This window comes from Lontra canadensis, unplaced genomic scaffold (genome assembly GCF_010015895.1).
Source record: "Lontra canadensis isolate GAN:19392208 unplaced genomic scaffold, GSC_riverotter_1.0 scaffold9, whole genome shotgun sequence".
NCBI classification, from domain to species: Eukaryota; Metazoa; Chordata; class Mammalia; order Carnivora; family Mustelidae; genus Lontra; species Lontra canadensis.
In genome coordinates this window covers 5,770,609-5,842,697 of record NW_022631003.1, presented here as the reverse complement: position 1 = coordinate 5,842,697, position 72,089 = coordinate 5,770,609, and the positions used below count along the sequence as shown (strand labels likewise).

General features: G+C 40.6%; 1 protein-coding gene across 1 annotated transcript; it reads right to left on the bottom strand.

Annotated features, from left to right (window-relative positions):
- Positions 1 to 31,762: 31,762 nt before the first annotated feature.
- E2F7 (E2F transcription factor 7) lies at positions 31,763 to 68,298 on the bottom strand. Its single transcript, XM_032854719.1, has 13 exons — positions 68,124 to 68,298; positions 67,325 to 67,417; positions 59,627 to 59,902; positions 56,405 to 56,573; positions 51,707 to 51,997; positions 49,966 to 50,124; positions 48,341 to 48,475; positions 39,781 to 39,966; positions 39,225 to 39,297; positions 36,424 to 36,892; positions 35,086 to 35,341; positions 33,207 to 33,628; positions 31,763 to 31,945 (listed from the first exon to the last, which is right to left on the bottom strand). The coding sequence occupies exons 2-13, from the start codon at positions 67,415 to 67,417 to the stop codon at positions 31,775 to 31,777; spliced, it is 2,700 nt and encodes an 899-aa protein (XP_032710610.1). The 5' UTR covers positions 68,124 to 68,298; the 3' UTR covers positions 31,763 to 31,774.
- Between the last annotated feature and the right edge of the window lie 3,791 nt (positions 68,299 to 72,089).

The window sequence follows — 72,089 nt, the reverse complement described above, 5'->3', positions numbered from 1 at the left end:
GGAAGGAAATCCATGAGGATGGGGAAACAGGATAAGGTGCAGAGAGAGTACTGAAGCTGGCATACTAACTACGCACTGTGTCAAGCTTTGATTGACTTTGGTCTTTTAACTGGGCTGGTGCCCTTTGGAGTGCTATAGAAGGGTAGTTTTGTCATGTAGCTGCAAACACAGCCAGCTCTTTTGCATAATTTATGAACTTAAACTCAATTTTTTTCAAAGGATTTTCTAATGGAGGCAGCTTCATGCTGTGGTGTAATGTCTGGGCCACAGAAATGTAGTCTAAGAATAGATCCACAGCCTATCTTATCATAAATAAATGTTGTAGATGTATTTTAAGACTAATATAACAACTTTTACACTACCACCAAAATATCTTGAAGTAGAACATTCATAAAGTGTATTCAGTTTCTTTCACGTATATTAAAAATCATGGTGCCAGATACATACTGGAAGTCCTCAGGGACTGGCTTGGGTGCCTTTGAATTTTGGTGGAAAGCAGAAGGAAGTTTCCAAGCCACTGGAAATATAGATGAAGCCTGGAATTAGGCTCACTAGGTGGGGGATTTGTGTGACCTTTTGTAAATCACTTAACATCTCTGAAACAGAGGCTTTTTGTCTGTTAAATGATGAGTCGTGGGAATTTAACAAAATTAATTCATGTAAAATGCCTATTATACTACATGGTACATAACATGGAGACATTCAAGATATAGCAGCTCTTATTATAATTTCTTAAATTTTTGTTATTTCTGTTGTAGACCATCAGTCGTTTATATGTTTAGGCAACTGTTTTAGTTTCTAAAATTTTGTGTGTATTATGGTTCATGGTATTTGAAAATATATAATGAATACCATAATCAACACTGGTCTGATTTTGAGCATTAGAATCACTTCAGAAACACTCTGATGCTTGAAAGTGCACCAGGCATATTGTAACCATCAGACCACATGCATGAGAACATATTATAACGTCTAATCATAGTGAAAGAGAAAAACTGGCGGACCCTGGGACACTTACATAATCATTGAATAATTACATTAGCCCTGCACTGCCTACCTCTGTACACCTTGTTATATCAGAAAAATTCACCCCATTTGAGTCACTGTAGTTTGATTTCTGTTACTTGAAGATGAATACATTTATTAATGTCAATTAATAAAAACTAAGCTATTCTGGGTGAGATAAGGAGGGCTTCCTCCCTGCTCTAGAGAACAGATGATTCACTTGACAAGATGAAGTATGGTTGAAAGTAAATACAGACTAGGTCATTAAAACTCATGGGACTGGAATGGCCAGAGGATCTTTTAAGAACTACAATGCCTATTGTTCAAAGTTGTTTGCAGTGTTGTGCTGTTGTTGGTAAAACGTATTAATCTTATTAATACTTTGTGAATGCAGTCTTGTAGAAATTAGGGTGGAATTTCTTACCTGGATCAAAAAGGCACAAAACCGAGAGAACATATGTGGAAGTAGGAGTCCCCAGGTCAAGTTGATATTCGTAATAAAAGTCTATGTGGAGTCCACAGAAATTTAGGGGTGGGCTCTAGAGTTCCACAGGGGTGGTATTTAAGGTTGAGGTTTGGGCCAATTTTACTTGAGTGTTGGAATTAGAAGGCTTTTAGCTGGCATTTGAATTGCATATCTATAACCTGATGGTTAATAGCAAATTGGCCAAATTGAAGATTCTCAGCAGTGTAGTTTTATATCAGAATGCTTTTAAATATGTTTTATTTTTCCTCTTCTAAAACAGGAGACAATCTAAAGATAAAAATGGTGAATTGATGCTTTTCATGCTATAAAAGTAAACAAATGATAAGGAATACCAATTGTGTTAATGCCATACATGGCCCCACCCAAACTCTATTCTTCCAGTTGGAAAGGTTGTAAAGTTAAAACTATATTTCCCAGACTCCCTTGCAGCTAGGATTCTAAATGTGCATTCAGGTCTGCCAAGAGAGATCTGAAAGTTAGAAGTAAACCCTGAATAATTTTCTCTTTATCTTTCTCAAAGATAAAATGATAAATCCATTCCTATGAATCTTAAGAATTCTTAGGAATCTGCCAAAGACATTTTGATTACGTTGCCTATTTCTGGGTATGAAAAATTACTTTTAAAGGTCACTTTCATAATATCTCAATTGTGAAGCCACTGCTGCCCCTAAACACTCCAGAAACTGGAGCATGAGCTCTGGAATTACCCTACTTCGAGTTTCATATTTCCACACCAACAATAATGTGTCAGAAGTGATGATGTGTTGGATATATATTGCTACTGGTCTTCTGAATTCTGCACCATAGGTGAAGACAGTTGGGTTTAGAGAGATGACTAACTTACAAAATACATGACTAGTAGATGCTCATTCCAAAATTTGAACCCAGGTCATTAACCCTATCTCCCCATATTCCTGCTTCACAAGTACACATTGGAGCTGTGTAAGTTCCTGACCTCACAGAGCTTGCATTCTAGTGGAGAGAGATGACAATAAATAAAATAGTATAAGTGTTGGGAAGAAAAGTCTTCCCTTAGAAGTAAAAACCTCTTTCTGCTTGCAAAGGTAAACAGTGTGAGCATTATGAGAGCATATGCTTTCTCATTTATCTGATACCCACACCCCCCCAACACACAAATTTTAGAATTCTTTCTCTCTTACTTTCTTATCTCTACTCAAACCCAATGCTAGCTTACTCAGTTCACTTTTTTTTTTCCTGTAAAGGACCAGATAGTAAACATCTTAGGTTTTGCAGGCCATCACTCTACTGCTGTAGTGTGAGAGAAGCCATAGGCAATACACAAACAAATGAACACGGCTGTGTTTCAATAAAACTTTATTTACAAAACAGGCTGTAGGCTAGGATTGCTGGGGCTATGGCTTGCCAACTCCTAACCCATAGCCCTGAGAAATTGCTAAAAAAGAGAGAACTATATATAGCTACCTAAATTCCTACGAACTTTGGTAGAGATACCAGTAACTTGGATTTAATGGTGGTTCAGGAAAAAATTAAGTAACAGTTTCTAAAGAATTATATCCACTTCTTTGAATAACTCCTACTTTTCCTTTACACTCAGATGTCGAAGAGTGTCAGAAGACAAGAAGGAAAAAGCTTAGGCATGCCAGGCACACTGGAGTTAAAGTGCTAGCTAAAGTTTACTGTGAGCCTAATGTGGTTTGTAGTATTTTGCAATAAAGTAAATGTTGAAGTTATTCCAGGAAATACTATAACTGTCATACGGCTGTAACCAAGTAGAACCAATTTAGTCAAATAAAAAACAGTGCACTGGAGTGCAATTTAATGTAGTATGGAAGATTTTCATAAACTTGGAAGCCTGGTCATGACCATGGTTACTAGACCCAAGAGAAGCCAAAGGCATTTTACTGGATACTTGAAAATAAAGAAAGGGGGCAAGATGGCATTAGGAACAATCAGCCCTCCTGTTTATTGTGCTATCTAGTCCATTTCAAGAAATATTAAGATAGAGCAAAGTAGAAATACTTAAAAAACATTAACCAGCGAGGTTGCCACATAGAAGGAGGGGATTTTTACTTTGGGAAGATACCTACAAATGGCCACCCTGAATATCTGTGGCACTTGTGGGGTATGTGAAGGGGGGAGAGGCACTCAAAAGGGGATAAATAAAAGATTTAACCCACTGGCATAGTGGGCAGATTACTATACTGTACTCCAAGATTCTAGCACAAAGAGAATTTAGGACCAGGCAAGTCTTGAAGATCTAGAAACATTGTCCTCCTGCAGCGTAGACACCTCAAGGAGGCTCATCACTTTGAGATGGTCTCTCTGGTTGTTGGGCTGATCCCAAGGCTGTCATCTCATCCAGATAAACAAGGACGAATGTTAACTTCACATGACCCAGGACCACATAGATGATGTCATTGCCTCGGCTGACGGACATGACTGGAATGAGGCTATCCCTCAGGGATGGACACTACTTGTCAGTTGTAACAGAACCTAAGTTCTTTTCACTCTATGGAAGTTCCAAGCTGGTCTATGGAGATGTTTTTTCTTTATCTGGGTTTCCTCTCCCTGATGAGTGGGCAGTATGAGCCTAGAATTTAACATTTGTGGTTAGTACTTGGGACTGACAGTAAAACGTGCATTAGAACTTGGAAATAGGGAAATGCTGTTGCCCTCTTGGAGTTAAATTAGTAAAACAACAGAGGTAACCCATGATGGATGGATACCTTACAAAAAACCCAGATGTGTGAAAGGTCAAAAGGAGGAATGACAGGCCCTGGAAATTAAATCAAATCCAGATGGAATGTGAGAGAAAATGATACCTTAATGTTACTATTACATGTGAAGGACTTCTCTGGGAACAAGGAGGATGGGGGAGTTAAGATGGAGACAAGAAGGACATCCTGAAGATAAGAATTGTGTGTGTCTCCAGCTCTGCCTTTAGCAAGGACACTCTGACCAGCTTATATGAAAATTCCCACCCAATTGGCTGTTACATTGATGTGATTATTGTCATAGAGTTTATTCTTTGTGCTGAGAGCTTTATGTCACAACATCATTCAATCCCAATAGAACCCTTAGGTGATTATCATTACCTCTACTTGCGCCTGGGTTCACCAGGGCTGAGAGAAGCTAAATAATGTATTCCATATCTCAGAGCTAGTTTGTGGCTGAGCTGGGACTTGAACCCAGACTGTCTGAAATGGAAGACCAAACTCTTAGTTCCCTGCTGCAGTGCTTCTCATGTATGCATGTGTGTTTCCCCCGCCTGGAGGTACGGACATTAGGCCACCACAGACTGATCCCAATGGCCTTCCACATCATTCAATTAACCTACTCTTTTTTAAAAAAGAGTTTATTTAGAAAGTATCATGGTGTAAACAAACTGTACCACTTAGGTTTTCTCTTAATACAAGACTCATGATGCAAAACTGAAGCTACTCTTGAGGGTTGTACTTCTGTAAGAAGCTGTGAACCCCACCTAGATTTAACTTTTTAATTAAAAGTTAATTAAACTTTTTAAATAAATATTTCCTTTAAGGCAGAGGCTGGCCAAGACCCCACTCTGGTGTCTTCTGCTGGAGACAGCAGAAGTGGTCTTGTTTCTCCGATTCCCACCACCCATTACTATGTGTCCACTGAGTTGCCTCCCCAGCATGGGGGGGTGGTGGCCAAAGAGTATTGGAAATAAGGGGTCGTTATGAGAAATAACTCAATGGCAGAGAACATACAAGTACATATCTTAAGGGAACATAGTTCAATGGTGCTTCTTTTTAAGTGTGACAGTAAAAATGCTTAACCACCAGGATGGCGTGGCTTAGAAGGATGCTGGCAGAGTAGCACTGTGGCCTGTCAGCCCTGACCCAGCCCAACTGGCTTCCCTCTTTGGTCTCGAGGTTGACTTCATCCCTCTCTTCATACAGCAGAGAGCTCACTTTCTCCAAGGCAGACAAAGTACTGTAAACTTCTAAAACCACTACTTAGAAGCAGAATCTGAAGCTGATTCCAGTTTTGGTCCCGTATCAGGGCTGGAGGACCTCCCGGGTTCTAATCCCTAGACTGGGGAAAGCTCACCTAAGTCCTCTTGCCCCAGCTGGCAAATACAGCTAGAATGTTTCTGAGTTACTTGTCAGCTATACTGGTTGAGGTAGACTGAACTGCAATGACCCAAGCACACTAGCATTTCTCTCTCTCTTGGTCAGCAAGTGAAATAAGGTTAGCGAGTGACTCTCCTCCATGTGGATAGCCAGCAAGTCAAGGTCCTTCCTTCCCTCTTAAGTCTTGACCAGCCCTCTTCCAGTGTTCTTTTCACTCGTAACAAGGTGGCAAAAGGAGAGAAGAGATGGAAGACGTTTTTGAATCAGACACATTTGAGTTCAAATACGAGTTCTGCCATTTGCAGGCTACAGCCCGAGCATGAATCCTCTGAGCCTTGTTCCTCATCTGAGGGTTAAAAGCAGTATCTCAAAAAAAAAAAAAAAAAAAAAAAAGTGGTATCTCATGTTGAGTGCTATGCTCAGCTCAATAAGTACTAGCTATTTATTATTAGGTGCCTGGTATAATTTCCTAGAAACCACTCTGTGACATTAGTACTATCCCCATTTTACAGAGGAGGAAACTGAGGTCACGCACCAGGTAAATAGCAGAGCTGGGATGATAACCTAAAACACAGGTTCCTAACCACTGAACAATACTTTCTCATAAGTGGGGTAATAACTGGTCTCTGGCATAAGAGGACTGAGTTCCTTTCGTTCTTTTTAAATGTTCTTAGTATTAATTAGCTCTAGAACAGAACTGGCAGATCAGTCTCCTTTTCCGACCTACCGTAGGTCTGAAGAAAGGCAGGCAACGGTGCAGCAGCCTTCCGGGCGAACAGCCTGTGGAAATGGTTGCTGACGCAGACCAGAAGTGAACTTGAATAACTTTGGTTTCATTTCCAAAAGAGACCTTTTAAATACTTCCTTTTAGAAAGTAACTACCAGAAAAGGTTATACTTTAAGAAAACAAGTTTGGATGGTGAGGATAAAGAGTTTTTTTTTTCTTTTTTTACTTTTTACAAGTTAGAAACCATATGGAATTTCCACTTTCACATAGCTCATAAATGACTTTGCCTGGTTTTCTTGAAACTTGATCCTCCAAACTCAGCAAAGTCTGAAGATGAGTTGGTGTCTGGAACTGATATTCCATAAGCGAGCTTGTGATACAGGATGGCTTGTTCAGAAAGGGAGGCAGGCTTCTAGATCGCAGGGAATGAGACCTCATTTTCAGCTATCAAGTTTTGACCTGATCTTACCTCTCAAATCCCTAATGACTTTTGTATTTCTGGCCTAAAAAAGTACTCGCTTGTCATTAACTTTTGACATTCCAAGGAATGGAGACAATTAGTACACTGCTCTAAGAGCATTTTTATGCCACGATCTATATGCCAAGCAGCCACAGTTGAATGAAAATACAGAGGCTCCCTGGCCATCTAATTATTTGATGTCTTTTGAATTAACATTTTTTTAGTTATTCTTCATTTATTTAAGGGGGTGTGGTTGTGACTGATAAAAGTAATTTTTGTTTTTTCACTTCAGGATATTTTCTACTTCATTATAAGCAGGAACAACATGCATTTTACCAGTTACATAACGAAGCTGTGAAAACTAGAGGTAGTTCACACATATTTCTAATGTATTCTTATAATGTTTGGGTGAATCTTTATGGATTGTTGGGCTAGCTTGATCCTCAATCTTGTTCTGAATAATACTAGCCTTCCCTTGTATCAGATAGCAATTGCTGAGTAACAAATCATCCCTAAATGTAATGGATCAAAACAACCATTTGTTTTTACTCACTAGTCTATGGGTCCACTGGGCAGATCGGCTGACCTGGGCTGGGCTTGACTGATACTGGCTGGGCTCGTTTATGTATTTCCTTTGAGCTGATGGGTGGGTTGGGAGCTGCCTGGTTGTAAAAGGTCTCTGCATGAATCAACTGTTCACCAAGTGGTCTCTCATCTTGTGCCTGGGTAGACTAGATGTTTTTTGTTTTGTTTTGTTTTTCTCATGGTGGGAGCAGAAGTCCAAAGTAGAAAAAAAGATCCCACGTATACAGTCTCCTATGGTATTGCTTGACATGTCACCACTTCTACGTCATTCTTCTAGCCAGAGTAAGTCACAGGCTAACCAGATTTAAGGTGTGGGGAAATAGACTTTCCCAGATGATATGAAAAACTGCAAAGTCACATTCCACTGAGCATGGATATAGAAGGGCGGATGAAGAATTGGGGCTATATTTACAGCCTAGCTACCCTGTAACAGTAATACCATAAAGTGAATGAAGTTTGTCTTTGGTAACTCACTGTTCCCATTCCTGTAGCATACATTAAAAGCTTAGTGGATTTGAAGTCCAAGACCAGATTAAAGTTCTGGCGCTGCCATGTCTTTTTACAAGTCATTCTGTTCTCTGAGCATTAATTTGTTCATCTTTAAAATGCTGTGATGGGGGCACCTGAATGGCTTGGTAGGTTAAAGCCTCTGCCTTCAGCTCAGGTCATGATCCCAGGGTCCTGGGATCTAGCCCCACGTCGGGCTCTCTGCTTAGCAAGAAGCCTGCTTCCTCCTCTCTCTCTGCCTGCCTCTCCGCCTACTTGTAATCTCTGTCTATCAAATAAATGGATAAAATCTTAAATAAAATAAAATAAAATGCTGTTATAACATCAGTCTACCTGCCCTTCTGGAGTTTTTTGTTTATGCTGTATATAATCTCGTGTGTTTAATAAATACGGTTAAAAAGAGACCTTTTTCTTTTTTTTTTTTTTTTTTAAAGATTTTATTTATTTATTTGTCAGAGACAGAGGGAGAGAGAGAGCGAGCGAGCGCAGGCAGACAGAGGCAGAGGGAGAAGCAGGCTCCCTGCCGAGCAAGGAGCCCGATGTGGGACTCGATCCCAGGACGCTGGGATCATGACCTGAGCCGAAGGCAGCCGCTTAACCAACTGAGCCACCCAGGCGTCCCGAGACCTTTTTCTTAGATGTTTGAAGACTTAATGATGGTTCTTGGCTTCTGAAGCCCCTCCACCACCACCACCACCACCACCTGGTCCCTACTCCATGCAAATATCTTTGCTCTACTTAGTTTTGTCTTTCCAAACCCCTCTCCTCACCCTGTTCTGGACCTACCTGCCCCAATTCTGACTTTGTGCCTCCATTAAAGTCAACTCTCCTAATGTCTTTTTCCTGCCTTGAAATTGTTTAGCTTGAAATTGATAAATGACATCAATCAGAAATGATATTGATTTTAGATAAAATTACATTTTAACATCAATCTTCTCAGGAAAACAAGACTATTTCCACACTTCCATTAAGCTCCGCTGGGTTCTAAAAGCACTTTGCATGCACTTCTTCAGTAATTACAACTGTTTCTTGAACACTGATAAGGGCTTTGGATACATTTTTCCTCCTCATATTGACTAGATGTCAAGAGTTCAGCCCCGTCATTGACTAGCTGTGTGATTCTGGGTACAGGACTTCCTTATGTTTTATTCTTCTGACCTCTAAACTGGGGAAATTTGACAAACTGACCTTGAGAGGCCCTTATAACTCTGAGAACTTAAGACATTCTAGAATATTTACAAAGTGAAATGAGGAGAATCCAGTATTATTTTGAATATTTCTTTATTTTATAGTTCAGTAAATCAAGTATTCTCTAGCTAATGATGACTTAGAAAAGAAAAATAACTAGTATTTATTGGGTAGGCTTAGATTCTTGCTTGGCAAGAAGTTGTTTGCTATAAAAATCATCTCATCTTGGTTTTACAGTTCATGTCACTGGAAGAGCTGTCATACTGTCATGAAACAATGGTTCTATCTGAGAAGTGCTTTCTATACAGAGGAGTGGATGCAGAGAAAAAAAAAAAGGAAAGAAAGGAGAGAAGAATGAAGGGAAGAAACTGATACTTACTGAACTCTTACTACGTGTGTGGTGAAAAAGAATTACGTACATGTGATCCTTGGCAGAGATAGGTAGGTGTTCTTTGGATTCTAGGTCTTCTTCTTGGGCACTCAGCCAGATTATATGGCCCAGCTTCTTGGAGGTGGCTGTGTCTATGTGCTTGAGTTCCACTTGACAGAATGTGAGTGGAAGGGATATGTTCTGCCTCCAGGTCTGATTTGAAAAAAGCCTTGCAAACATCCTTCTCCCACTCTTGCCCCCTTGAAGCTTACTTAGATGGAGATGATGCTCATGGTGATCTTGAAACTCATTTGTCGAAGAGAGCAGAACTGCTCTTAACCTCTTCCCTTGAATCTTTGAGACATTGTACATTGGGGGGTCCACTGTTGCAAATGATGCAACAGTTGAACATATCCTTGCCAATATAGAACATTAAATTTCAAATCATCTCTATGAGTCGGAGACTAATTTACTTTTATAGGAGAGAAACTGAGGCACAAAGTGAGGAGGTAGCTTTCTTGGGTCATTCGAGTGGCAAAGCAAGGTTTAAACTCCAGTTTGTTCAACTCGGTTTACACAGAAGACACAAACATTCCGTTGATGTGTAGAGAAAAGCCTACCAGAGTTTTACAGCAGAAATTCTCTTCATTTTTCTACATGTTGGACCAAGGACATCATTTTGGGAATTGATGAGCTAAGATAGTAATTCCTACAACATTCTGAACTCAAGATGAACAAAAGGCAATGTGCCATAATAGTCTGATAAAACCTAAATCTGCCATTTGCTGACTCTGTAACATCAGGCGAATCATTTAACTTCTGTGGGTCACAGCTTTCCTATCTGGAAAATTAAAGTAAAAGTTAAAATTTTAAAAATACAAATATTTGCCCAAGAACCATTGATGAATGGCTATCAAAGTTTTCTGTTCCCACTTCCCTCTTATCATTAGACTTTTCTCAAAAAAAATAGCTACCCTCTATCCAACTGAATCCTGTAAAGTTGCTCTCTCCTGGAGTGTAAAAACCTTCAAAAAATAAGGTTGAGTTGTAAAAGAAATAATATTTTGAAGATTAAAAGAAATAATAAATAGGAAGTATCTAGCACAGGGCCTCGCATATAATAAGTGCTCAGTAATGTCTTGTTAATAAGGCAAAAATGAATCCTTATTAGTACCGTGTTTGGTACTATGTTCAGAGTTGCTTGAACGCTCTGGGTTTCCTTTTCCTGAATTTATCTATTGGGATGTGATTTGCCTTACTATTAGCATAAGTCATAAGCATCCTGCACTGTTTTTCAGGAAAAGGAGGTAATTTGGGCTGCAGCCATGTTCTCATTAGAGAAAATGAGGGCAGTTAATGGTTAGTGTTCAAGAACAACAAAGCTCTTTTAGTTGCTTAGCAACTGAAGCTGGGGGTGGGCGGGTGTGGGCAGAAAGTATGTAAGCGGAAGGAGAGAGAAAAGCAGACAGGAGTATAAAAAGTGAATTTAATGTACAGGTCATTCCCAGGTGGTGCAGAGAGATGTATGGTATAGGTCTGGTACTTACAGCTATAGGTTATTTGTTACATGACTGGAAAATTTAATGAAATATTTTGAAATTCAGCAGTGGTAACTTAGTGGACATTTATTATTCCAATGCAATATGTAAACTGTTTATTAGCATGTTGATATCAATGAAATACAGGAATGATTTAGACGTCCTCTAGATTTGCGAATTTGTCCTTCTAAGCAGACACTACTGCCACCGTGTGGACAATGCTGGGAGCCTACTGGGAGCTGAAGGATGAGGGAGAGGCTGAGAGGATCCAGCCCTGGGGAACAGGGGAGCTGTCTGCAGACAGTTTGCTCATGAAACCCTTAGAACTATTTTGGAAAAATTCTGGTCCATTTTTAGGTTAAGACATAAACATTTTAATTATAAGTTGAAATGTTTGTTAGGAATACAATATCCTATGGTTGTGAATATTGCCATTTTAAAATAAAATTGCCGTTATCACTCCTTTAAATGTATACAATGGACTCTAAATGCCAGAGGGATTTGATACACAGACACACACACACACACACACACACACACACACACACACATAGATAATATTTTTAAGTTACATGAACCAGTTCTTTTAAATGAGTAATATTCACATAATTCCTTTTCTCCCTTAAACTTATACTTGAATTCCTCTTCCCCAGCAAACTTATATCCGAATGTTTCATAATACTGTTATATGTAAGTATATAACGTTATACATATAATGCTATATATATTTAATACATATTTTTCTTCTTTTTGAAAAAAAATTCTTATTATTTATTTGAGAGAGAGAATGAGAGAGAGCACAAGCAAGGGGAGAACCAGAGAGAAAGGGAGAAGCAGGCTCCCCACCAAGTAGGGGGCCCAACACAGGGCTTGATCCTAGGACCCCAAGATCATGACTGAGCTGAAGGCAGATGCTTAACTTACTGAGCCACCCAGTTTCCCCATATATTTTTCTTAACAAAACTAAGTATATAAATTAGAATTTATTTATTTATTTTCAGATGTATGACCCCTGGCTGGTTCAGTTGGTAGAGCATGCATCTCTTTTTTAAAAAATGTAGATTCAATTAATTAATATATAGTGTATAATTAGTTTCAGAAGTAGAAGTCAGTGACTCATCAGTTGTATATAACACCCAGTGCTCATTACCTCATGTGCCCTCCTTAATGCCCATCACTCGGTTACCCCATCTCTCCACTCCCCTCTCCTCCATCAACCCTTGGTTTGTTTCCTATGGTTAAGAGTCTCTTATGGTTTGTCTCCCTATCTGATTATGTCTTGTTTTGTTTTCTCCCTCTTCCTCTATGCTCCTCTATTTTGTTTCTTAAATTCCACATATAAGTGAAATCATACGATAATTGTCTTCCTTGGATTGACTTATTTCACTTAGCATAATACCCCCTAGTTCCAAACACATTGTTGCAAATGGCAAGATATCATTTTTTTTTAATGGCTGAACAGTATTCCATTATATGTGTATATACCACATCTTCTCTATCGATTCATCTGTCAGTGGATATCTGGGGTCTTTCCATAATTTGGTTATTGTGGACATTGCTGCTATAAACATTGGGGTGCAGGTCCCTCTTGGATCACTACATTTGTATCTTTGGGGTATATACCTAGTAGTGCAATTGCTGGGTCATAGGGTAGCTCTATTTTTAACTTTTTGAGGAACCTCCATACTATTTTCTAGAGTGGCTGCACCAGCTTGCATTCCCACCAACAGTGTAAGAGAAGGTTCCCCTTTCTCCGCATCCTCTCCAACATCTGTCATTTCCTGACTTGTTAATTTGAGCCCTTTTGACTGGTGTGAGGTGGTATCTCATTGTGGTTTTGATTTATATTTCTCTGATGCTGAGTGATGTTGAGCACTTTTTCATGTGTCTGTTGGCCATTTGGTGTCTTCTTTGGAGAAATGTCTTTTCAAGTCTTCTGCCCATTTCTTGACTAGATTATTTGGGGTTTTGGGGGTGTTGAGTTTGATAAAACCTTCATAGATTTTGGATACTAACCCTTTACCTGATAAAACACTTGCCAAAACTCTTCTTCCATTCTGTCAGTTGTCTTTTGTTTTGTCAACTGTTCCCTCTGCTGTGCAAAAGCTTTTTATCTTGATGAAATCCCAATAACTCATTTTTGCCTCTGTTTCCCTAGCCTTTGGAGACACATCTAGCCAGAAGTTGCTGCAGCCAAGGTCAAAGAGTTTGCTCCCTGTGGTCTCTAGGATTTTGATGGACTCCTGTCTCACATTTAGATCTTTCATCCATTGGGAGTCTATTTTTGTGTATGGTGTAAGGAAATGGTCCAGTTTCATTCTTCTTCATGTGGCTGTCCAATGTTCCCAACACAATTTGTTGAAGAGACTGTCTTTTTTCATTGGATATTCTTTCCTGCTTTGTCGAAGATTAGTTGCCCATAGAGTTGAGTGTCCATTTCTGGGTTCTGCATTCTTTTGCATTGATCTATGTATCTGTTTTTGTGCCAGTACCATACTGCCTTGATGATTACAGCTTTATAAGATATCTTGAAGCCTGGAATTATGATGCCACCACTTTGGTTTTCTCTTTCAACTTTCCTTTGGCTATTTGGGGTCTTTTCTGGTTCCATACAAATTTTAGGATTATTTTTTCCAGCTCTGCAAAAATTGTTGATGATATTTTGATAGGGATGGCATTGAATGTATAGATTGCTCTGTATAGAATGTGTATATTTAAACTATATTTGTTCTTCCAATCCATGAGCATGGAATGTTTTTCCATTTATTTGCGTCTCCCTCAATTTTTCTCATGAGGGTTCTATAGTTTTCTGAATACAAATCCTTTCCCTCTTTCATTAGGTTTATTCCTAGGTATCTTATGGTTTTTGGTACAATTGTAAATGGGATGATTCCTTAATTTTTCTTTCTTCTAATTATTAGTATATAGAAATGCAACTGATTTCTGTGCATTGTTTTTGTATCCTGCCACTTTGCTGAATTCCTGTATGGGTTCTAGCAATTTTGGGGTGGAGTGTTTTGGGTTTTTTACATAGAGTAAAAATGTCATCTGTGAAGAGTGAAAGTTTGAGTTCTTCTCTGCCTATTTAGATATATTTTATTTCTTTTTGTTGTCTGATGCTGAGGCTAGGAATTCTAGTACTATGCTGAACAACAGTGGTGAGAGTGGGTATCTTTGTCATGTTCCTAATCTTAGGGGAAAAGATATTAATTTTTCCCCATTGAGAATGATACTTGCTGTGGGTTTTTTGTATACGGCTTTTATGATATTGAAATATGCTCCTTCTATCCCTACACTGTACAGAGATTTAATCAAGAAAGGATGCTATATTTTGTCAAATGCTTTACCCACATCTATTGCGAGAGTTGTATGGTTCTTGTCCTTTCTTTTATTAATGTATTGTATCATATTGATTTGCAAATGTTGAACCACCCTTGCAGCCCAGGAATAAATCCCACTTGGTCATGGTGAATAATCCTTTTAATGTACTGTTGGATCCTATTGGCTAGTATTTTGGTGAGAATATTTACATCCATGTTCATTAGGAATATTGGTGGTCTGTGATCCCTCTTTTTGGTGGGACTTTTGTCTGATTTTGAGATCAAAGTAATGCTGGCCTCATAGAAAGAGTTAGGAAGTTTTCCTTCCATTTCTATTTTTTGAAACAGATTCAGAAAAATCGGTGTTAATTCTTCTTTAAGTGTTTGGTAGAATTTCCCTGGGAAGCAATCCAGCCCTGGACTCTTTTTTGTTGGGAGATTCTTTATTACAGCTTTAGTTTCCTTACTGGTTATGGGTCTGTTCAGGTTTTCTATTTTTTTCTGTCTCACTTTTTATGGTTTATATGTTTCTAGGAATGCATCCTAATTTGTTGGCATGTAGTTGGTCATAATATGTTCTTATTTCTTTGTTGTTGGTTGTGATCTGTCCTCTTTCATTCATGATTTTATTAATTTGGGTCCTTCCTCTTTTCTTTTTAAGTATGGCCTAGGGGTTTATCGATCTTACTAATTCTTTCAAAGAACAAGCTTCTAGTTTCGTTGATCTGTCATACTGTCCTTTTGGTTTCTATTTCATTGATTTCTGCTCTAATATTTATTAATTCTTATTCTAAAAAAGATTTTATTTATTTGTTAGGGAGAGGGAGAGAGCACAAGCAGGGGGACTAGCAGGCAGGGGAGCAGCTGGCTCCCTGCTGAGCAAGGAGCCCAATTCAGGACCCAATCCCAGGACCCTGGAATCTTGTCCTGACCTGAAGGAAGATGCTTAACTGACTGAGCCACCCAGGCATCCCTACAATCTAGTTTAAAATCTAATTTTTCTGATATAAGGATTGTAACCCAGCTTTCTTCTGATTTCCATTAGCATGATAAGTGGTTTTCCACTTAAATCTGGAGGTGTCTTTGTATATAAAATGAGTCTCTTGCAGAGAGCATATTGATGGGTCTTGCTTTTTTATCCAATCTGATACCCTGTGTCTTTTGATTGGGGCATTTAGCTCATTTACATTCAGAGTAACTACTGAAAGATATGAATTTAGTGCCATTGTATTACCTGTATAGTCACTGTTTCTGTAGATTGTCTCTTCCTTTTGGGCTCTCTCTTTGCTTAAAGGGTCTCTTTAATATTTCTTGCAGGCTGGTTTGGTGATCACAAATTCTTTTACTTTCTGTTTGTCCCAGAAGCTCTTTATCTCTCCTTCTATTCTGAATGACATCCTTGCTGGATAAAGTATTCTTGGCTGCATATTTTTCTAATTCAGCACCCTGAATATATCATGCCACTCCTTTTTGGCCTGCCAGGTCTCTGTGGACAGGTCTGCTGACAGCCTTATGTTTCTACCTCTGTAGGTTAAGGACATCTTGTCCTGAGCTGCTTTCAGGATTTTCTCTTTGTCTCCGAAATTTGCAAACTTCCCTATTATATCATTATATGATTTTTTATTGATTTTGGGGAGCTTAGTTCTCTGTGCCTCCTGGACTTGAATGCCTGTTTCCTTCTCCAGATTAGGGAATTTCCCAGCTGTAAGGCTGTAATTTGCTCCAGTACACCTTCTGCCCCAACTTTCCTCTTCCTCTAGGACCCCAATTATTCTAATATTATTTTGCTTTATGGTATCACTGATCTCTTGACTCCTCCCTTGTGATCTAATAGTTGTTTGTCTCTCTTTTCCTCAGTTTCTTTATTCTCCATCATTTTATCTTCCATGTCACTGACTCTCCTTTCTGCAGTTTATCCTAGCAGTTAGAGCCTCCACTTTTTCTTGCAAACTCAGTAATACCCTTTTTGATTTTGGCCTAATTAGATTTTCATTCCTTTATTTCTCCAGAAAGGGATTCTCTAGTGTTTTCTATGCTTTTTTCAAGCCCAGCTAGTATCTTTGTCATTGTTATTCTGAATTCTAGCTCTGACATTATACTAATATCCATATTTATTAAGTCTCTGGCAGTTAGTACTGCCTCTTGTTCTTCTTTCTGGGGTGAGTTTTTCTGTCTTGTCATTTTGTCCAGAGAAGAATAGATGAATGAGAGAACAAAATACAAAAATATTGACCATGACCCCAGCAAAATATATTCTAAACAAACCAGAAGAGATCAGAAACCAAAAAAGAAAAAAAAAAAAAGGGGGGGGGAAAGCCAGAATATAATCAAACAGGAGGACAGAACAGGGTCCTGGGTGTATTTGGGTCTGCTTTCTAAAAGAAACTGGATCCCAAAATTATAAAAAAACAAAAACAAAACCAAACAAACTTATATATACATATATATCAAAAATAAAATTAAATATAATGAAAGGAAACCAAAAATGAAAAAAATATATATGTAAATTTAAAAATTAAAATGAAAAAAGACTTAAAAGAATTAGTAAGGGGTGCCTGGGTGGCTCAGTGGGTTAAGCATCTGCCTTTGGCTCAGGTCATGATCTCAGGGTTCTGGGATCAAGCCCTGAGTTAGAGTCCCTGCTCAGTGAGGAGCCTGATTCTCCCTCTCCCTCTGCCTGCTGCTCCCCCTACTTGTGCTCTCTCTCTATCTCTCTCTTTGTCAAATAAGTAAGTAAAATCTTAAAAAAAAAAAAAAAGAGTTGATAAGAAACTAGTTGAAAGGGGGGGGGAAAAGGAAAAAGAAATGTTAACTGAAAGATTAAAGAATAATGAGAGAAAACCTTGAACCATATACCATCTTCCCCTAGCGCTACAGTTTTGCAGGTCTGTGTGATCGGTAAACTTGGTCTTAGCCGGATGTCCTTGCTGATCTTCTGGGGGAGGGGTCTGTTGTGTTGATTCTCAAGTGTCTTTGCCCCAGTGGAATTGCATGGCCCTTGCGGTGTGTAAGTCTAAGTAAGGCTAAGTAAGTTGCTCCGGTTTGCTCTCTGTGGCTTTTGTTCCTGGAAGGGTTTCTGCTGCTTTAGAGGATGGGAATGAAGAAAGACAGTGGCCTCCACTCTTCAGTGGGCCCTCAGGGACAAGCAGTGCATCACTTTTGTCTCCCTGGCTTCTGTCCACACTCTGTGATCACCAAGCTTGTGACCAAGTGTTTTTATTTCAGGCATGTGATCCCAATTTGAGTCTCCAAACTCTGCAATGTGCAACTACGCTGCTGCTCCTGGGGGGAAGGGAGGGGGATCTCACCGCTGTTTGCCGGGCCCCTGCTAGGAATGGTCGCCTGATTGCACAGCAGCAGTTCATGGTTTATGGCAACACGGAGCTGAAAGCCCACTCCTTGGCTCACGGACTGCAGCTGGCTTCCCCTCTCTGAATCTTGGGAACTCTGCAGCACTCAGACACCCCCATTCTTTCTGTGACCCCAGGGGATCCTGAGACCACACTGTCCCACCTAGCATTCTGCCCTGCTTCACCACCTGAGCACCTTCTAAATGTCCCTCACCTGAGCAGACTTCTAAACATTCTGATTCTGTGCTCCACTGCTCTGTCACTTTCCAGTAGCTGCTAACGGAGCCCCCCTCCCCCACTGCCATGGTTTATCTTCCAACATGTTGCCTCAGCTTCACTTCACACCTCCTACCTTGCAAAAAGTGGTCACTTTTTTATTTGTAGAATTGTAGCAATTATTTTCTTAGATCTTGGGTTGAGTTTACAGGTGTTCAGATGGATTTGATAGCTACATAGCTGAATTCCAGATACCAGATGAAACTAGGAAGAGTCCCCTCTTCCTTCACCATCTTCCTCCAAGTCTGTAAATTGAAATTGAAATTATAAAATTTTTCTGTGACTATAAGGCTTTAGTTATCTAGGCTTTTTAGTACATAGTTGATTAAAAAACACAAATATATTACAAATGCTGATCAGTAATTATCGAACAATATAAAGTAGTCCTTTATGTGGAAATCTGCATCTTAGATGGGGCTTTAAAAAATTAGTTCACTCATTTCATGAAGAAAATTCATTATTGCTAGAATGAGAAAATGATCAGCATCAATACTATATGTATTTATCTTTTTTTTTTTTTTTCCCAGTTGTAAGCCTCAAGAAATTTCATTCACAGAAGTAAGTTAATGGGACTGGAAGAAATTTTATTAGGCATTGTAACCCAATTCTTTAACTGATTTCTGAGGTACTTGCCAAAAATGACCTAGTACTATTTATATATTTATTTACTTACTTACTTATTTTAAGAATCAGTGACAACTGGCTTAGTTTTGCTGCAATGATGTTGACAGCGACAGAATTGGAAGCTCCCTGACCTGCAAAAGGATTTGGTACCCAGTCACTAGAATTATTTACATTCTCAGCATAGATACCAATATTTAAAATAATCTCGGTATGGACATCACAGAAGGCAGTTTTATAGATTTTATCCTCAAAATAGTGCACCTCTGTAATCTTTGGGTGGAATGTAAACTCTTTTTCTTTAATGGGAGAAGGAGCTTAGGAAGAGGAGATGGGAACTTGTCATTTCAGAATAATAGTTGGCCAGAGATTACCAAGGCTATCAAGTTTATCAGTTTTAGAAATTACCAAGATTATCAGTTATGATATGATTTTAAAATGAATACAAATGAAATCTGAAGATGGAAGGGAAGCTGATTCCCTTAAAAATTATTTAAATATATACCTATCCCTTGAAAACTCTTTGCACATCCCAGTTTGAAATCACTGGTTTATCCCCAAATCCACTGTGTGATGATGCTTGCCTAAAGTCTGATACCAAATTGGGCTGTGGCAGTCGGGACTGATGTGGGCATAGTCAAGCATTCAAAGTGTTGAATTAATTGAGTTTAAATAACTCTTCCTTATTTTGTTTCATCTTCTGCATTAAAAAGAGAGAGAAATGGTGTTCTAAGAAGTTAAGAGTGATTTTGAAAGCCCATGCTATGTCGATTCCTCATTTATTATGTTTTTTAAGTTGTGAATTTAAAAACTAAAACTAGGTTTTAAAAATCAAATTTAAAAATTAAAAATTAAGCTGACTAACTGTAAATCTCAGCAATCTGAGAACAAGTTTTATTTATGCTCACGCAGTATGGTCATTGTAGGTGGGTTATAGCTCTGCTCCTTGCTTAAGACTGTGAGAGTACATCTCTTCCTTGGGACATATGATTTCTTAGCAGAGAGAAAAACAGGCCTAGAAAACCCTGAGCAGTCTCTTAAAATTTCTGCTCCAAAGGGACCCTCATCACTTCTGTATTTCTTTGGAAAAGTAAGTGTAGAGCCTATGCTGAGTCCAACACTGATAAGGATATACAGACTTCCTCCAGGAAGGGGCAGCAGATATCCTGACTGATGTTATAAAGCCCTGCACCCGTGAAAACCCCAAGTCCAAGAACACTGACTTAGAGTAAAGAGATGGTGATCATTTTCTAAAATTGTTATATTAAAATATAAATATATAAAATATAAAAATATTTATTTTAGTTTTAAATTACAAATTATTTCCAACATACAATAGAGATTAACCTAACAAAAATGGGAGTACTTATATCCTATATGTTAACATTTGCCATATTGACTTCAGATCCCCTTGTTAAAAAAGAAATAGGGGCACCTGGAGGCTCAGTTGGTTAAGGGGTGACTTTTGGTTTAGGCTCAGGTCATGATCTCAGGGTCATGAGATGGAGCCCTGCGTTGGGCCCAGCTCTTGGTATGGAGTCAGCTTGAGAGTCTCTCCCTCTCCCACTCCCCTCCTTACATGCACGCTCTCTTGCTCTCTCTGTCTCTAAAATAAATAAATAAATAGAATCTATTTTTTTTTAAGATTTTCTGTATTTATTGGACAGAGATAGAGAGCACAAGCAGGGGGAGCAGCAGGCAGAGGGAGAGGGAGAAGCAGACTCTCCACTGAACAAGGAACCCCATGCCAGACTCAATCCCAGGACCCTGGGGTTATGACCTGAGCCAAAGTAGACACTTAACCGACTGAGCCACCCAGGAGTCCCTAGAATCTTTTTTAAAAGAAGAAATAAAACATTGTAGATGATGTTGAAGCCCACCACCAACCTCTTCTCATTCCTCTTTTAAGCCCCTACCTTCTAAGAAATAACTATCCTGATGTGAGATTTATTATATTTATTATATATATATAAAATATATAAAATATATATTTATTACAAAAGTGCTTTAAAAATATACATAATGTGAAATGTACATGTCTTTAGCATTTTACTCTTTCTACTCAATATGGTAAATCTTAGATGTATCTGTGTCGATGCATGCAGATTTAGCTATTTCATTGAAAGTATTCAGTACTATGTGATAATGAATATGTCACTATCCACGTTGTTGGAACTTTGCTTATAGCTTCTTGTTACAAATATGGAATGACCAACACCTTTATGTGTGTTTCTGTGTATAAGACAAGAGTTTCTCTAAGATTTATGTCCTCAAAATGATCAAAACACTTCACTAGAGTGGCCTTGTGGGGTTGAAAGGGCTAATTGCTTTTGCATATCGAGTTGAAGCTTAGAGATGGCAGCTCCGAAGGGAAGAATGAACAGACATGAGGACCAGCGTTACCTGAAACCATCTGGGCAGAGAGTCAGAGACAGCCTGACAAGACTTCTCTGGGCCCCTGAGACATGCACAAAGCAGGGAAGACCATCACCCTAGAGAACTAGAAGTTTTCCTTGTGGCTGCCCATACTGTGTTGAATGTGGGCCTGAAAACCTGCCAGTGGCTGGATGAGGAAGACCCAGTAAGAGATACCAGAGAGGTCAAAGTGGGTCTAAGGAAGTCACAGTGGATGTCAAAAGGGATAGGAGGGACCAGAGAGCAGAAGGAAAAATGTACATCTCCACCGAGGTCAGTTTGAAGAGTAGAGGACTGAGAAGCCATTTGTCCTACCCGAAAATGCAATGCTGTGTGGCTGCAGGGAGTCGGGGAGGACCATCGTGAAATTGCTCTGTAGGCCCGCATCTACTTCCTGCTTATTACATTCTAACGGAAGCCCGGTTTTGCTCAAGGGCCCACCTCGGCCCCTGCCCAGCCCCCATACTTCAGTTACAGGGGCAAGTCTCAATGGAATAAAGGTAATCCTGTACCCCATGCTGATGATCCGTCTCGAAATGGACATGTTAGGCAATTTGGGCCAATAATGAAGAGGGATTTTCTGGAGGATCTCTGCAAAATTTCTTTCTTACTCCTCTGGAAGGCGTTTCAAAGATATGTTTCTTTTCTTTAAACTTGGTTTGTGTGGAACTGTAATTGCTGCAGTCTTATAGAATTGGCATATGGAAAAAGGAACCAAAGGGATTGGCGTGAAAAAGCTGGAGTCGTCCTGCCTCTAGACTTCCACTTGGTGCTTTGTAAGCACCAAGGCCCCTTGTTGTTGAAGCCAGTCTGAAATATGTGTTGTTTTTTTTAAAAAGATTTTATTTATTTATTCATCAAAGAGCAAGCACAAGTAGGGGGAGCAGCAGGCAGAGGGAGAAGCACGCTCCCTGCTGTGCAAGGGGCTTGACATGAAGTTTGATCCCAGGACCCTGAGATCATGACCTGAGCTGAAGGCAGACATTTAACCCACTGAGCCACCCAGGAGTCCCTGAAATATGTTCTTAAGTACTTGCCACTAAAAGTACTGCTTCAAGAGATTGGCAAGAAGTGTGTGGTGGGGGAAGGGAACTGAATTGACCGGTATTCTGAATTTGCTGAAATTAATTTGTGCCACAAGGTAGAATGAAGGCTTAAAATAGAAATTAATTTCAATCACAGAATCTATACAAGCAAAAAAATAAAAATAAATAAAAAAAGAATATATACAAGCAGTCCTTACTTTCCACAGTTTTGACAGGCACACATGTCAGTTACCATGGTTTAGTTAAATAACACCATTCTCCCCGCCCCATAGCATGGCTCAGATTTCAGTTACTCTGATATGATATGCTATATTAACCTTGAGTAATTGCATAAAGTACAAACTTTGCTGCTTCAGCCCACAAATCACTACACAAAAAGCAGATGCCCATCAGGACCAACGTCCAGTGTCACTCCTTGCCAGGTCTGTTGTTCACACAGAGTTCTCAGTTCACACAGACAGCAAAGCTTAGTCATGTTGCGTCTTCTTCCCAATGATAAGAACACATGACTTTTTAATAAAATGAATGCTCAAAACAGAGAATTTGTCAGCAAAGATGAAAGTGAGGTAAAGAAGCAGAGAGGGATAAGGCTTGAGTTAAACTTTGAATCAGATATCCACATAGGAGGAAACAGTGGGCAGTGTTGATGTTGATACTGATGACAGTGTTGATGTCACCACTTGAGAGATGCTGGATATAGTGAACGTGAGCTTATTGGCATAAGCGACAATTGTGGGGAAAGGTTGGAGGTGCTCTGGGTAAGGGCTGCCTGCAAAAACTTAACATTGAGTGAACTCTTGGAGATAGTTTTTGGAATTAAAAGTACAAAGGGGGTGCTTCGATGGCTCAGTTGGTTGGGCATCTGCCTTCAGGCTCAGGTCATGATCCCAAGGTCTTGGGATTGAGCCCCCACATCAGGCTCCCTGCTCAGCCAGGAACCTGCTTCTTGTCTCCTCCCTGCTTGTGCTCTGTGTTGCTATCTCTGTCTCTCTCTCTCTCAAATAAATAAATAAAATCTTAAAAAAAAAAAAAAGTAAAAGGATAAAATTTGGAAGATGACCCAAACTTAGAAAGGAGTATAACAATCCAGCAAGCTATAGGAAAGATGATCAGTACTTATCATTTATATGATAAGAAGAAAAAGCACTGGTCAAACTATTCTTGATATATTTTTTAAAGATTTCTGTATTTATTTTAGGGGGAGAAGAAAGAGAGTGTAGGGGGAGGGACAGAGGTGGAAGGAGAGGGAAAAGGTCTCAAGCAGACTCTGTGCAGAGCTCAGAGCCTGACCTGAAGCTGGATCCATGATCTTGAGACCATGACCTGAGCCAAAATCAAGAGTTGGATGCTTAACCAACTGAGCCCCGTAGGCACCACCTTGACGTTCTGATGTTTTAGATTACATATTTAACAAATATTAGTTTTACTATTTTTTAATTTCCCTAAATATTTATAGTCAACAGTAAGGGAGTTTAGATGTTTTGATAGAGATATTTATTTATCTATTTATTTGTGGGGGTAGGGGAGAGGCCAGAGGGAGAGAATCTTGAGCAGCCTCCATGCCCAGCGTAGTGCCCAATGTGCAGCTCAATCTCACGACCCTGAGATCATAACGTGAGCCCAAATCAAGAGTCAGATGCTTAACTGACCTGGTACCCGGATAGAGAATTTTAAAGATGACAGAACAATTACAGTTATGCCTCCATTTGCACCTCTGCCTAAAATGCTCTCCTCTGCCTAAAATGCTCTCCTCCACCCCCAATGTTTCTGTCCTCCAACTGGCAATCTCCTATGTATCTTCTGAAACCCAGTACAAATGCTGAGGTTACTTTGCACAGTGTCCACTTGCTGCGCAAAGAGAGCACTGCTTGTGTAATAAAGTCCCAATGTTCTGCACTCCCAAGTTAGTGATCTGTAAAATTCACACATGCTGAAAACTGGATAGTTTTGTACAGATGACTCCTTCAACATCTTGTTAAAAGATTTTGCCTTAGCTTGATAGGTGTGGCATGGCAAAGGGACAAAGATGCTGGATAGGAACATTTGGAGTCTTGGGTTCTGTCCTCAACCTTGTAGTTAAGTAGCTGTATAACCCAGGGTAATTCGCTTAACCTCCTTGTTTTCCATTTCTTCTCTGGAAAATAGGGGAGTAAATAAGATGATGTTTAAGGTTCCTTTTGACACTACATTTCTATAATTCTGTACCATTATTAAAGAGAGATGGTGGAGGGTGCTTGGGTAGCTCAGTGGGTTAAAGCCTCTCCCTTCGGCTCAGGTCATGATCCCAGGATCCTGGGATCGAGCCCCATTTCGGGCTCTCTGCTCGGCAGGGATCCTGCTTCCCCCCCCCTCTCTCTACCTGCCTCTCTGCCTACTTGTGATCTCTGTCTGTCAAATAAATAAAATCTTAAAAAAAATTCTTTAAAAAAATAAAAATAAAAAAAGAGATAAAGGGGCTGACCTTCCCCCACAACACACACTCACCCAAGAGTACTTCCTTTTGCATAGTAATGGTAATATTTATTGAGTGAATGAATGATTAGCATGACTTCAGTGGAGTAGAGCTGCGTATGATCTGATGCTGGTTAGAAGCTATTGTTTCTGGGGCCTGGTTGGCTCTGTCAGTTGAGCGTCTGACTTTGGCTCAGGTCATAATCCCAGGATTCTAGGATCAAGTCCTACATCGGGCTCCCTGCTCAGCGGGGACTCTCTTCTCCCTCTGCCTGCTGCTCCTGCTGCTTATGTGCATACATTCTCTCTCAAATAAACAAATAACATCTTTAAAAAAAAAAAAAAGAAGAAGAAGAAGAAGCTGTTGTTTCTGGTACTCACCATTTTCATGTTGTGGATGCGCTTAGAGCTTCCCCGATCTCAGGATGCACTATCATGAAGCTTCAGCTTGATTCATCTACTTGCTGAGCATGGTGCTAGGCTCTAGATAAGAAAAGCTTAATTTCTGCTTGGGAGCGTCTCACGGTGTGGTGGGGGAAACCAACTCATTCTTCCTGAGAGAGGGACATTTGAACTGGATTTTGGAAGATGCATATGCAACAGCCCAAGAGAGAAAGAGGAGTGGGAACAGGAGTTGGATCTTTTAGGAAGAGAGGGTGGGTGGGGCAAAGGCATGGATGCAAAAGGGAATATGAGTAATGTGGGCGCAGAGAGTGACATGATGGACAGAGGTGGCTGGAAGAGAAGAAGGGAAGAATGGTGCAGACAAGACTGCTGGGTTTTGTGTGGAAATTAGGAAACATTCTAGGTATTTCCAGCAGGAAGTTTTTAATACAGGAATTTGGTGCCTATAAAATCACTGAAGGCAGGGAAAACAGAAGTGTTCAAATTATGTCACCATGGCTGCTACCCAGAGCTTGAAGGGGGTGCTCTTTCCTCCTGATGGTCGGGAACGACATGAAACCGTGGCCAGGATCATGGCTGGTACATGGTCTTGGACTAGACAGTAGCATCAAGTCTGGTTGCTGCAGAGTCTCAGTGTGCGGCAGTCTATGCTTGAGGAAGAACAGCCCCAGCTGCTTTTCTCTCTACCAAGTCCTGCACGAGAGTATTTATAACTGACAGAATCATAACTGGGACCTGGTAGCAAGGGGATCTGAGAAATTTAGTTCCCAAGCTTTCAGAACCTGTGATAAAGAGCTTGGAAGAGGAGTGAAATGAACATAAGGGTCAATCGACCATTTCTAGGGTCTAGAGCTGTGAGGGGAAGCTGGGGCCAGACTGTGAAGGGACCAGAGAGCCATGCTAAAAGGGTCAGGAAAATGCTGCATGGGATGCTCTTGAAAGCTCAGAAGCAGGGTTATGACAATTCAATTTATTTTATAAGCATTGGTGGGCTTGGGAGAGGCCATTCTTTTGGACTAAAAAAGAGGGGCCCCTGGGTGGCTCAGTTAGGTGAGCATCTGACTGTTGATTTCAGCTCAGGTCATGGTCTTAGGGTCCTGGGATTGGACCCCACACTGGGTTCTGTGCTTGGCTCAGAGTCTGCTTAGGATTCTCCCCCTCCCCCCTCATATCTCCCCCTTCTCCTTTACATCTCCCCCTCTCTGCCCCTCCCCTTTCTTGTGCTTGCTCTCTCTCTAATGAATAAAATCTAAAGAAAATAATAATAAACTAAAAAAAGAAGAAACACAGACTATACTATTATTTATTCAACAAGTCTTAGGTACCTAGAGCCATGCAATGAAAAAGCCTTCAAAGGTGTTTTTTTTTTTTTTTTTTTTTTCTTTTTAGTGATTTGTGGTAATTCATTCTCCAGTGTTCTTCCCCATTTTTAATTGGGTACACATTTTATGGAAGACACTGTGAATACAGATATAAATAATGTACGGTCTCTGACTTTAAGAAGCTAATATTGATCCCTTCTCTTTTCAGTGAAGTGTAAGAAAGTTTTAGAGTTGTTTGGTGGATTAACTTATTGTTTCTTAAAGTGACTGTTGCCAGACTCTAATTTTGCACATTACTCTAAGAAAAAAAACCAAACAGTCCCACTATCAAACCAGTTTAAAAATGTTGTACATATACTGCATTTCTTCTTGCAAAAATTAAGTCTAATAAATCCTGTAGTAAAAGTAAATCAACTGTTTAATTTTAAAATTACACTTCCATTTGACTCTCAATATCTATTAATAGTTGAGTTCTTCAGGGCGTAGTTGGGGAAAGACTGCGTGCTTATATAGAAGAATCAGTTCAGCTGAAGACTACAAGCAAGCTATTTACAAAATGGGATGGAAAGAAGGAAACTATTTTATTATTTCTTCATTTCTTAGGCATTTTCAGGTCCAAAAGTACATTGACCTAATCAAACTGATCTAAACACAAAAAATTAATAGCTATCAAAGATTACTTTTATGAGATATTAAGCACTTAACAATCATGTAGAAAAATGCAACTCTTGGACAATGGAAGTTTATAACTATTGTAACAGGATGTTAAATAGCTTGGCTGTAGCACCAAATTCTAATAAATGCGGCATTCCAAAGAATCAATAGAGCAGGTTTTGCAAATAAGTTATGCAACTATGGAATCGCTTCACCATAATCCTTGAAAGGTTGAGCAAATGGAAATCAAAATGGATTTTGTGATTTCTCTGGAGAATTGTACTGTGCCTCCACACACCTCTGCCTCCGAAGCAGGAAGGGGGAGGTAGGGAGGGTCGTTGCTTGCCTCTCTTCTCTGGGTCAGACTCTGGCTGATGTAGGGGGTGTGGGTGAGCCAGTAGCTCCAGCAGCAAAAGGAAGGAGATGCAGCTATGAGTTTGGCCGGGGCTTCTCTCCAAGAATCAGGCAAAGGACACCTCAGGTGGGCTAATGGCAGACGGGCCTAGCCTGGGACTGTTCTAAAATCCTTCCCAAGAGCCTGTGTGGAATGGACTGCAGGAAAACCAGAGGCTAAAGGAGAACAGCAGCTGGAGGAAAATGTATTGCCTGCATTGCGGGAAGTTCAGGCAAATGTTCCCACACTTAGACCTTGCTGGGGTTAGAAATCTAGGCAAGTACGCCGAGGAAGGGGAAATGCTCAGTAGAAGCAAAGATCCGTGCCCTCCTTGCTCATCTTGAGCCCCAGGTTCGGGAGTTTTAAATGCTCATTTGCATAATAAATTGAGACTGTCTTTGTAACTTAAAATGACTGTTAGCAGTTCTATTCACTGTAACCAGAGAAGACACAGCACCTGACCTAGTGTTCATACTGGGGTGAATGGGTTACCCCTGTTAACCAGGCTTAACAGGAACACCAGGAGACAAAATCGCTTTCATGATTACCTCATGAGTCCTGCTTGTTCAGTACCAACAAGGAGGGGCGGATGGGAGAAGATATTGGTAGATGCCTGTAATAACAGCGCAACCCCGTTATAAGATAATATACGGCTAACTGTATGCTAGTGAGATCCTAATACTGGCGTTTGTGTAGAAGCAATTTTATGCTGTTAGCTCATACAGCTAGCCCTTGAATGACATGGGCTTGGACTGCACAGGTCCACTTACGTGGACTTTTTTCAATACATACAGTACTGTAAACGTATTTTCTCTTCCTTATGATTTTAACATTTTCTTTTCTCTAGCTTTATTATAGGAATACAATATACAGTACTTATTTAAAATGTGTTGTTATTGGTAAAGTTCTGGTCAACAGTAGACTATTAGTAGTTATGTTTTGGGGAAGTTTGTTATGCTGGACTTTTCTGGTAAGGGGTCGGTGGCCCTAAACCCCGTGGTGTTCAAGGGTCAACTGTATATGTCTTGTGATAAGGGAGGCTATGGACTGGGACAGGAAGTGATGTGTCAGAATGAAGAGGTCGCGGTGAAATAACTGGTGAGAGCGGACTCAAACAGCCCTAGCGAAAGTGTAGGCCCTATTGGGGGGGGGGGGTCCTATAATTCCTCTGTTCACCATTTTGGGGGCTGCTGAGTACCCAGACTGGGTTTGATACTGGGGTTTCAAAGCTCTTGTTTTCCCTAGGACCTCACAATTTAGCAGGAGGGACCGAAAACCACGTAACCTAAATGACTCTGCAAGTATAACAAAGTAGGGAATATGAGATGAGGTCTGTTCAGAGTTTATCTGCAAGTGAGGGTTAACAATAGAATTTGGCTCTGAACTAAGTAAGGGTAGGCATTTGTTAGAATAAGAAGCATTTAACCTTGCAGATGTCATGAGAAGTTGGGAAAGTGATTCTTAGAAGTGGATAAGCCTCAGAATCATCCAGAAGCTCTGAACGTGAGAGTCTGTCTAAGTAGAAATCCGAAGCTCAAGGGCATCATCCTCCTACCCTCTCAAGCTCCCATACAATTGTGATACGTTAAGTTTTTTGTTTGGGAACTACCGGGAGGGCTCAATAAAAGGATCTCACTTGGGTTTTGGAGGGCCTGGTTAGCTGTGCTGCAAGAGGTAACGGTTTTGCTGAAATTGGTACACATGGCCCACCACCAAATACAACCAACGTCTCGTGAAATGAATTTTTATTGCTAATTTATAAAGCTTAATATCTTTCTAAAAGAGAAACAAATCAGTTTACATGTAGTAAAGTTACAAGTAGATAGCTATAAATATAGCCATTAGAAAAAAGAACAGCTAAATAGTATGAAGACGAAAGCAGTAAGCAGCAATAAAATTAATACCTACACAAAACTAGCAGTGCAATAAGATTAGCTGAAAGCAGCTTTACATTGAATAAAAAAAAAAAAGTTACTTAAATACAGAAATAGCACCTTACAAAAAAGAATTGAGAAATGTAAACTTGGTAGGTAGATTCAAGTATAAAAGTTATACTCCCAACTCTTGTACCAGAATGAAAGGGTTTCACAAACCCTGGACAGTGTAGGGCACACATACCTCCCTCAGTGCCAAGTCAAAGCTGCATTTCCTTAACAGGATCCCCAACAATTATTTTTCTCTGTTACTAAGTTATACAATGATAGATTTGAGATTGCCTTTGTTTCTTCACTACCCCGAATACCCAAGTCTAGCTTAGCAGCTTCGCTACGTTTTCCTGACAAAAACAACCCCTGCATTGTTTTATTTTTATCTTTTTACACATCACAAAGCCACATTAAAAAGTGGGCACTGAATACAAAACAAATTGGTTCTCCGTTTTCTGTTGCTGAGTATGGTCACAGAGTCATAATATTCTGATTTATGGGGTTGCTTCTTTACACCCCCCAAGAAACCGTGAATTCTCTGAGGTTTATATGGTCATATCGTGAACAGAATTTAAAAAAAAAAAAGAAAAAAAGAAAAAAAGGAACGCAAAGAAGTTAAAAGAGTAAGTGGCGAGCGTCCAAAAACAGTGCGGGGAAAATCAGATTGTGATTTCATCTAAATGTAGACCTCGCAAGTGAAAATATTTTGTGGAAGTTTTTAAGCGTGGTGGATTTAAACATGCACATACCCTGTGTGGCTAGGGATGCTGTGTGTCCTGTACTTTCACTGAAAAAGGCATATTTTTGTTTAAGGAAACTCCTCGTATTAGCTCCGGGTAATCGTTACTGGGAGATTGTTGATTAGAACCATAATTTTATCTGTTTAACACTAGAAAAGATTGTAAAAAAAAAAAAAAGAGAAAGAAAAAGAAAAAGAAAAAGAAAAAAAAATGCCATCTTGTAAACTTCAAAAGTTTAGTGTTGATAAAAAATTTTATATAATAACTAATTTATTTAATCTGGCTACCTACCTCAAGTTTTCAAAAATCTTGTGGGGGTAATAAGGCTAATAGTATCGTGTAGTTAATATAAAGCTACTTTAGTCAGACTCCCAGAGTCTCTTAAATTAATATTTTTATTTCATATAACATTTTATTGGGTCCAAAAATAAAAATAAAATAGAATCCTACACCAAGATTCCAAATCTAAGACAGAAGCTTAAAAAAGAAAGGAAAGAGGGAAGGAAGGAGGGAAGGAAAAAAAGGAGGAGAGAGGAAGGCATTTACTGGAAGAGACAAGATTGAGGTACGTCAATAAACCTAGGAATATAAAGAACTAGTCTGGTTACTTAATGAAATCCTAAAGCAGTATGGTTTAACAAAGGGGTATTGCATAATAGTTTCCAGAATTGTATTCATGCTAGAACAATGAATCCCTGCACTCACCGCTCTTATTTTTCAGAAACGTTCTGAAAAATAACTGGTTTGAATACTCTTGGATACTGAACATAACGTGTCCGTATTCCCTCTTACCCTTCCACAAATAAAGAAAAAAAAAGCCAAAGGAAAAAAAATAAAATGATCACTTATTGGTCCTATATCAATTTCTACATCATTACGCTTCAGAATTCTACCAAAAGGTCCCATCTAGGTTCCAATTTTCCGTATAATCACTTGCTCCCATCCTGATTTATTCAATAGACAGATATCCTTCGAAGGCATCCATACCTGATACTCTACAGTTAATATTTAAATTAAAAAAAAAAAAAAAAAACAAAACCCACGGGGCATGTGGTGAAGGAAACTGCACATGGTAGGATTTTTACAAATGAACAGTAAAACCTTAATGTTCACACAGGTCAGCTCTTGGGCTGCTAGCGTTCATCTTGCTTCTCATGCCCAGACAGGGTCAGCACAGTTCATGATAGCAAGGGTGCCATTCACAGTTATTTTGGTCGTAACATTCCGTCTGCATACACATTTATCCACATTATTAGTAGGTTGTAATGTAAGTGCAGGGCAAATTATAGGAAAAAAGTATAAACATTCAAGTCGTCATACCCTGAAAAACATGTATTTTGCTGTCGTTGTAAACTTTTTGCACTAAATCCCATTTCAGGAACAAAATAAATAATACCATAGGATTCACAACTGGAGTCGGCTTCCTGATGAAGCCTAAGGAAGCAGTAGCTTTTTTTTAAACTGCAGAGAAGTTTCTCTCACCACAGATCTATGCTCAGGGCAAGGGGAAAAACCTGCCAAGAATGCTCACCCTAGTTAAGTGCTAGACAGCCCCCTCCCCCAGTAGAAAAACCACAAGGCTGCAGTAGCCTGTTCAGATCGGCTTCCAGCAATAAGAGGATTCTTGAATCGAAACCACAGAAGTCAGTCAGTGCTTTCACTGTGACACCACGCACAGAGTCTGGACTCTAGCTGATATTAAATGCACAATTAATAACAATTGCTTTCAGGAATAGATGATTCATGATGATGGGAAGTTAACATTAGAACCGGCAGGTGAAAGAGAGAGGACGATGTGTGCCAAAGACCGGACGATCTGCGTCCCGCTTTGCATTCAGTGTCAGGGCATCACCTGGGATGGGGAAGGTCAGGTCGGGGGGGCCCCAACCCCGTCTGGCACGGCGTGGGATTAGTCAGCCTCGCTGCTGGGGATTTCAAGTCTCCTCTGTGCTGAGCTGGTGTTTCGTGTCAGATTCCTTTCTCTTCTCCTAAGGACAGGGTCTCCCAGGCTGCCAGGCGTCTTGAAAAATGTCTCACGATGTGTGCGTCGGATGCTCTTGGGGGTCACGGGAACGGGGGACTAAAAGAGCAAACACAGACAGGTGAAGTCAAATTGTTCTCGGTCTCTGAACTAAGCTCTTTCTTGACCTGTGTCAGTAAGACCTTTGTGCGGCGTTCTTTTCGCTTTTCTGTCCCACTCCTCTGCTTTGTAGCCTCCCCAACACTTCCCACAACCAGAAATTCACTTCTTTGTTTTGTGGGCGGAAAGACAGCCTAACGAGGAGGCTGGGAGCGTGCCACCAGCACGACTAGCTGGCTGACATGGGTAAACTACTTAACCAAGCTGTGCCTCGATCTTTTCATCCATACAGTGGGGGTGAAAAGGTGACAACTTCACGGGGTTGTACGAATTAGACAAGATAATATTTATAAAGCACTCTGGGCCATGCTAGGCATACAGTAAGTATGTGCGTCTTGGCTCTTTTTGTACACTTGCTACCATGTATCTTCTTGTGTTAAATGTTGCATATTGATCTCCTTAACGTGCCCTTAAATGGCAGGGACCATTAACCTGTTTACTTTCCTATCTTAACTGGCTGGATGAATGCCTGGCACATGACTGGTGATCAGAAAGCATGTCACATTCTCATCACCTTGTTTAAAAACTAACTTGTTACATTTCAACATCTAGCAAACTTGGGAGCCTCTGACTTATTTGTCTAAAATATTTGGGCCACAACATAAAACTGTCTCCGTGAGAGAAAGGAACAACTCTGGACAATGCCTAAGGCACCAACACATGCTTATTGATGAACTACAAATGGGAGTTTGGGGGAAATACAGTACTGATTAATTAATATTGATTATAAAATTCATATATGTACGTGTGTGTGTGTGTGTGTGTGTGTGTGTGCAGCCTCCTAAACACTGCATTTTGAGAAATGACAGATGCTTGGAATCTTTGTGCTTGTATCCAGACTTCTGTTTCCCTGAATTGTTTCTACACCTGTACAATGAAAATTCAGGGTGTTTGCCTGTCATTCATTTAATGAAATGAAAGCCTGGAGAAATCATTGGAATATTCAGCATTCATCAACAAGCCCCCTGAACCATCCTTGAAATAAACCCCTTTAATTTTAAGGAACATACTGACAACTAAAAAATATTTTTGTCTTCAAAGCACAGCATCTCTAGCCTCCAGTCTCCAATAGAAGCTGGGTAGAACCTGACCTGGAGCCTCTGTACTACTGGCATGAGACGAAAAGCAAAGCTCATGAAATGCAGACTGAACTGACCCCATCGCAGAATGATGACCTTCCTGGGCTCACGGCACGACTCACCTGTTGTAATTTTACTATGGGGACAGGATGCCCCGCGTACACAGGGGATTCAGGCTGGATGACGTTGTGTGATCTTGGCATCTCTGGACTCTGGTTGAGCGAGAGTGGACCCTGGAGCTGAGGGTCTGCGGAGGGGAGTGCTGATGATTTTGGATTAACCATGTTTGCAGGGCTGATGAGAAGATGAGCTGTTGATCCGAGGCCAGGCAAGCCAAAATTCACAGGTCCCGCATTTGGGAGAGCACCGGGGGCAGAGGAAAGCGGCCTGGCCATCGTGGGAGAATAGAGGACAGGGAAAGGGCCCAGCGTCGGAGATGGTAAGACCATGCAAGGAATGCTGAGGGATGGCAGCTGACCTGAAGGGGGTCCCACGGCATGGGGGTTCTGACTGCCAGATAAGAGCACATTGAAACCATTTAATCCTGAAACAGAAGAACAAGGTGAAAGTCAACAGAATGTACGTTTCCAGCACATGTCCCCCACGGCCCTTACAAATGGGAACCCACGGTGAATGAATTCCACCTGACCAAGCCAACTCCCTTCCCTTGCTCTCCCCACCCTGCACCGCTTCTCCCCAGCAGTGGACACCACTGAAATCCCACCCCACTGTGGGATAATGTGGGGGATGTCAGTGTATCCAGAGAGAGTCAATTAACACGTGTTCCACTGAATGCAAATTGAAGAGGAAAGTGAACTTGGATGGGAAAAATTTTATCTTTATTTTTATAAACTTCTAACAAATTTATATTTCCCTCAACTTGGATCACAGGCAACAAATCCAACAGTATTACTAGCACCTTGACATATATATTCCTATAACATTAGAGCTATGGGAGATTGTTACTAGACTGTCAACCTCATTACGACTTTGAAATTATGAGAACACTGGAACTACTGTCGGATCTTCTTATTACTATAATTTAAAAAATTTTTTCTAATGGTATTTCAATATAATTGGCCTCCTTTATTATCCTATGTATTTATTAATTCTATGCATTTTTTAAACATTCCAAGGAGGAATCCACAGGCTTTACCATAGTGTCAGCAAAAGCTAAGAATCCCAGTGCTGGGCTGTCATTTCCATTCTGCTGGGACTGAGTCTGTTTCTTCTTTATCAGTGTATCTGCACCTTTGAATATCATGCTTATATCAAACCCTCAGAAAATATTTGCTAATGGAATAAAGAATGTTTTATAGATAACTCAATAATAACACCTACCTAACTTATGAAGTGAATGGAAAATTCAGGAAAATCAATTTAAGTCTCTGCATCGAGAGCAGATTTATGTACACAATGTGTGTCTTAAAAATTAGGGATCTATTATATTTCAGCTTTATTTCAAAACACTGACAGTGTTGGAGTCTTACTGTCAGGCACTATCATCTGAAGTGTTTCAGATGAATTAAATATAAAATTTAATTCAGTTTTGAGAGCACCCACCTGGCACAGATGCCATCGTTAGTGCTGCTTTACCACGAGGATGCCTTAATATTTAAATTCATGCAGGTAATGAGTGGCTCTAATGTCCAGCCCTCTCTAGACCCGGCCCTCAACCACAGTGACACACTGAGTACCTCTGGATATTCAAGACATCAGCATGCTAGCTGTACAAGGTGGCCAAAAGTTTAATGCATTTAAAAAAGATGACTTGCCCTAATTATTTTCATAGTTTCCTTCAAGTTGACCAAAGTGATAGCAGCCTCTACCTTCATTTCATTGATGGAGGGAAAGAAAGGGCTGAGAGTGAAATGGTTCAGAGGCTGTGTAGACAGCAGTTCACTGATGAACCACTTTGTCAGGTGACATGGAAAAGATGTAAAAATCTAATTTATGACCTGACCACCCCGAGGGGCCCTAAGACACAAGGACCCTCCGTACCGGCCGGCGACTGCACGTAAAGGTACTGTTGCAAAGAGGGCTCTTTGGTGCTTTCATTTTCTTTTGAAGAATTTTCGATCTCTGTGTCTCCCGAAGGATTTCCCCACTCAGAAGAAACGAAGCAGTTGGCTGTGGCCTTTGCCGAAGGCTCCTCTGCAGCTGAGACTTGGGCCTCCATGTGAATGTCTTCGAGGGGTACAGAGCCGCTGTTACCTGGGGTCCTAGGGAAGCCAACGTCTGTGGACTCTGAGGGTTTCTACGCAGTCAACGAGGAACCGGAAAAGCAAGAAAAATCCCAGTGGTAAATCACGATAGCAGCTTTCTCAACACAGCTAACACATAAACAAACACGTCAAAGACCAATGTGTGCCATACTGAATTGCGTATGTCCATTGTTTCAGTCACGCTTATTACAATGGTCTGAAAATCAGTGTCCTATCACATACTTCTATAGGCTTAGGATTCTTAAGCATAGACATGATGGAGTTTTAACAATGACAGACTGGCCCTGGTGTTTAGACAATAAGATACACTTCAGAGCTACTGACACATAAAGGGTATGGGTCCCAGACTTTGAGTGGCCCAGTAACAACTGCAGGAGGACTGGCCCAAAGCCAGTCTTGGTTATCTAAGACCTATATATACCAGTCAGTCTTTCACTGCCATTCTGCAACCCTAGGCTATATACAAAATTAGAAGGAGTCACTCTGGCGAGAGAAAGGAATAGAAGAGAAAGCATCCTCAGTAATAGACTGATTTCCATGTGGGTGCCTAGTGAACCCAGCACAGATGCCTGCCGTGATCGTGCTTCTGCTTCCTGAGTGTTGGACTGGTCAGATCTTGTTCACCTCTGAATGGCTACGAAGTGAGAGATGTGAACAGCTCATATTTGTGTTCGTCTTTGTTTTGTAGCTGGGGAAACGGGATCTCTAAGCTGTGATGAGAACGGACACAGACACTGAAAGACCAGCAGCCACCACACTGCCGACTCTGGAGCTCGCGTGCATCCTGGATTCAGATGATTATGTCAGTGACCTCCACTCATTTAAGAAAAAAGGATAAGCCAAAAGACGGGGAGGAATATACAAACACATGAACAGTGATTGACTCTATGTGGTAGGATTATGTGTCTTTTTTTTTTTTTTTTTACACTTTTTAGCATTTTATGCAAAGTGGGAATTTTATAAAAGTCACTTTTATTACAGTACTACTTTATGGCAAGATTTTATGGCAGAGCCAGTCCTGGGCTTACTTATATAAGCAACACATGAAATACCTCACATTTCAGACTCAATGGCTTATTAGCATCTGTACATCTGTACACCCGAACTCCCTTACCTTGGGCACGACAAGAGCTAGAGGGCTGTCTTCGTAGTCCCTGCTCTGTCTTTTAGTGGCTGGCTCCTCCTCCTGAGGCCTCCTTTCCTCCCCAAGGCGCTTCTGAACTGAGGGTGTGGATGGGTCCCTCTCCGACCCCGAGCTGGACCCTGGGGACGGTCCCTCTTGCAGGCTCCCGTACAGCATGAACAGCGAGGTGGAGGGCACGTACACCACAGGCTGGCTGGCCAGCAGGGCGGGTTTCAGGGTCTCCATGTCCGAGGCAGCCGAAGCTGGTGAGACCCTCATTCGTCCAGTCAGACTGTTCTGCATGGAGAAGGCTTGCAGGTCCGTTTGGGCCACAGAAAATACTTGGTGTGGTAAAGGATTAGCAGAATATTCTGAGTCAACAGACAAGCCGGGGAAAGGAGCAGTAGGGTCCAGGCTGCTTGACGGAGGCATCACTCTCTTACTGACGAAGGCTTTCCTCCTGCAGTAAAAAGGAACATAATGGGTCCCATCAAGTTACCACATTCCACCAGATCCTCTGCTTTCTCAAAGAGAGACGTACCAAAGCAGAAATGAGATAATGCTGCTCAAGCTGATACTACAGTATGTCCCCGAGCACCTACGAGCTGACTCCAGTGCAGATGACCATACAACCTGGACGGATGGTTAGGGATGGGGTGGGTGAGCCCTTGGGGGACTCTCAGCTCAGAGATCACACCGGCTCTCCCCTGCCTCCTCTATGTCTAATCGTTATCAGCACATAGTGACTGTTACCCCATAGCAGGCCCACAGATGCCCCATGACTAACATAATAATTTTACCTAATTATAATGATAGTTACCCCTTGCCAGTTGACGAGGGAGGAAAAGTGAGTGACTGAGTGATCAGTGACTGATCAGCCTACTAAAGGTCAACCGGCCTGCTTGAATGTAAGGAAGACGGGGCTCACACTCAGGCACTGAATGACATTCTGGGTAGATAGCGGAGACTGGACCAGAGGTTCATTGAAAGGACACATCTGGAGTGTCTCAAATCCACTGTGTGACAAATGGAGCGGGCAGTGAGTGAGGAAATAAAGTTATCTACTAAATTATTTTCTGTCATTCTTATTCTGCTCAGAATTCCAATTTTTAGGCACAATTCATTCAAAATTAAGCCCTATTTAATAGATTAAAAACAATGTCTGGGCCTTTTATACAGAAAGATTTCTAAATAACAAAAGAAGTTATGTCATTAGTGTATTTTTGGAAACAGATGAGGAAAACCTGTTTAAGACTCCTTTAAGAACAGTAAACAGAGGAGAGGGATTTCTTTGAGCCTTTTTGATGGAATCAGTAAGATGTATTTTGCCTTGTCTTCTTGTCCACATGCTGCTGGGAATCATATGGAGGGCCCTGGGCTGCAGAGATGAGTAAAGCTCTCTGGCCGCAGCCCCTCTGAATGAGAAATCACTACTACTCAGCTCTGTGAAGCTCAAAAAACCCATACTGAGTACATCCCCCACCGTCCTACCTACCTCCGGTCATCTACCTTCACCCTCCGCATCTCCACCAATAGCAGCACCATCATCTGAGACCTAGGTGTCCTTTGTGAGGCCGCTTTCTATCTTGGTGAGTTGTGCTGACTCACCGTCTTACACTGATTTCCACTCCTTTCCATCTGCACCTGACATAGCTCAGACCCGCACCAGAATGGCTGCAGATGGGCCATTCCGCCTGCTTCAAACAGTCACGGTGTTCTCAAGGAAGTCTGCTGTAGGTCTTTACTGTCTGTCTCATAAACCCAAACTCTTCTACCTGGCTTCTAAAATAGTATTTTTTTGCCAGTTTGACCTATTCACCTCCAACACCCCGAGTTCTTTTTATGAATGAGGTTTCCTTTTGCTTTCCTATTTGTACAAATTGTTATGGCTAAACTAATCAGTGTATGTCCCCATACTCCCTGACCCTGCCTCACAATCTGTTTCTTCCCAAATCAGTCATTAAAATCCTCTCTTATTCCCACATTAGCATTTCCTCTGCTTCCTCCTATAATATGTGATTTCCTTCAAAATCAGACCCAAAACTTGAGTCTGAAGCCCTGGGTTTGAATCCTGGCTCTGTCACTTCTTAGCACTGTGCCCTTGGGCAAGTTATTTAACCTCTTCAGGTTTCTGTTTCCTTTCTGTAAAATGAAGATGAGAGTACCAATCTCAAACAACTGTTGTTGTGATTAGATGAGATACTATACATAAAACTTTCAGAATGGAACCTGGTGGTTCATAAACAAAGTTAGCTACAGTGATGACAAGTGATTCCAAGAACTACAATTATCAGTTCTCAGGGCCATGTTAGTAGTAAATTGTCTTTTATCAATGTATTTGTTTTTATTTTTTTCCCCTATAAGCTTTCATTAGCTTAGGGTATAAATTTCTCATACTTTTGTGTCCCTGATGCTACACCCAGCACAATGATGAGCACAAAGGGGAAACCCAGAAAATTCTTAATGTACAGATGGCTGACTTAGGAGCAAGACTGCTAACATTTACATTCTGATAGGTGGCATTTCAATGGAGTCAAAGTTAACATCAGAAAACAGAAAAGAATACACTCAGGGCACCTGGGTGGCTCAGTCGGTTAAGCGTCTGCCTTCGGCTTAGGTCATGATCTTGGGGTCCTGGGATCGAGCCCACATTGGGCTCCCTGCTCAGCGGGGACTCTGCTTCTTCCTCTGCCCCTCCCCTTGTTCATGTTCTCTTTGTCTCTCTCTCACTCTCAAATAAATAAAATCTTAAAAAAAAAAGAATACACTCAGAGTTTTTGAAGACTACTCACTGTGAACTGTCTTCTATTTTCTGTCGGTAAACAGCTGCCAGACTTCCAATTTCTAAGGAGTAGCCACCTGACCCTGAAAAGAAAAATAAAACTCTAACAAAATATGGCAGGGGATTTATACACACCAATGATATATAGCTGGATTCATTATTCACTGCTCAGGGATTATAAGATTATCTGAAATCCATTCCGGTTTTGATTCAAAGAGAGAAATTTCCAGAAGCTAACTGTTAATGGGGAATTTAGGTCTTATCAATAATTAGAAAGAAAACAAAACAAGTGTTGCTTTGTAAATTTGATGAATGTCTGACATGCATCAAACAGACCAACCTTGGCAAACCAGCTAATCTTCACTGGTGGACTAGGATGAATTTCAGGCATGGGGCCATGTTCACTTCCTGTGAAGCAAGCAACTCTTTTACCCCCAACCATCATTTCACTTCAGGGAAGTGGAAGAAACAGGCAGGGCCTAGAGTCAGCTTATTTTAAAATGCCTGGGCAGGGTGACTGTTACAGGACAACTGACTGATTCCACAGAAAATGGAAAGGCAGATACCTTGTTCCTCTTTATAAGGGCTGCTGGGCTCTGAGTTCACTTTCCTCTGGATCCTCTCAGAAGCCTGAACTGTGCTGAAAGAACCATGTCGAGCCAGCCTCTGTTTTGCACAGACTTGAATCTGGCCATATGTTTCTCTTTTCAATTCTGGTAAGACAGATGCAGAAACATCCACTAGTTCTTCATCTAAATAAATGAGAGAATTGGTAGTGTTGTTATATAGCTGTAATTCTGGATAATTTTAGTCTTTTAAAGATATAGCTTTGAGAGCCTGTAATTGTAATGGAGCTACTCTATAAATTAAAAACTAAGACAATCAAAGGAATTTTATGAGCCTTGTCTCAAACCCCAATTTCTTTTGATGTACTAATTTTTTAAGAGTTAGTAAAAGACTATAAAGTGAAACTGAATCCACATATAATCTAAAATTATCTAAACTGCAACAAAAATAGAACAAGATGTTCTCCAACCCAAATTAGAACAGACCTGACATTTCAGATGCTTTCTCTGGGCAGAGATATCAAAGGAAAACCCAACTATGCTCAGACCAACACACAGATTTAGAGATTTTAACACTAATTGAGATCAGCCTCTTAGACCACAGCTCTACTGCAATAAGAATCTCTACTTTATATTATGTTGCTTTATTATGTCTTTCTTATACAGTAGGAGGCTCAGTTACTAAGTGACCAAGGGAATAAGGTCAGCAAAAGCCTCATGGTTGAAATGCTGCAGAATAGTGAGAATAGAAGCGTTAAGAGGCCCATTTTATGCTTAAGGGAGCCTGTGTAAAATCAGGACAGAATTTTCTAGGTAGAACCAGGCCTATTTTCTACAGAGAAATAGTTCCCATTGCTCAGTCATTCCTACCCTGTTCATCTGTTTGATTTTTCTAAGATCAAAGCATGCATGTTTTAATTATAAGACTAATTTAATAAATGGAAAGGCTCAGCTAGACTTACATTTTCTAAAACACACAAAAATTTTTAAATTACTTTTACAGTTTTTTCTCATAACAAAACCCTCCAAAATGCTCTTTCTAGAAAATAAAAAAATTAAAAATCAAAAAGAAAATGGGTCAAGATGGTAACAGGGAATACATTTACCCTCCTGCCTTAAACACAGTATCAGACAAAACAAATAAAACAATGGCTCTCAAGACACTGGACAGTAGGAAAAAACAGGCAGTGATCCTCAGAGTTAGGAATCAAATAAGGTGAGACCAATATTGTCCTCACTTACTGCCCAGAGAATATTTCCTGGTTGTAGTATAGGGAAAGGAACCTGGAGAGAGATTGGAAATCTCCCCAACTCGAGGTTGGAGCTGGAAGCCAAGGCAAGCCAGGGCAGCTAGAGTTTGCAGGGCAAAACTCCAGGGAGGAGAGCCATACCAAAAGAATGCTGGAGATCTGCAGAAGGTTCCCCCCCACCTCGCCCCACTTAAGTGTTTAGTGGAGTACTCATGCATGTGAGACTACCCAAGGTCAGGAAAGGAACCACTTAAAAGGAGAAGAAGGAATAGTGTTTGCAGCTCATCCAGGGCTGGGAATAGTGCCTATTGCCAATAGCCAGCATGGAAAAATCTCCTAATTCATGAATTACTGGTTAGAATACTAAAAAGGGTATTATTGCCTCAATAGTGAGGGTAATGCACTGAAAATGAACTTCTGATGATCCTATCTACCAAAGCTTAAAAACAAGACCTGAAAGGTTCACTGTTTCTAAGCAACTTCACTGCATTGCAGAACAAAGCTGAAGAACATTTTTAGAAATACTGAAATACCTAGCACTCAACAGTATGTAAATCTCACTGTCTGGCTTACAATTAATTATTATCAGGTACACAAAAAAGCAGGGAAATACAACCCACTATGAGGACATAAATCAAGGAAATGGATTCAAAAGTGACACAATGATAGAATTAGTGGACAGGCACATTAAAACAGGTATTATGATTGTATTCCATGAATTCAGGAAACCAGAGGAAAGATTAGGCATATTAAGTAAAGACACTGAAAAATATAAAGACTCAAGTTAAACTTCGAGTGGTTAAAAACCATAATGCTGGAGAAGAAAATACAGGGGATTAATGGCAGATTAGACACTGTAGGAAAAAATAGTGAACTTGAAGATGTAGCAATAGAAACCATCCAAAATGAAGCATAGAAAAAAGAATGAAAGAAACAAAACATCAGAAAACTGTGGGATAATTTCAAACAGTCAAATATAAGCATAACTGGAGTCTCCAAAGAACAGAAGAAGGGAAAGAAAAAAATAATCAAAAAAATAAGGGCTGAAAATTTGTCAGTCGATAAACACTTCCAACACATAGATCCAAGAAGGCCAACAAATCCTAGTATAAGAGACATGAAGAAAGGAACATCAAAGCACACATACCAAATTGTTTAAAACCAGTCAGAAAGAAAATCTTAAAAGCAACCAGAGAAAAAGATGCATTACATATGGAACAAGAAGATGATGATAGATTTCTAACCAGAAACAACCTAAGTCAGAAGACAGTGGAGTGACTTCTTTAAAGTACTGAAAGAAAAAACCTTCATCCTAGAATCCTTTACCCACTGAAAATATCTTTCAAAAACAAAGAAGGGTGCACATTTCCAGTTACATGATAAGTACTAGGGATGTAGTGTCCAGCATGATGGCTATAGCTAATACTACCGTCTGTTACATTCGAAGTTGTAAAGAGAGTAAATCCTAAGAATTCTCATCATAAGGATGAGAATAAGGAAATTTTTTTTTCTCTTTTCATTGTATTAAATATGAGATAATAGATACTACCTAAACTTATTGCAGTAATCAATTCACAATATTGTCAAATCATTACACTGTACACCTTAAACTTACATGTGATATAAACAAGCACATCTCAATAAAGTTGGAAAAAAGGCAAAATAAAGATGCTTTTAGACACAGAAGAGCTGGAAGAAAGAATTTATCACTGACAGATCTGCACTATAAGAAATGTTAAAGTCCATTAAGGCAAGAAAAATGATACCAGATGGAAAGAAATCTACATCTACAAAAAGGAATGACAAGTACCAGAAATGGTGTAGATATCAATTTTTCCCCTTATTAAATCACTTTAGAAAACAATAGACTATTTAAAACAAAAGTGATAACAATGCATTGTGAAGTTTTTAACGTACAGAGAAGTAAAATATTTGGCAACAACAGTACAAAAGTCAGGCAGGGAGAAATGAAAGTATGCTATTGTAAGGTTCTTATACAATATAAACAGTATAATATCATTTGAAGGTGGCCTGTGATAAGTTAAAGGTGAATACTATAAACACTAAGGCAGCCATTATTATAACACAACAGACTTACAGCTAATAAGCCTGTAAAGCTAATAAATCAATAAAACCACTAAAATGGAAGCATAAAAAAATAATAAATCCCAAGGAAGGGAGAAAAAGAGTAAAAAGAAACAATGAGCAGATTGGACAAACTGAAAAGAAATCGCAAGATAGACTAAAATCAAACATCAGTAATCACATAAAATATAAATGGTCTAAAGAAGTCAACTGAAAAGCAGAAATTGTCAGATTAGATTAAAAAACTTGTCTGTAGGCTACCTACCAGAAACTCACTTTAAATATAGATACCAAAGGTTAAAAAGAAAAGAATGAACAATATACACTATGATAACTAATCAAAAGAAAGCTAAAGTGACTATATCACCATTAGGTAAGGTAGATTTCAGAGCAAAGAATATCATCGGGCATAAAAAAGGTTCAATTCACCAAGAAGACATAGTGATCAATCTTAAATGTTTATGCTCCTAATGACAATTTCAAATACACAAAGCAAAACTCGAGAGAGCTGGAAGAAATAGACAAATCTGCAATTAAATCAGACATTTCAACATTCCTCTATCAATGATTGATAGAACAGATAAACAAAGTTAGTGAGGATATAGAAAAATTAGACAACACAATCAACCAACCTTAGTTGTCATTTATAGAAGATTCCACCTAACAAAACAGAAGATACATTCTTTTAAGTATATGTGGAGAGATCATATCTGTACCATAAAACAAACCTCAATGAATTTGAAAGGATTCAAATTATATAAAGTATATTTTCTGTTCACATGGAATGAAGTTAGAATCTGTAAGAAAAAATTCTGAAAAATTCCAGAGATTTGGAAATGAGCACACATCTAAATAACTTGTAAATCAAAGAAAAAAAGGGAAATTAAAAAAATAAATAAATTTATTTATTTATTTATTTATTTATTTGACAGAGGGAGAGAGAGAGAGATCAGAAGTAGGCAGAGCAGCAGGTAGTGAGAGGGGGAAGCAGGTTCCCTGCTAGCAGAGAGCCCAATGCAGACCTTGATCCCAGGACTCTAAGATCATAACCTGAGCCGAGAGCAGAGGCTTAAGCCACTGAGCCACCCAGGTGTCCCAAAAAGGAAAATATTTTAAATTGAAAGACAAAACACATCAAAATTTGTGGAATAGAGATAAAGCCGTACTTACAGCAAAATTTATAGCACTAAAAACGAAAAAAATGATCTTGAATAAACTCCATTTCTACCTTAACAAACTAGAAAAAGAGCAAATTGGACAAAAAGTAGAAGAAAAGATTACTAGAGTCAATAGCCCTATAGCTAAAGAAATCAAACCTGTTGTTAAAAACCTTCTTATGTAGAAAACTGCTTACCCACATGGCTTCACTGATGAATTCTACCATAGGAAGGCATGTATGTGAACATTCATTTAGCTTTATTTCTAACAGCCCCAAACTGGAAATAATCCACATGTCCACTGACAAGTAAATGAACAAAGAATGATATATCCATACAATGGGATACTCAGCATATAAAGGAATAAAATTATCGATACATGCTACAATATTATTAATTTGAAAATATGCCAAGTGAAAGAATTTCAATAAAAAGAGTATACAAACAACAGTCAATTCTTGTTATTCATGGCAGTTATGTTCTATGAAGTTACCATGAACACTGAATTAGCAAATACTGAACCAGTGCTCTTAGAATAATAAAGGGTTAGGTTGCTGCCAGCCTCTGGTCACATTTTTGTCAATTGATAAACACATAAACCTGTGTTTATTATGCCTTATTTAACATATATAGTTGATCCACTAGCACTGAACTCTTAGCCAACAGCACTAGAACACACGCCTGAATGGGGCTCCTCTAAGATATGTATTTCCTATGTAAGGCACATCACGCCTTCTTGCACTTGAAATCATTAGCACTTCAGTAGGACGCTTGGGAACTATTTTAACAGCAAAATCCCCACCACAGAGCACAAAAATGTGAAAACATGGCACTAAAAAGACCATGAAAAGGACACTCGTTTAGGGTAGGAGAACCATGTGGAAATGAGTATGAGAAACAAGAGAACAGAGTGTTTCCTTGTTTGACCTCAGCTGGGAACACGGGTATGCTCTCAGCCAAAATTTTTTGCCACTTTGCAGGTCTGTGAATGACTGAGAAAATACTGTGAGTACTGATTCTGGAATTATCAAGTAATTTTAACATATAAATTTGCAAATATGCACTTTGAATGATGAGCATCAACTGTATATGAGCTCCTTATAAAATTTTTTAGAAAATATGTACAAATCTAGAGTGAAAGAGAGCAATCAGTGGTTGCCCTGGGGTTGGGGTTGGCGGGGGGTGGGGGGCAAGGAGGGAGGAATTACAAAGGGGCAGGAAACTCTGGAGGGTGATGGGTTCATTGACTGTGGTGATTATTTCACAGGGGCCCACACAATACAAAACTTACCAAATTGTAATTTTAACAATGTGCCATTTATTCTATGTCACAAGATCTCAAAAAAGTTGCGAAAGGATGAAAAGGCCATGTGGTAGGAAGGAGAAGAGGAAAAGAGATATTTATTAAGTTTATCTGAGAGGAATCGCTACTTAAGGAGTAGTGAAGGAGAGTGAATTAAGAACATCAAAGGTAACTTGAAGTTCCGGATTTGATGGCTGGGTTGATGATGACAGTTGTATTGTCAGTAAGGAAACCAGATATACAGAAAAAAGATCAGTTTTCTGTCAGGTAGAGAAAGTGAGTTCACGTTGAGGTTCCTGACCAGGTCCCAAGTCTTCTTCCCCTTCTCAGAGCAGAACTGTTCTGGCTGTTATCCTTGTGGTTACACAAATCCCTTAATTCCTGACTCCTCAACACCAGTTCGGTTCCCTGGCTACCTAGTTTCTTCAGTGACACTACCACTTTTGAGTCCCTCTTCTCCTTTAATCTATCTAAAGATCCCTCGTCACTTCTGCCTGTTACATTTAGGACAAACTTCTGGGTTTATTTTGAAGGCTTCCAAAATGTGGTCCCAACCAATCACTTTTTATGTTTCATTATTCCCTATCCCCAGCCCTCCACTTAAATCAGGGCGATTGTTCTCTAAACACACACCAAATTTGTTTTTAGGTGTCTGTTCCTTGAACTGAAAAGCTCTCCTTCCCTCCAAAACCTAACAGTCTTGTCCATTAAAACGTAACTCATATCCTCTCTGAATTCCCAAAGAGCCAGGACCACCATGTGTACTGCTTAATTGTTCTCTAATTTTCAAATGTATGCTAATTACACCTTCAGTAGGAGCTCATAATCAACAAAAGTGAGTAAAAGCACTGATCTGGGTCTAACAGGTAATCATGGATGAATAAAGACCAAGTCTGCTTTTAACTCATTAGGAATCTACCTCTTCAGAAAACAGTTCCTTAAATGTTAATTCCTTAAATTTTTCCCCCTAACATTCCTTATAATTCCTTAAAATGTTAAGCATAGTGCTACCATATGAGCCATCACTTCCACCCCTAGATATGCCGGTGAGAGATGCAAAAGATGTCCATATCAAAACTTCCACATCAGTGTTCAAAGCAGCGTCATTCACAATAGCCAAAAAGTGGAAAAAATCGAAATGTCCATCAACTGCTGAATGAAGAAATGTGGCATGTCCATACAACAGTGTGGTATTCCACAATGGAAAGCAAGGAGGTAAGGACACACATTCTAATGTTGAAGGACCTTAACAATATTGTTCAGTAAAAGAAGTTGGTCACAAATGACCATATATTGTATGATTCATTTATAGGCAATCTCTAAAATAGGTAAATCTATAGAGATGGAAATATATTAATTATTTTCCTGGTGCTGGAAGGGAGAGGTTGGGAAGAAGTGGAAAGTGCTAATGTGTACAAGGTTTCTGTTGGGGACTGTGACTTTGTTTTCCAAGTAATTGCGGTGATGATTGCACAACTCTGCACTAAATTTAAATTGATGGATTATATGAATCATATCTTATGCAAAATTATATCTTCATATAGTTGTTAAAAATTCAAAAAAAGAACATACCAAACAAACAAAACAGACCTCGTCTGGTTTCAAATGTGTAGAGCTGTGGGGCGGGGGGATAACGATGGCAAGACGTATCAACCTCCCTGAGTACAACAGGACAATATTAAATCACAATAGCTCCGAAGAGACAGTCTTTGCTCTGGGTGACCAGGGAAAACTGGAGGAGTTGACATTGAGCCAGATCTTGAAAATTGAGTGGAATATTTACATGTCGAAAAGAAGAGGGCTTCACAGGTGAAAAGAATAGAAGCCAAAGCCAGAGGACTGGAAAATGGCAAAGGTGTAGAATTCATGCAGGCGGGGATGGTGTCATACACGTCTTTAAATCTCTCTTGGCATTTAGTATAGTAGCGGAGCACGGTCCGCATGCTGTAAGTACTCGCTGGGTTGAATTAGTTATACTTGATTTTAAGTGGTTTCATCTAGCTCCTAAGTGAATAATGTGTTCTAAGCGAGGTAGAGAGCTATATCTTTTATAAGCCTGGGTTAAGTGGCAGGAATTTATGCCTCTAATACCAAAATTGGAAGGGTAATTTAAAAATAACTTTAATGGCTTTTTTTTTTTCCAGAAGGCATAGCTGTATGTAAAGTAGCTGGTACAGTAGGATCTAGTCCCCAGTCGCTCAGATATTATCCATCAAATAAGGAGAATACCCTTTTCGCTCTAGTTTAGTGTAATTATGACATTTGTAACCTGTTAAACAAATTACCAAAGATGTGTTCATTACATCCATACCATATATAGAAGCCATCTTTACCACATACTCGTTTTGTGATAGTAACTGATACAATTTTTACATTACCTGGAGTTTCAAAGAAAAATAATGCTTTATTCTGCTGGTATGGAAACCACCAGAGTTCATAAGAAGGGTTATTTTTAATCCTCAAGCCCAAACTTCCAGGAGCTTTGGAATAAAATGAAAAAAGGCTAATGAGCTATAATTTTATAGTTACAGAAACTCCCACGTCAAAAGCTCTCAGGACTTCCCTTCCAGCGGGATGTGGGCTGTGGCACACACCACTTACAGACAAACTTTCACTGTTTCAAGGGATACCATTAGACTAATTTTGAATGTGATGTGGGTTATGGGAAATGAAGATCAATCTCACTGTGTAGAAGATGCATGAGTTGGAACAGGAATTGGGGATTGCAAATAAAAGAGATGCCTCAAAAAACCACCCGACCTTACCACTGGAACTGAAGTCCACAGGCCCGATCCATTTGAAGGCTGGTTTACGGCCTCGCTCTTCTGTCACGTGCACTTTCTTTATTAGAGCCAAGCTGGTCAGAACATTGGCTATATCATAGAGGCGTCGTACCTTTGCTTAAAGATATAAAACACAATTACAGTCACGCTGTCTGTGACACCACTATATTTTAGTTGATGTGACAGGTCACTTTCCTCAGCCACCATATAAACCTCCAGCAGAAAGCAGCGGGGTGCAGCAGAGGCCGACGGCTCTGTCGTGCAGTTACCTGGGATTTATGTATCTGATGTGTCCAAAGACACATTCTAAGGGAAGGTCAGTGTGTCTTCCCTCTTCCACAACTTCACAGCCCTTGTAAGAGGCACCTGGTGACAGGCAGGGAGCGCCGAGATGGCAAAAACACCAAGGAAGGGACAGGGGCTGTAATTAAAGGCTTAGTGAATGTAATTCTGCTATGTGGCATGTCAAAAGCTTGCTCTGAGTTTCTCCCAGCAGGAGGTGGTGGCACCAGCTCGAGCAGGCAGCTGGGCTGTGAAAATGACTGGGATGTGAAAAAGCTCTGGGATGCCCCAGAGCTTCCTTTGAGGCTGCACTACGGGGCACACAAGAGGGTTTGGGGTCATGGTGATGAGGTTCAGCTGTGCCAACGACAGGCAGCTCCTCACCTGAATCCTAGTGTCTGGCTGCCTAGTGGGGGAGGGGTGGGATGGGCATTCCCTGAGTCTTAGGAAGTCTGGGGAGAGACATTTGAAAATGCAGGTACTAGAAGAGAAATTCAGCAGGGGTGGTAAGGCATTCGACAGGCAGGGCAATGCCCGCAAAGTAATTTCTATTCAAGAAATTGATTTATAGGTAGGAAACCCACTTGACCTTGGGCTAAGATCAAGCAAAGGAGCTGTGATTATGGTTCAGAAACATCAAACGTTCACCCCAGATGTAACCTTCTTCCCAATCCTGATAGAGCTGAATTTTATCTACTCATTTCTCCCACAGGTTGGCTATAATTACACTGGAAACAGAAAATGCAGAGAAAGCTGAGCTCATGGCTTCCCAGGGCTTGAAAGGGCTTCTGGTGGCCGAGGGTATTTGGCTTCACCGAGGCTTGACAGGAAAAGAAGATGCCCTGGTTGTGAAACTCAGAAACTCTCTCTTTGCCCAGTAGCTCTGTCCCACCACCCCTGCCCTACCCTGGTCATTCCTCTGGTTCTTACCTGCAGACAACTTTCATCTCCACCCATCAGAAGAGTAGGCAGGGGGTGAGGAAAAAAGGGGAAAGAAAACTCAGACATTCCGTCTTGGATGCAGCGATACTAAAGAGAAATGCAAAGTATCTTACACCCTCCCTGACCTGCATTTGTGTGATGGCATTCTGCTTCCACCATCCCCTGACTGCTGAGGACAAGGCATCTGACAGAACTTTAATGGGAATTCTGGTATTTACTAACTTACCTCTCACAGCACCGTTCAAGAACCTTTACGAGTACAGGAAAGACTGCACTTCTTAAGAAAAAAAAATTTTTTTTCCAATCTCAGAGGCAGAAAATATCAACACATGAACTCCCACCCTTTTTGTACTGATAAGTCATTTTAGGTGAAGATAACTTACTTTTAAATTTACTATGGTCCGGGGTATCCTGGCTTTCTTCTATCAGTATTTTGGCAGCAACATCGAGAGTGACAATCTTGGTTTTGGACACGAGGAACAGCATGACAAACTTCTGGCTCATAATTCTCAGAGACTTGTCTTTTCTACTGTTTGCAGATGCTACAAAGGGAATGAAACAAAAGCATCAAAACATATAATTTACCACATGAAAGACGGTACTTGGGGTTTGCCAGAACTGCGAACTCTAATAGCAGATGCAAAGATCACTCTGGTAACAGGCAGAAGCTTACTGGACACACATCACAAAGAGGTGGCTGGTAAAGAAATGAGATGGACATCTTTTTCTTTCCTTTTTAAGTAATTTCTATGTCCAATGTGCGGCTCCAGCCCACAACTCTGAGATCAAGAGTCGCAAGCTCTACCTGTAGGCAGCCTGGTGCCCGAAGAAGTGAGATAGATTTTCAAAGATTTTTTATTTATTTATGAGAGTGAGAGATCACAATTAGGCAGAGAGGCAGGCAGAGAGAGAGGGGGAAGCAGGCTCCCTGCTGAGCAGAGAGCCCGATGCGGGGCTCGATCTCAGGACCCCAGGATCATGACCTGAGCCGAAGGCAGAGGCTTAACCCACTGAGCCACGCAGGTGCCCCGAGATGGATTTTCTAATGGCCTGTGCAACTCCTCTCCAGTAGGCATAAACTCTGAAACGCATAATTGAAACCACTCATCATGCTTTATACTCCCACTTCATAGAATATACAATCCATGAGGTAGTTTTCCTGAAGCAACTTTTTGAAAAGATTAATGGGGAAGGAAAATAGGAGAGGGTAGACTTCAGGGACTGTTTTCAGAACATCAACTTCTCCCTTAAGGGTGAGAACACTTGTTTTTATTTCTCTGTGCCTACAATAATTTGACTGTCTGAAACACAGTAGGCACTCGGCCCTGCCATTGCTTTTCAGAAGGAAGGAAAGAAATAAGCTAGAAATGAATACGAAACACTGATCAGACGTGTGCTGCTGTCGAAGGCAGGCAAACCATCCCTGACAGATGGCTGTCTCCTCTGGTTATTAGGATAAGAACTGGCTCAGGGGTGGTGCTAAAAAGCAGGAGGCAGTAAATCTAATGAAAATCAGGCCCACATTTCCATTCCTGTTATATTTGCAAGTGAAACGGGATTGCCACTTGTACTTTATCGTCTTAGCAATGGGGAACAGGGTGAGAATGATGGAGATCAATGGTAACAACAGGGAGAGGATACATAGGAGCCGATGGGGAAGAATAATGGAGACATACATTTAAAAAATGCTGCATCAGATGACAGGAGAGATTATCTATCTTTCTTATCAGCATGTTCTTCAAACGGGGTTCTTTTCTAAGTAATCTACTCTAAGTAAAAAAAATTGAATTCTCTGAAAAGATAGCTTCTTTCAGAGCAAAATTTCCTTAAAGGCTCACAAACAGACATCAGCATGGGGCCGTCAGTCTGAAATGGAGCACTGTCCGCGATCTTTGGTCCAAACATACCCAATACCAAACAAACTGCCACTAGACAGGCTTGAAGTGAGGCTGAGGGGGAAGCCCAGTCAGGGAGCCATCTGTCTCCCTTTCTTCAGTAGATCAAATCGGAGGGCATCTCCCTCCAGGGCTGTCAGTCTGGCACTCCCCACCTTAGCAGTGAGTTTCTACGGAAGAGACCATCCCTCCCTCTTGGCCGTTACTTGTGTGGTTCCAGTGCACTCACAAGAGGGGTAGTCGGGTTCTGAGAAATCCAATAGCTGTTGATCTTGAGAATCTGGACAGCCGTCTTTTTTACGTTCTCCTAGTTTATAATCCATCAGATCTAGCTCCTTCTGTTGGAGATGGGCCATCTGTTCTTCATATTTTTGCTCCTCTCCCAGTCTCTGGAGGCTCCTCAGCGTTTTTGGCAGGCTCTGCCGGCCATGCCAGCCATATTGATTCTTGGCCACCCGGCTGACCAGATGCAGTGATTCCAGCACATTTACAATGTCATAGATACGTCTCCTTTCAACGCCTGTTTGGGAAATAGAAGCTGACAGTCATGCAGGCAAACATTTTCGAGTAAAAATTCCTTGAGGGCCTGGACCCTGTCTGTAAACTAATTTACATGGTGCCCTGTATAATGGCCAGCCAGTGCAGATGCTCTAAAAATTCAACCTCTTAGGATACAAGCAACAGGAATTATTTTTCTTTCTTATTCTTGGAATCCAAGGCTTAGCAAGTGCTAGGATAAAACATCTACCCAGACATGGACGATAGTTCCATCTCTATTACATAAACAGTAGTATATTGTTTCTTTGGACCTGTTAGGTAAGCCACGCCACCATTTCAGCATGTTTAAACAGGTGGGACTGAGCACCACATGTACTAAAGTGTCTGATGGATGCCTGATGAACACTGGTTGATTTGGACTTGTATTCCTAATTATGCAGACTATAAAATAAACTGTGTCCAATGCATGATACCTCATTTGGACAATTCTAGCCTTTCCCGGAGTTTGAACGATGTGAAATAATGATCTTGTTAACTCTCTTAATGGCCCGGTTAGGAAAACAGATGGCAAATATTTTGTTTCCTATTTTGGAAACTGAGGAGTCAAGAGCTTGGGCACCCTTCTCAAGTTGCTGGAGGAAGCTACAGCCATGGCTGAATAACATACGAGTTTCCTTTTGTTCATCTTGGCCACTGATACCTGTCCCTCCATTCCCATTCAGGGGCATTTGGGCCCAACAGCCCAGCGGTAAAGCACAGAGACTCTTCATGTACAATTCAGGCTGACCATGAAGTTCATCAATTGTCTACCCACTTTCCCAACACTCCCAAGAGCTGTCTATCACATTTACCAAAAATATGTACTACAGTTAAGCCTGGGGGCTTTGAGGTCAGACTGCCTGGATTAGAAGCAACCCTGCTCTATCTCTTAGTAGTTGTGTGATCCTTGGAAGTCACTTCGTCTTTCCGTGCCTTAGTATTTATCTCATAAGGTGATGAGGATTAAATGTGGCCATAAACGTACACGGTCTACAACAGGGTGTCAATTTTATCTACTGTTTGTATACTATTTTGTAAATACTTCCTGCAGCATCGGAAATACCCCAAATCCCTGCTAGCCTGAGACGTCACCAGTAGAAACAGATTTTAAAACCTCCTCTGCCTCAGCCTGTTGTGCAACAGACCCTTAGGCTTTTGGAACCCACTGGCTCCTTTGCTCTCCTCTAAGTCCCCATAACAAAAGCCTCCAGGCAGCTCCCAGAAAACTGGTCCAGCTACAAAGATGCCCTCTTTCTGCTCACTTGCCAGAAGCTGTTCTATAATCAGAGCAGACTCAGTGAACATAGCTTCTGGCCCTTCTAAGATTTAATAGAAAAAAACTGACCAAATTATGATGAAAACTTCAGAGGTGAAGTGAAATTCTTTCCTATGCATGAAGACACATTTCTCAGTCAACCAGAACATTTTGGCTCCTGACCCTGAAAGGTTCTTCACCCTTAGAAGCTCAGGCTTCAGTGCCAGATGCCTGCTGGAAGGTGCTGGCAAGGGCCGTGAGCAGCCCCTTGTCCAGATCTGCCTGGTTTTCTATTCCAGTCTGTTTTCATATATTAACACATCTTGTTTAGAGTGTAACAGTCTATAAACCTTCCCATTAGAAATGTCATGTGAATGCAACTGAGACACCCCAGGGCCAGCCATATGCTGGGCTGTTTTGTTATTTTGTATTAGATACAAACTGTTTCCTCTCCATCTAGTGTATAGACATCGTAAAAAGGGGAAAGTAAAGGAAGATTCTGACCACTTGGAGGGTGAGATGAATGTTTAAGATGTACAATGGGTGTTTAATAGGTGGTGCTGATAAAAGTCACACTGGCAGCTGCCTGCCTAGATAATCATCTTTTCAATCTGGACTATTTAACTGCCCACAGGCTGGGACACTAAAAAGTCCCATTTCACAGGTCTCAAGATCTTTGGGTTACTCTGGGGCTCGCTCTGTTGGGAAGGTATTTCCTGGTACCCAGCCTTCCTTTTCTTTTGGATCAACACAATCCTATTAATCCTGGTCATGGCATTAGTTATGCCTCCCCAAGGATTTAATGGTCACTACCACTCCCTGAGTCCTCGAGGGAGATAATTGAGAACATCTCTCAGCCCAATAAATTCAAGTCTAAGGCTGTGCTATTATCCATTTACTAAAGTCACTCCTGGTTCTTTAACTTCTTTTTTTTAAAAAAAGATTTTATTAATGAGTTTATTTATTTGAGAGAGAGCACGCTCAAGCGGGGAGTGGGGGGCAGAGGGAGAGAATCCCAAGAAGACTCCCTGCTGAGTGTAGAGTTCATCAATTGTCTACCCACTTTCCCAACACTCAAAAGAGCTGTCTATCACATTTACCAAAAATACGTACAGCAGTTAAGCCCAGGGGCTTTGAGGTCAGACTGGCTGGATTAGAAGTAACCCTGGAATTTAGTCCCACCACTCCGAGATTATGACCTGAGTCAAAAATAAGAGTTGGATGCTTACTTGACTGAGCCACCTAGGCGCCCCTAGTTCTTTAACTTCTTACCTGTAATATCCATGTCAAATCTACATGGGACCACAATCTGGGAAATGATGCGACTGAAATGCTCTGAACATTCTTGGTTAACATATGGTCTTAGAGCTTGTGACCTGGGTTAGACCAGGGAATTTAGACTCAACCCCAAGAAATGGTTGCCACTGAAATAGCTTCCAAGAAGGGACCCCATTTTTGGACATCACAGGAAGACAGAGGGCAAGGTCATTTGGCAGGTCTGGGTGATCGTGAGGCATTTGGAAGCTGTTTGTAAAAATCTCTGGAATTCTGCCCTAACCAGCCATAACACAGGCATCTGTAGCTCACATGAGAGCAGGAGTCCCGTTTCCTGTCTGATCCCTCTCACCCCCAGATCTGTAACAAAGCCTTCCAACATCCAAGCTCTTGTCTTCCCACTGATATCAGTTCAAGGTCCCTGGCTGGAAGTTGGTACAGGATGGAAGCTGGCCTCATGAACCCCAGTGAGAAGGACACTGTGTGCTATTGTTTTACTCTCACCCTCTCTAAGACTAGTTTCTAGGAACCTGTACCTCGAATGGGTGTATCCTAAGCCTCTATCCAACTGGGTCACCTTCCCCTTCTTGTTTCATTGGCACCGATGCGAAATACTGTGCTCTACTTCTGGGCTCCCCAACCAAGACACCATGCTTGCTTATCCTAGAGGTTGAGAGGACAATTTGGGGAGGGCAGAGGAAGCTCTAATAAGAGCGGAGTAGAAATTATTCCACATAAGAGTAGCATTATCCATGCTAGGCCCTGAGTTAGGCATGTTGTTGATATTACCCCAACTTTGCTAAGTTTCTGCAAGGCGCTATGATCCTTCTGTTATAGACAGGAAAAGGTTAATTAACCTTTTTTAAAGCTCTCAGGGCCTGTAAATTGGAGAACTGGGCTTCAAATCCAACCCCATCTGACCCAAAGCCCAATCCATGGTCTTTCTATCATAACCTATTGCTTTCTCATTATCTCAGTATCTGGTAACCAAAATGTTTTTAGCCATCAGTTTGAATAATTCAGATTGACAATCATCTAACAGGACACATTTCTCAGGGCTATGGGAAGAAAGAGAATAAAAAAAAAAACCCAAATTAAAAATATAACCTATCATGTAGCCTGTTTAGTTGATTTTTTATTTTTTTCTGTATGTACAACCTCCTTGTTTTTTAAGGGGACAACCTCTACCACTGTGATTTCTGCTTATTAAAGATTGTCAACAATGTTACTCTGAGACGAACTGCAATCCATGTCCACTAGGGGTCTCTATTCTGAGCGGCTGTCTGCGTATCTAGAGCCCATACACCACTGCACGTCACACACACCAAAGCCATGTGAACACATGCACTCCTCTTTGTTATGAGGTTTAGCTATTTGAGTTATGTCCAGATGTGCTTTTCCTCGTTTTTTCAGGCTTGCTGTGAAATATGCTAGTATATGGCTTCAAACATAATGGTCTTGCTCTCAAATCCTGTTTGGTAACAAATAATACCAGGTCTGAACTCTTAGAAGCATTATTAAAAATAAAGACCAAGGCATTTTTAAGTGTTTTTTGTCTGTCTGAAATAATCTGAAATTAAAAATGTGATATTAATTTTTAGTGTGAGTCTTTTTATACAAATATTTTATAAGGTTAAAAAAAACCCAATTTTTGTTTGACCCTCAGGCCCAGAAGACTCCCTGGAATCCTATGCATAAGGATGAGAAATTTGATGACAGGAGGCAGCTCGGCTTCATCCTTACCGTTCGGAGCCCACCCTTTGCTTAATGAGAAGCTATCTGAAGACTTCAGCCTGCCCAAGGAAACTGGTTTCCCACTGTGACTACAGATAGGACTGCAGGTAATCTGATGATACATACCAAGACTGACAGCAACTTCATCTAGGGAGATGGTTGTTTTCTCAGTTGACAAGGGATAACTTGGATAGCGAGCTAGAAACTTCTGGCACAGGAGTCCCAGACTTTTCTGTTTTCTGCTTGGCCTTTGCTTTTCAAATTCGTCCACAGCACTGTCCCCAACCACATCAAGCTACAAAGGGCAGACAAAAGGGAGGGGAGAGATGTCATACTTAACATCCTAATAGAGAAATTGTATGAAAAATGCAAGGTAAATGTATAGAGAAATGAGAGTTATTAGCAAAGTGAGGGAGACATCTCAGTTCGTATCATGCTAGATTTTGGTTAAAATACATTTCCTAATCCAATTTTCTTGATGTTTTACTGATTGTTTTCTTTGGGCTGAATTTTTTCTCCTTTGAAACTTGAAGGTGAGTCTTTTGGTTAAAAACTTAAAAAGTGAAAAATGAAGTTGTTTATCACTTGTTACACCCTCACTACTAATGTGCTCACTAGATTAGCATCACCAGGAGCATGGAGAGTCTCAGGCCGTATCCCAGACCTGATGTATCCGAATCTAGATCTTGGGTGATTCCTCCTGACATAAAAGGCTGAGATCCACTGGCCGGCATTGTGTCACCAGTGTTTTATTTTTAACAACTGACTAAGGGTAAATGGAACTGAACAAGGGCAGCTAAGTCTTACTCCTTATTCTTTCTTATGGCAAGTACCCTGAGTAGTATCCTTGTTTCATCAACCCACATTTGAAAAAGGCTCAATTAAAGCCTGAGAAAGTAAAAGGCTTTTCAGTGAACAGATTCAAGGAGAAAAGTGATATGATTTTCTCAATGGCTTTCAGAAAAAGCATTTGCTAAATTTAATACCCATTCATAATTTTCAAAAATGCCTTAAAAACTAGAAATGGAGAACTTCTTCAATAAAAAGTGTATCCATTAAAAAAATCCAATGGCAAACACATGTCTTAATGGGAAAATCTTGGAAGCATTCCCTTAAAATCTGAAAAATGATAAGGATGCCCATTATCACTGCTCTTCTTCAACACCATATTGAAGATCCTAGTCAGTGCATGAGGACAAGAAAAAGAAAGTGAGGCAAGGGATTAGAAAAGAATAAGCAAAACTTTCATTCTGCAGAAGACACGATTGTTTATATACAACTCAAAAGTATCTCAGACAAATTACTAAAAATAATGAGCAAATTTAGCAATGTAGCTGTAAAGGCAAAACAATGTATCTCAAAAATCACTTGTATTGCCATACAGTAGTAACAGAACAATGAAATGAAAAGACATTATTTACAATAGCAATATGAGTGATGTTTTTAGGAACAATTCTAGCAAAAGTCTATTTGCATAAAATATTGAAACTTAGATCTTTGAGAAATGCACTTAAAACTTAGAGAAATATACTATCTTCATGGATAGGAGGGTGCATTACCATAAACAGGTTTATTCTTCTCAAATTAATCTACATGTAGTGCAATTCCAATTAAAATCCAATCTGAAGTATATAAGGAAAAACAAAAGGTGAAGAATAGCCCATATATTCTGAGGCAAAATAAGTTGAGTCTTGCTTTCCCTGATACCAATGCTTATTACAATATATTATTGGTGTAGGGATGCATGGATTGGCCAATGGAATAAAAGATAGCCAAGAAACAGATGACAGAGATAGCACTGCCAACTTGGGAGAACAAGAAGGACTGAGTAAATAGTTCAGGGAAAATTGATTACAACAAGTAACATGTTAAAAGATATACACCAAATTGAAAAGTAACACATTAAACTGATAAAGGTTTATTTTCAAGAATATACAATAAACTCTTATACATCAGCATGGAGAAAAAGAACCCAACTAAAATCAGCAAATTATGTGAACAGACACTTCACAGAAGAAGAAAAAAACATTGTGGCCAATAAACATGTGGAAAGAGACTTAGCCTTATTGGTAACCAAGGAAAAGCAAATGAATACTACAAAAATACACAACTGTATACCCATTAGGTTGGCAGAAATTAATAAATTTGACAGTGTCAAATGTCAGGGAGAATGTGGATTGATAAATGTTCATACATACTTGGGAAAGCAATTACTTTGTAAATATTTGCGTATCCAATGACTTAATAATTTCACTACTAGATGTAAACCCTAGAACGGTAGTCCTCAAACTTTTGGGTCATAGGATCCCTTTACATTCTTAAAAATTACTGAGGAATATCTTATTTAAATGTATTCTTTATTACCTTTGATAGAATATTTGGTCATATAAAATATACTTTTATATATATATATACTTACATACACACACACACACACACACACACACACACACACATATTTACATACTTATTATGTACATAATATCTTTGGCACCCAAAACCAGATTCAGGACATGTTTTACTCTTCTCCTGTCCCAATTTCTTCATTTTGGTAATATTTATAGCATGAAAAATCCCCAAAAGGAGGAAAATGGAGAAATAACTGACTTTTCTTAGCAAATCTGAGAAGTTTGATGGGAGATTGAAAATTATTGACCACTGATTTTTTTTTTTTTAAATATAGATATGCTGTTTATTCAATAGCTCTGGTTCCCTAGAGGACAGATAACTTAAAGATGATTTAACTTTAAGGCCCCAAACCAAAGAACTGAACATACATAAAAACAATGAAATTTCCCAGGTCTAAAATACACTATTGCCTTCAAAATAGGAGCAAAATTATAATTTGTAGCAACATAATAAAAAAAGTCTAAGCTTCTTTACTAAATCAAAATTATAGTTTTGTTTAAATAATTGTTATTTTTTAATTATTAAAAAATTATTTTTAAAAAAATAATTGTCATTTTTAAAATGTGTACTAGGAGTACTCAAGGGAGTAGCATACAGAAGAGAAAAAAACATTCATATGAAAAAAATGAGACAGAGTAAGAATTCCATTTTAGCTACAAATAAGATACTAAGTTTTGATATATTTTGATATCTATAAAAAACAGGGATTTGTAGATGAAAGATACTGCCTACCTAAAGGAATTTTATCATTACAGGTATTTGACATGCCATTAAATCACCCCAATAGCAAGAATATACAAATAAACAATAAAAAAAAAAGCATGTAGTTTAGTACTGCTTTTGGCTCAATAGTAACTGAAGAATTGAGAATTCTATGACTTAAATAATCAAGTAAAAATTTAAAAAATCTATAAAGCCTGAAGAGTATAGCCTGTTTACCTGCAAAGAGTCTGTAAAGGCACCATCCTTGTTTTCAATAGGTCTGAACAGTCCCTTTTTCTTCTCCCGGTCTCTTATGTCAGGGCTGGCGGCGCTAATGAGCACCTTCAGGTTAGCCGTGGGCGTCCATGGTTCTGCCTGCTGTCTGTCAACAAGCTTAACTGGAGTAATGGGGTTTCTTTCTGGAGTGAAGATTTTTTGCTTTGATAAATCAATTGGTTCATTTTTTATTGGAGTCTTCGGGGCCATCCTTGAACGATCAACAAATATATTTTCCTATTTTAAGAAAAGAAACCTTTTAGCGAGAAACAGAAAGGGCAGGTATAAGCTAAGAGCATTTTGTTCCCATGATTCACCAAGACATGAAGGTACAAAGAGACCCCATGTTTAGGGCTGAAAAATATCAGGCTAGGACTAATGAAAATAGACAGAAGGACTTGTGGAATCCAAGAGGGGCTCAGTGAGAAAATGATCACCATCTACTGCTTTTTAAAAAAATTTTATTTTATTTAAGATTTATTTATTTTAGAGCAGGGAGAAGGGCAAAGGAAGGGGGGAAAGAGTCTCAAGCAGACTCCCTGCCAAGCCTGTAGCCTGATGTGGGGATCGATCCCAAGACCCCGAGATCATGACCTGAGCCAAAATCAAGAGCCAAATGCTTAACTGACTGAGCCACCCAGGTGCCTGTCATTTACCACTACTAAACATACTTCTCATGCATCTCTGTGAACAAAGTCATAAGTGTATCTGTCACTGGTAGATGCTTATAATAGTTGAGGATGATAAGGGCAACTGTGGGTTGAGTCCATAATGCTTCTCTATTTACAAGTTTGCACGAACTAGTGCAGTACAATTATGCTTTTGTCATTCAATGTTCACCGGTGCTAATACAGCAATTAGTAGTAGGACCAATGGAAAAGTATCCAACGAAATGCCACATGTCAAACCAACCTGGAGGGCTGTAATTCCCCTAGAGCAGTGCTTTTCAAACTATCCATGGTGAAGGGCCAGGGTTTTTTATTTCCAAACTCCCACATACTAATACGTGATTTTACTTCATAGGACTCACATGCCACTTCCACCACCTGTGACTCACCGTTAGAGTTTGTCACTCAAACAACCTACAGCCTGTTCAATGGGAAGAGACCCTTGATCATAGGCTTAGATGCCACAGGGGGTAAGATCAGATTGCTACAGAGCTTTCTAAGCATTTGACTCAAGTTCTGTTCTTTTTTTTTTTTTTTTTTTTGCAATTTTTTAAATTAACATATAATGTATTATTTGCCCCAGAGGTACAGGTCTGTAAATCATCAGTCTTCCACAATTCACAGCACTCACCATAGCACATACCCTCCCAATGTCCATCACCCAGCCACCCTAACCTTCCCTCCCCTCCCCTCCAGCAACCCTTTTTGTTTCCTGAGATTAAGAGTCTCTTATGGTTTGTCTCCCTCCCAATCCCAACTTATTTCATTTTTCCCTCCCTTCCCCTCACAATCCCCCTGCCCTGCCTCTCAAATTCCTCATGTCAGAGGGATCATATGATAATTATTCAAGTTCTGTTCTTAATTTTTTGCAGTTCAGTAATAGTTTATGGACTAGCAATGTGCCCCCAGACCACACTTTGAGTAGACTGTCTTAGATAATTATAAGAAAAGATCAATGATGGATCCAATATGTTCCTTAGTCAATTATGAAGGACTGGGTATATGAAAGCCACATTTACCAAGCAATGAAAACAAGTTTTTTTCCCCTAAAATAAATATTTGTCTTTTGAAAACAGAAAGATTCTACTCGGTCTATACCAGAATTCACCTCCAGGCAATAGTATCTCACATAATGATGAAGGCAGATGTGTTAAACATTCGTCATTCCTTTTCCTATACACGTGTCACTCTGCAGCTACTGCATGCTTACGTTTTGGCTGGGCAGTGGTTTAAAAAAGGTGCTTTCCTATAAATGAGCAGCATATGAAGAGAGGCAAAAAAGACTGGGAGCAACTGGAATTTGTGTTAGCAGGGACAACCCCGGTTCCTTGGATCAGCAGAAGCTGCCAGCCGGCCAGGGTGAGGCTCTGCCCTCATGTCACTGGAAGGAAGGGAGGTGGGGATGAGGGCGATGATTTCCCACCACATAGGTGGTAAGCAGCCTGCCCGGAAACTTCATCTATCCACATCTCTTAACACATCCCTACTAGTGTGCAGTTCTGATGAAGTCTTCTACAAGGGAACTCTGAGGGGAAAGTATTAAATGTTTCCTATGGGCCACACCCCCTTTTATGTACTTTACATCGATTACCTCCTCATCCAATCCTGTGACCTAGGTGCTATTATTTTCTACATCCAATCCTGTGACCCAGATGAAGAAACTGAGGCACAGAGAGGTAAAATAACTTGCCCGAGGTCACATATGACCTTCATTCAGTATAGAAGTCATTGGGAGGCAAGAAAGGGCTACAGCAGAAGTTTCTGAAATCCTGCATCTAGAAATGAGCCTGTCCTGGGTGCAAACTGGGGGTAAGTCACCTTTACCATAGCTCCCACAAAAGGTACCCAGCAGGCCCTGGATCCTCACTGACACCTACGGAGAGGCAGTATGGGGAAGGAGCTCTGCAGGCAGGCTCTTGGGATAGCTTACCTTCTCTGCTACTTAGCAGCAGTGTGAGCACGGGCAAGCTACTTGTCTTCACTGAATTTTAATTCTCTTCACCGAACATGAAGTTCATAAAAATACCAACCTCAAGGGTTATTAGAGTAGTTCCTGGCAGATACTGAGCTCTCAATAAAACGTAGCTGTTACCTGTTCCCCTCTGTCCCATACTTTATTCCTGTTCATTCTGGCACTCAGAGCTAATATGATACATAGCCTGTCATATTGCTATTTAACTTCTCAGGTGCATATCTTCACTCATTAACGAGACTGTGCACTTCCGGAGGTCAGGGAGCAAGTTCCATGTGTCTCATTCCTCACAATTTTTGGCACAACGCCTTGCCCCTTACAGATGCTGAAAGAACACTATTCCTCGTTTATCTAGTTTTCCAAAAAGTATCCCTGTGGTAAAGGGTGTGGCCCAGACTCACTGAGGTGGCCAGAGATCCACCCTCCTTCTGTACTGCCTCTAGGGTACCTATTCTTGTAGGAATGATGAGCTCCTACTTTTTCCCTACGGAGGAACAATTTAGATGCATTATTTCCTCTAACACTTTGATATATTTTCACTACAGTTTAAGTAAAACTTAAAGCAGGAGGGGAGTTAGGTTACCTGCTAGGTTATGACTGTAGCATACATCTACATCAAAAGAAAAAAAATGCCACGTGCATTTGCATTCTGAGATCTCAGATGGGCAGAAAAAGTCAACTGTACCCTAACCGGACCCTGCTTCGTCTGTCTAGCCTGCAATCCTCACACCGTGTTAAGCGGAAAGGGAGTTAGAATCTGGAAATGTAGCTTTTGTCTCAGTTCTGTATCTTTTTGATCCTGAACAAAATGCTTGTTCCATCTGGGCCTAAGTTTCTTTATCAATAAAATGAGGGGTTCCAACTATAGTAACTACCTCCAAGGCTTTCCACCAAGGCTTCCCAGCTGTGTGGTGGCCACAGGGAGGCACTGAGATCTCTTCAGAAACGAATGACTCGGGATGGCTCTGAGGGGTCATCCTAGAACTTCCAGTTGGGTTAAGTCTAGACCTCCCCTGAGACTGTATTACAGATCTGCTTCTCCCTCTGTCTAGTTCGGCAGCCTTCCCCTTCCACCCACATGCCTGGACCCCCACAATCCCCCTACATACCTCCTGTACACTGACTCTATGTCAGATCTGCCTGCCAGGAAATCTAAGCTGCGATGAGCAGGAAGTCCCCTTCCTTGGCTAGAGAGGGCCTGGGGAAGTGTGACCCAAGAAACAGGCTCTCCAGTTCTCATATGCAAATGGAGACCACACAGCCTTGCTTACTTGCCATAGAAGTGCTGGGAAGGTGGGATAGGAGAAGTAACTTGTGAGTGCTTTACAGATGTGTGTGATCATGAATTACACCAGAATTTTGACTCTGCCGTACACTGCCAGAGAGAGGTTTTATAGTTAGAAGATCTTGGTTCGAGTCCTGCTTGTGTCTCAGACACAGTTTTGATCGTGTCCCTCAGATAACATATACGATGATCAGCCTTGTCCAGGCCCTTGGCAATATTTTTTTTTCTTTTTTATTTTTTTTTTAAATTTTATTTAATTATTTGACAGAGGGAGAGAGAGATCACAAGTAGGCAGAGAAGCAGACAGAGAGAGGGGGGGAAGCAGGCTTCCTGCCGAGCAGAGACCTTGGCAATATTTTGCCAACTGCTTTTCCAGTTCCATCTCACGCCTATTCCACATTTTACCCAAATAGTACACTTGTTTTTCTTCAAACCTGCCCTACACCATGACTTTGTCTTTAATGCTCTCAGTGAAACTTCGCCCACAGAAACCCTACCTATGCTTTAGGACTCACTGTAAAGATGACACCTTAGGAAGTGTCTCCTTCTAGCTACCGACCAATAACTCTCTTTCGCTTCAGAGCACACTTTCTAGAATAATCCACACCAAGGGCTTGCCCCTACCCATCTCCCCGGGGTTCCTCAAACCACCAGGCTCTTCTGATCCAATGCTTTCACCTAGGTCACCTCTCACTGGCCAGTTCAATAGTAAAACACCTCACTTGATCTCACTGCCATGGTTGAGACTGTTGACTGTTCTTTGCTCTACAAAACACACAGCCCGTCTAAAATAGCACACTTTCTCTCTTGGTTCTCTTCCTATTTCTTGGACTATTTCTTCTCAGTCTCCTTCCTTGGTTCCTCTTTTTCCACTCTTAAAACCTTTGCCCTCAGTCTTCTCTGTTCGCTCTGGGAGAGTTCACCCACTGTCATGTCCATGGCTTTAAAACCAACCTGACAGTTCCCAAGTTTGTATCTGGCTAGGACTTTTCATGAATTCCACAATCAGATAACCAGTGCCTCCTGTACATATTTATCTACCTGTAATCACACAGGAGCAAATATAGATATATTCCGAATTGAACTTAACCTTTTTTCTTAATTACTCCAAAAAGTTATGAATGAACTCCAAGGAAAACCTGTGCCCACCAAGTCTGGGTATTTTCTCCAAACATACCTGCTCATTTCCACTCCTTACCAGTTCCCTTCCTCTATACTTGCTTAAGTTAGCATTCCTTCCTTCCAGCCCTTGTGAGGCATTATCTCTTTCACCAAACACCCCAACAGCTTAATCCTTACTGCTCACCCCTGTGTGCCAAACCATTTGTTTCCTTTTGTCTTCCCCAAAAGAGCTGTAAACAACTTAAGAGGAGACTCTGGTTTATTTCTCATAACTGGCCTCAGTAAACCTGGGTAATGAAATTGAAAGCTCTTATATGTTTACAGAAATTTTTCCATAAGTAGCAAGAAAATGCATGCACAATACAGTACTTAAAGTTGTTGACCAATGTGCAGAAAGTCAAAAAAGAAATCCTCTAAATGCCAGCTGACCCACAAAACACTGTACTAGTCATTTCTCAGAGGGTTTCAAGTAACAATCCAACACCACTAGCTTCTGGCCACTCTGAAAATCTAGAGCATTTCTTGAATGTCTACACCTCATGTGGTTTCCTCTGCCTACAATGTCCGTCTCGCTCACTCTTGTTTTTTTGTAGGTTGAATGTCCTCAGCCACTGAGGCCTAGCCCAGATGTTAACTCCTCTGTGAACCTTCCCAAATCTCCCAGAATTCCCTGTGAATTTATTTCTTCCTTCTTTATTTTGCCAAACATTTCGTGCCTGCTCCTATGATGGCACTTACCAAATCACAGTACAGTTGGTTAGTTTTGCATCTGAGACCCTGAAAGTCTCGCAGGTAAGGGCAGGGACGACTTGTTTGGCTTTGGGTCGCCAGTTCCACTGAGGATAGTGTGAACAGCATGTATTACTGGGTTACAAATACCTAAAGAGGGAGGTGCTATTTATTAGCTCTAATTTACGGAAGAAAAAAACAGGCTTGAGAGAGGTGAGGAAACCTAAACCGCTGTGTCCCAGCACCAAGAACATAAATATTTATTGAGTGACTGAATAAATGTATTAGTTCAAGGTTACAGAGCTAATAAATGGCAGAGCAGGAAATCAAACCCAGATCTCTGTTACTGCAACTCCCATGTTCTTGCCATCACTAGAAATCCCTTCTTTACTACAAAGCAAAGTGAAAAAAGGACAAAACCCCTCCCGTATCCAGGCAGAAGCACTGTTCTCATTCCTTTCCTTCTCTTTGAGAGGTGAAATAATCCCTGCTCATACATTCCATTTCAAACATTTTAACTGTTTTTCCAATCTCTTTTGAGTAATTTGAGTTCTTCTCCACACGCATTAAAATGGGAAAGTTCAACTGGACATAGCCCTTACTGATGCTAACTAGAGTAGAGTGCCCTTGCTGAAGGCACTTAAAAAAATCACTGACCCAGAAGGAAAGAAGTGGACACTGACTCAGGCTTTATATAAATGTATACACATTCCTTCAAGGCTGTTCCGTCCAAATTATAAAGAAAAACAAAAAGTCTTGCTCTGAAACTCCCAAAGCCAAAACTCTCAATCTACATTTTAAAGTCTGGGCATTTCATCTTCATATAGCTTAGGTAATTTTTAGAAAGTCCTCTTGAAAACAATAATGTTTTGGCATACTTCTCCCAACAAAAAAATTTTGAATGCTAGGAACAACAATCTACAAAAAACATACAATTGCACACCTATCCAAATAAACAGTCGTCAAGTATTCTTCAAAGGTCTACATAACAGGTGTTTTTCCACCAGGCAGTTTCACTGTTGATGCTAACTAAGCCTAAAAATAGAGACCTAGAGAAGTTCAGTGCCCAAGTAAGTTGTGATGCTCAGATTTGTATGCAAAGTTTCTATATCTGGGTTTGTTATATCTATTTGGTTTCTGCCTAAAAATGCTTAGACATTTGCTAACGAGCTATTATACCTTTTCAGTAGGGCACTGGATGGTGAGTGCAGCTGTGCTGATGTGGCAATAGTGATAGCTTAGACATTACTATGGCCACTTTATTTCATTACGTTTCTTGAAGACACAACTACGGTCTTAAAAATCACAAGGGGTGCAAAAAGGGAGAGAGAGGCTTAGTACAAAACCAGCAGCAGCACTGTCAAATATTCGGAGTACACTAGTGGGCCAAGTCATTTTATCTCCCCATATAAAGGAGGCACAGGTCATAATTTTGGGGGAATGGAACAGCCGCTAGGAGATCGATCACTGGTACAAAAGAACATTCCACATACTTTAATAATACAGCATTTACAGTATAAGGTCTATTTTTTTGGGAATTGAGGCTTAACATTCCTGCTCAGCATTAGCTAACTCCATTCTTGACAGCTATAAATAAGTATTACAAACTTTCAATTGCCGTGTCCAGCACATCTTTGATTCATATAAATTGGTTCCAACACTACATTTAACTTCGCCTCTTTCCACTGCAAAATCAGTGAGAAACTCAACAATAATGGTTTGGAAGTCTCCATTGTCAAAAGAAAAAGGATATTTCTATAATGTTCATCAAACTAATTATTATGTTTAAAAGACAAGTATGGGTGGCATGTTGGAACACTTTATTGAATAAGACACCACCATCCTAAATATGTTAGAGCTTTAAGGTATTTAAGTGTACTTACCTTTTGCGCATTTTCCCCATCTTCAATTGCAAAATCTAGTCTGGACTGCCTGGGGTTGATCAAGTCTTTTAGTGTTAAACAATTTACCTCCATCTGTAAAGCACAATTATGATTTTACAATTGGATGTTTTCTCCTCCAACAAAAATATCTATCACTTGCCCATGAACATGAACTTCCCTTCCCTAAACTCATCCTGGGAATTTCCAGGAATGTAGCCACCCCCCCAACTCTAAAACACACATGAAATGAACACGAACACTTAAAGTGTGCTTGGAAACTACTAAAAACCTGTATAGAAAAAGAAATACACAAAAATGGTAATTTTTTATGAAGAGCAACAGCACAAAACAAAGTTACCAAGTCAGGAGAGTGGAGGGCAAATCTGTCAGAAAGTACAGGGTCTCCTGGGTCAGTTAATTTTGGCGCAAAGAACTGGGAGGAATTCGGCTTTGAGGGGGTTTTGAATCGGGGGGTGGGGGCGGGAGGGAAGGAAATCTGATCGCCAGTCCAAACCCACTCAGCTTTTAGCGCAGCCCCTTCCCAGGCCTCCAAGCGGACCCCAAGGATAAACTCTTCCAATGAACCCCTCAGATCCTGAGGAAAGACATGTCTCTTCTACTGCTCCACGGGAGGCAGAGCTGGAACCAGGACACCCCACGCACGCCTGGTCCGGGGGCAGAAATGCCTCGATCCCCGCCGGCAGGGGAGAGGGGTGGCAGGCTGGCAGCCTGGGCGGGGGTGTCCCCTTTCCCCCCAATTCCCGCCTCCTCGCAGCGCTTAGGGCCGCACGCTACTTACTCCCACTTTGAGGAGGCTTCCTGCCTCTGGGGACCTCCACGACCCCCACACCGGCGCGGGACCAGCGGGACGAGGCGATCAGCAGGCGGGCGGCGACATCGGGCGGGGAAAGTGAGGCGCGCCGATCCCCGCTCCGAGTGCCCTGAGCTGGCTGGGACCCCGCGGTGTCCGGGCAGCGCCAGCGCTCCAGCCTTGGATCGCAGTCCCCGCTAAAACACCTCCTCTGGCGCCTTGAGACCGAATTTGAGAATCCACCAATCAGCGGAGGCTGGCGGGGCGGTCCCGGCCAATCACGTGGCGGCACGGCCCGGGCTCACCGCCCCTCGGAGTCTTGGCGCTCCGAGCCGCGCGTTTGGCTCTCACCCGCCCAATTGTTGCCGCCTCAGCCCCCTCCCCCTTCCGGGTACCTGGAAACTTCGGGCCCGGGAGCCAATTCCTGTCGGGGACGCTGGCCCGGGCGGCCGCGGGAAGCCAAGGTGGGGGCGGAGCGGGGCGGCGGGAGAAGGAGGAGCAGGGCTCTTTTGTTATGCGTAAAAGGCCCGCTCCGGTCCCCTCGGCTTGCCGCGCTGGAGACCGCGGGCACAGCCAGGGGTGGGGAAAGCAGATGGAGTTTGGAAAAAACGATATACGCACTCTGGACGCCGCTGCCGCCACCCCTCCCCCCTGCAACCTGCGCGGAAGCTAAGTTGTCCAGGCTTGTTGGGGCAAACTTCCTAACACCGCACGCTGGTGTGACACGTGAACCATGGTTACCACTCTATGCTGGGAGCAGATGGCACGCCAGTTAGTCCTGGAAACTAGACTGCAAGCGGAACCAGCTGTTTTTTTCTTTTCTTTCTTTTCCTTTCCTTTCTTTTCTTTTTTGTAATTCCAGAAAAGTTCTTTTGGTAGTGTGCCTTTCTGAGAACATCGCCAATAATTCAGGGCAAAAAGCCTTATTAAATAATTCTTTGTGACATGCACCAGCATTCTGGGAAGTAGTCGAGAAAATTTCCTCAACATTACTGATTTGTATTAAATGTTTCACTTCCTTCAACTTTAGTTTCTTATCTGAAATATGAATATTGATAGAGACAGCTTTGTGTATGTGTGTGTGTGTGTATACACACGTGTGCGTGCGGTGTGTATTTTAGTAGACTGTTGCTTAGAACAGTTTTACATTTAAAGGAAGATTGAGAAGATAGAATGCAGAGTGCCCCTACATCTGGCACCCAGTTTTACCTGTTTATTAACACCTTATATTTGTGTTGTACTTTTGTTGGAATTAATGAACCAATAACGATATGTTATTCTTTAACTGAAGTCATTATTCAGATTTCCTTACATTTTTCCTAATGTTTTTCCCTTCCAGGATACTACATTTAGTGCTCATGTCTCCCTAGGCTCCTTGTGGCTGTGACAATTTTTCATACTTTCCTTGTTTTTGCTGTCCTTCATGGTTTTGAGGAATACTGGTAAGTCATTTTGTAGGATGTCCTGCTATTGGGATTTTGAGACAGCCTTTTTAAAGCATGTCTACAGACATTGCCCTACAAGTCATATACTTTACAGAAGGGATATCATTCTTCTTATTCTTTCTGTAACTAGTGCTCTGAGATCCACTCTTCGCCTCCCAGAATTTAAGTGCACTGTCTGCAGAACTTAGAATGCACAATCAAGTCCTTCACTTTGTACTCTGTTTAGGCTGCTGATTAATATAGCCTAAAAATCACTATTAGATCATACTCAAAGGACAAGCATGGAAACATTAAACATGTAGAAAAATAACAACAATAATTTGACATTTTTATATTAGAAATGACATTTTGAACTGAAATTTATCTTATAGGTAGAATCATGAGGAGAAAGTATAAAGAATAAAACTAACTTATTAAATTTTGTACTTCTATAGAAGCGGAACATTGGATTAGGAAATTTTTTTCCCCCCAACTGTATTAATTTCCTGTAGCTGCTGTGACAAATCATTACAGACTTTGATTTAGAATAATAGAGATTTATTCTTTCACAGTTCTGGAGACCAGAAGTCGAAATTTAAGGTGTTGGCTGAACCACATTCCCTCTGGGGCTCTAGAGGAGAATCTGTTCTTTGCCTCTTCCCGTCTTCTGGTGGCAGTCCTTGATGTATGGCTGGCTCACTCAGATCTCTACCTGAGTGGTCACATTGCCTGGTCCCCTTCTGTCTGTTACCTCTCTTGTGTATCTCTTACAAGAACAGTTGTTAGTAAATGTAGTTTCCACTTGTATAATTCCGGATGGTTTCATCTTAAGATCCTTAACTCAATTACCTCTGCAAAGACCTTTTTTCCAAATACGGTGACAGCCATAGGTTCCAGGGATTAGGACATGGATATTCCTTTTTGGGACCACTATTCGGCTTTTAAGACCCACATTCAAATTACTAAAGTTTGTTCATTTCTCTGGTATTTCAGAATGATAGTGGTTGTTACTCTGAGGTTAGGCAGTTTTGTTAGAGACCTTTCTAGCATTTTCAGAGTATTTTTTCTGTTTCATTTCAAATGTAGCCACTATTCAGAGCAAGAAAAACTCGTGATGTAGCTTCCGTTTGCTTAAAGTAAGAGTGATCTTAAATTTGGAGGAAAACTGGAAAATGAGCGTTTGTTGGGCAAATTCAGAGACATTACTCCAATATACTTATTTACTTTGATGCTTTCGAGCCCCAGATTTTGTAGATAAGCTGTCAATCTCTCAGTTATTCAGTTGACACTCATGGTGACTGGGAAGTTGGGTGGAGCATCAAGAAGGATCCCTGCATATGGCTTCTCAGTGTAGCCTGATCTTCCTTCCTTATGGCCTGGTGGCTGAGGCAGTTGGACTTCTTTGGGGACTCAGGACTCCAAAATGAGTTCCCAAGCCCACAAAGTGGAAATTGTATTGCTTTTTATGATGTAGCCTTTGAAAGAAGATAGCATCAATTCTGCTATATTTTTTGGACGAAACAGTCAAAGATCCACCCATATTTGAGAGGAAAGGACACACACACTACCTTTCTTTTCTTCTTCTTTTAGTTTCAAGTTTTTATTTAAATTCTAGTTGGTTAACATATATGATAATACTGGTTTCAGGGGCAGAATTTAGTGATTTATCACTTACCTATAACACCCAGTGCTCATCACAAGTGCCTTCCTTAATACCCATTACCCATTTAGCCCATCCCTCCCCCACATCCCCTCCAGCAACCCTCAGATTGTACTGTGTAGTTAATGGTCTCTTATTTTAGTTAGACCATTTAGACCATTAGTTAATGGTCTCTTTCTTTTTTCTTCCTTCCCCTGTGTTCATCTGTTTTGTTTCTTAAATTCCAGATGAGAGGAATCATATGGTGTTTGTCTTTTTCTGTCTTATTTTACTTAACATAACACACTCCAGCTCCCTCCACATTGTTGTAAATGGTGAGATATCATTCTTTTCGATGAGTGAGTCCTATTTCATTACACACACACACACACACACACACACACATCTTTACCCATTCATCAGCAGATGGACATTTGGGCTATTTCCATTGTTTGGCTGTTGTTGATGATGTTGCTATAAACATTGGGAGGCAGGTACCCCTTCAGATCTGTATTTTTGTATCCTTTGGGTAAATACCTAGGAGTGCAATTGCTGGGTCATAGGGTAGCTCTATTTTTAACTTTTTGAGGAACCTCCATATTGTCTTCCAGAGTAGCTGCCCAAGTTTGCATTCCCACCAACAGTTTAAGAGGGTTCCCTTTTCTCTGCATCCTTGCCAACATCTGTTGTTTCCTGTGTTGTTAATTTTAGCCATTTTGACAGGTGTGAGGCGGTATCTCATTGTGGTTTTGATTCATATTTCCCTGATCATGAGTGATGTTGAGCATCTTTTCATGTATCATCTGGATGTCTTCTTTAGAATAATGTCTATTCCTGTCTTCTGCCCATTTCTTAACTGGATTATCTATTTTTGGGTGTTGAGTTTGATAA

Bases quoted from the DNA above. Each gene is read 5' to 3' on its own strand.
- E2F7 (XM_032854719.1), bottom strand. From the start codon at position 67,417: ATGGAGGTAAATTGTTTAACACTAAAAGACTTGATCAACCCCAGGCAG. The intron at 59,903-67,324 runs GTAAGTACACTT...TTCTTAAAATAG, and splicing joins ATGGGGAAAATGCGCAAAAG to GAAAATATATTTGTTGATCG. The intron at 56,574-59,626 runs GTAAACAGGCTA...TGCCCTTTGTAG, and splicing joins CCTTTACAGACTCTTTGCAG to CTTGATGTGGTTGGGGACAG.